This window comes from Megalobrama amblycephala, linkage group LG1, assembly GCF_018812025.1.
Source record: "Megalobrama amblycephala isolate DHTTF-2021 linkage group LG1, ASM1881202v1, whole genome shotgun sequence".
Classification (NCBI taxonomy): domain Eukaryota; kingdom Metazoa; phylum Chordata; class Actinopteri; order Cypriniformes; family Xenocyprididae; genus Megalobrama; species Megalobrama amblycephala.
The window spans coordinates 15,873,842-15,927,640 of NC_063044.1; the positions used below are offsets into that span (position 1 = coordinate 15,873,842).

A 53,799-nucleotide genomic window follows, 5' to 3' on the forward strand; every position below is an offset into this window, starting at 1 on the left:
AATACCTGGAATAAACAAATGATAAAATACATTTCTTTCAAAAATTCAGCAAAAAACACTCAGCCTTGATTGAAATAACAAAGGGAATGAATACGGGTCATTTTAGACCCAAGTTATTAGAAGAGGTTTACATAGCTCCAAAAGTGGAACCACTGATTTTTAATGTTTTTAAAAGAAGTTTCGTCTGCTCACCAAGGCTCAAAATTAAAAATACAGTAAAAAACAGTAATATTGTTAAAAATTAAGCTCATTTGAATATGATTTGACAAAGAATTTATTCCTGATGCAAAGCTGAATTTTCAGCATCATTACTCCAGTCTTCAGTGTCACATGATCCTTCAAAAATCATTCTAATATGCTGATGTGCTGCTGTACTTTAATGTGTACAGAATTGATATTTTTTTTCAGGATTATTTGATGAATAGAAAGTTCAAAAGAACGGAATTAATCTTTTGTAACATTATAAATGTCTTTACACTTTTGATTGATTTAATGCATCCTTGATAAAAGTTATTGACCCCAAACTTTTGAACCCAGCTCTTGAACAACACTTGAAGAATCTTTAAAGTTCAGCGTTCTGCTTTAGATTTCAATACTTTATTTTAAATTGTAATAATATTTCCTGAAAAGATGAACATATAAAGACATAAATTAATAAATCTCACAAATATTAATATATGCAAAATCAGTGTGTAAGAAATGACATCAATCATGTACCTGATGTGTGAATATGTGCTTGATCTCGTTCAGCTCTTCTGGATCTGATGTCATAAACCAGAAGGATGACAGTAGCCACGCCCACCAGAGCAGAGAGGACCAATCGGATCACAGCTTCAGTTGAACCACAGCAGTGGACAGAGTCTGAGGAATAAAAACATCAAACTGAGATCAGATCAGTCAATAAAGGCTAGTATCATAAGTGCTGCCATACCTGCACATGTGTGACAGAGGTGAGTGATGTCCAGATGTTGAGTCTGGTTGCTGATGGGATTGTTCAGCACACAGCTGTAGGTGTTTTTATCCTGATATTCCACCTCCAGAGCTAGAGAGAGACTGATGCTGAGATCAGACACACTGATGCTGGACAATGAACTGTTTCCTTTGTACCAGGAGAGAGTCACATGACTCACATTCACAGCTGAACACACCAATGAACAATTTGATGATGATGAAGAACATTGAGAAGAGTTACTGCTGATGACAGGAACAGGCAAATGACGAGCTGGAAAACATCAGAGAATAAACAGAAATGAGAAAAAATCTAATCAACAATCTTATTTTTGGTTCAAGCTGTGCATTGAGTCAGTGTTTATATGATCTATCATCTCAAATTATAAAACAGTTCAACAATTATTCAATATGTAAATAGTTAGTAAAAATAAGAATACTTTAAGAACAGTGCAGTTTATCTCACCATAGACAAAAACACTGAATGTTTTTAATGGTGCATCAGATTCTCTTGTCATTAGTTCATAATCTCCAGCATGTTTCATTGTGATGTTTGTGATGGTCAGAGATCCAGTTTGATCGTCCAGCTTCAGTCTGTCTCTGAATCTCCCATCAAGAACATCATTGTTTACAGTGATGCTGTTGAACTCTTTATTGATTCCAGCTATTACAGTGTATGTCTCTCCAAACTGCCACTCAATCCAATGATATATTGCAGAATAAGGAGAGTTTAGAGTGACTGAATCTCCCTCCATCACTGACTTGTCTTCATGTCCAAACCCACCTGAAGATCAGAGTTTTTCACTGATTAAAGCTTTAAATCACGATGTTGGTTTGATGAAGCTTCACTAAAACACTTTTAATCATTTAAATGTAAGTGAATAATATTCTGCAGCAGTACAAAGACAAAATATCATTAAAATAAAAAGAAATAGATTTATATATGGAACATTAGCTAAAAAAATAGACACTTTTACTTTAATGTCACTAAAACTAATGCTGTTGGGGGTTTTGAGTTTAATATATATATATATATATATATATATATATATATATATATATATATATATATATATAGTCAATAACTAATAACTGAGTTGAGATGTGAATTCAATCTTGATCTGAGAGTAAAATCAGAGTTTAATTATATCTATACACTATGAAAAAAAATCATTCACTTAACTTTTTGAGTTATTTTTTTACATTGACTCAGTTAAGTTGCATATACTTAGAATTTGAAGTACTTTCAACTTGACAAATGTAGTTATTTGAACTTTTTGGGGTGGTTTCCCAGACAGAGATTAGGCTTATCCTAAAATAAAATAACCTTTTAAACCAGATTAACAGAAATCTGTTTTGTCTGTCATGATTTAAAATAGTCCTAGACTTAGTCTAGTCCAGAGTTTAATAGGCTGATTTCCTGGAGGAAGACTAGAGCTACTCCAGGACTAAATTGAGGTTTAAATTAAACTTACCAGGAGGCAGGTTTAATTTCAGATCAACGTTGTGTTTCAAAGAAGTCACATGTATTACTTGGATATATATCGTTATACACCTCATATACTTCAATATATATCAATGTATATGAGTTTTTGATGCTGTTCACTTTATTTAAACTATTCATTTTGATTTAACACCATTGTGGTTCAAATGTGATTCATGTTAAATTGACTTGAAATGGTTACTATTTGAACTCACAATGTTTTCATTTTGAAATAACGTTTCAATCAAGTAACCCAATCAAACAGGACTTTCACTTCCCATCATGCATTGCACTGGGCAGAATTGGGAGAGTAAATGTTGAAAAAGTGTTATTTTATGCATTTTAGGCAAAAACTTAAATAAGTCAGTGGAAATTAGTACCTCAAAAAGTTAAGTTGAGTGAACAAAAAAACATATTTTACAGGGAACGTTTGTACTGAAAACTTAAAAAGTAAGTTCACTTTACTTTCATGAGGTTATTACAACTAGTGGGCAGTTTCCTGGACAGGGTTTAAATTAAACCAGGAGCAGGTCTTAAGCTAGAGGAGTTAATCGTGGCTTAAAAATGATTTTCTGAAACAGATTAAGTACAGATTACTCAAACATGGACTTTGGAGCCCAGAATTAAAATAAACCAGATTAATTTAAAACCAACTGTGCAAATCTGAGAAACAAATCGAAGAAAAACAATGGCAGCAGAAAAAGACTGCACTTAAAAAAAAAAAAGACATTCCTGGAAATCTGTTTGTAATGAATTCTAATTATCCTACGATTAGTAATGCCTCTTGTTTTGTCCTTTGATGTACATAACAAAAAAACTATTGTAACTATTGTAAAAACAAAATGTAACTATTTACACATGTGATGTTTAGTGTTGGCAGTCTAGAAATGAAACTGGTTTAATCCAAAGCACTCTTATAGTGGTTGTTTTTATTAAAATAATCACCAATCTTGATAGCAGGTCCTCAACTTAAACATACCTTCACCACAACGTTAATCTCCAAAAAACACCAACATGACAGAAACTTTTAAATACCAACATAACAGAACATTAAACATTAATAAGTCTCTCCATTTTCTCAACTTGCCTAAAATGCATAAAATAACACTTAATTTCAACATTTACTCTCCCAATTCAGCCCGTTGCAATGCATGATGGGAATTGAAAGTCCTGTTTGATTGGGTTACTTGATTGAAACGTTATTTCAAAATGAAAACATTAAGTGAATTCAAATAGTAACCATTTCAACTCAATTAAAAAAGAATCATATTTGAACCAGAAACAATGGTTGTTTAAATAAGGAACAGCAAAAAAAAAAAAAAAAAAAAAAAAAAAAAATATATATATATATATATATATATATATATATATATATATGTGTGTGTGTGTGTGTGTGTGTATATATATATATATATATATATATATGTATATATATATGTGTGTGTGTGTGTGTGTGTGTGTGTATATATATATATATATATATATATATATATATATATATATATATGTCCCTATGTGACATTTAGTTGTGGTCTAGGGTGTTTTTTCCCTTTCCTTTGGTATTTTTTCTCTCCCCTGCTTTTTCCTCTGTCGCTCTCCTTTCACCTGTGCAGATGCAAGCTGACTGTAGTGATGGCAGATTTCGAAACACTGCTTCATGAATCTCCGAAGCTTCATGAATCTTCTGTTTCGAATCAGTGATTCGGAGTGTGTATTTAAACTGCCACTGCCAAAGTCACGTGATTTAATAAACGAGGCTTCATTACATCATCACTGTTTCGAAAAGTTTCAAAACAGTTCGAAATTTCAATGGTTCACCAGTAGAGGGCGATGATAACGTGAACCCATGAATCATGTAGATTCACTGAGAACTACTGAACAAGTGTCTAGGGCTTTACCCTAAGGTTTTACCTGATCTCTGATCAGTTTTATATATTTGTAGATGTTTTAATTAGATATTAGAATAATTAAAATGAATAATGGTAGTTATTAATCTCTTATTGATCTGTTTAGCTTGACCCATGGAACAGAGCAACAAGCCTTGAAAATTGATAAAAAATCACATTTTATACACTATACACTCTATATTTAATCTTATTAGATGATTAGTTAAAGGTGCTAAAGAGGATCTTTTCGTCGACTGAGAAACCAAAGACTGTTACTGAGTTTTTCAAATGAGCGCATGCGTAAGAATTTCGAGGGAACGCCTCCCAAAACTCGTAAACACTGGTATTGGAACACGAGTGTTTACCACCGGCATTCGCTGTGTCGTGTTAGTGGATTCATTATATCGGACTCACCGCAGGTAACTCATAATCTGCAGTTGTTACTCCTGTCTCCTGTCAAAAACATTGCATGCGGCGCCTGTGGAGTGTGGAAAGTTACTGGAGCGCGCAGCCGCGCTCGTCTCTCACAAGGAACGTCATGGCAGTGATTGACAAGCCAGAGGGCCAATCGTTTACGCGATGATCGGATAAACGATTGGCTGATGTTTTTAAGGCCCTACCTCGTGCACAGATGATGTATATTAATATTATTCCTTTCAGTGCACCTAATAAATAGTCTTTTATCAGTTAGTAAAGACAGTTTCAAGTAATACTGCAAAAATTTATAAAACAAAACATCCTCTTTAGCACCTTTAATTGCATTTGATTGATTTAACTTTCAATAAAACATTTGCAATACATTTAACATTTGTAAAAGGGTGTTTTTAACCCTCTATGGTACGGTGTTGCCTCCAGGCAACATGGTCTATTTTAGTTTGTTTTTTTTTAAAAATAAGCCACCAATTGATTGATCAAACATATCTCAGGACAGAATAACTCAAATACTAATCAATAAAAGTGCAAAAAAGACCAAAACATGACCAACAGGGGTCCATTTTGTGTCAGCACATGTGCACATGTCACATGACTCCATATTTTCTCCATTGAAAAGTGCTTTTTTCACTTGTTTGTAACCATTTAATCACCCACAAAAAATATGAGTCACCTTCACTGGCAAGTAAAGAAGTATTTTTAAGTACTTTACATTATATATCATCAAATGTTTTAGAGAAAATAACAAAAAAAACTGTGTGTTGCCTCAAGGCAACATTGTACCATAATGGAATCGCATAAGGCCATACAGGCATAATAGGTTTGAATACAAATGTATCATATTTGTAAGGAAAAGAGTTAGAATTATCTAAATATGTTGGCATTTTCACATGATTTTTGTAATGCACTTATAAGAATACTAATTCACATACTATATCTGCATATATTATGATCTGCACATTTTCTATAGCACTTTAAAGAGGTATAAAACACAGGTAGAAAAGCCAGTTTATGAGGGTGAGGATGAGGAGTTAATGAGGGGTCATACTGTGATGAGGAAGATTAAATCATAGTGACAATCCATCAGGAAGAGACTGAGGATGAGAGAGAAGATGGAGATGAGGATGAATATGGATATGATAACTTGATATAATAACATAATGGTTTGGCAATACTTGTTTTTTTTCACTATGGTACAATGGTGCCTGAGGGCAACAGCTGGATATAAAATTTTACTTTTTATTAAATATGAAACTTTTAATACATTAAAAACTATATAAATTTGTTTGTTTAAGTGTCTAGTTAAAGAAATTAATGTTTTCAATAAATATATTTCTTTTTTTCTACATGAAAATGCCAAATGTTTAATTTTTTCCATTGTGGTACAATGTTGCCTCAAGGCAACAAACTTATAAAAACTAAATAAATTAAAAAATTATGAAAATGTTTATTGATTTTGTTAAAGTGTCCAATTTTAAGCAGGAAAAACAACACAAACATTTTTTTTTTTTCCTCATTGATATCATATTGCGTACCATAGAGGGTTAAAGCATGTTTAGCCTGAGTTTTGTTGCATTTACACTGTTCTGACCACTAGAGGTCACCATGGAGACGGGTGTCAGATTGTTTCGAAGCCTCGACACATCACAGCACATTTGCTTCAACTGCTTCAGTGTTTCATGAAGTCTTGATCTGCCCATCACTAGCTGACTGGTTGTAGGGGATGACGTCAAGGGCTGTGCTCCATTGGTTCGTTTTTTCATTTTACTTTTTGGTTGTTTTTTCTTTCTGGAGTTAAGTTTGTTAGTGTGCCTCATTTACCTTGTGAAAGTTGATTTTCTGATATTCTGTTTCCCCATTTCCCCCCCCATGTTTGAAAGCTTTGCAAGTTGCAAGTTTACAAAAAAAAAAAAAAAAAAAATGTGTTTAGACATTGGGATCTGTGCCACCCGTTGTATTTTTGGTTTGTTTGATATTGTGGAAACGATACAACGTCTTGGACATTGAAGATTTTTCTATATCTTTTGTATTAATTAGGTTTCGTTTATAACTGGATTAGAAAGATTACCTTTTGTTTTATTGCTTTCTTTTATTTGCCACAGTCCAGTTTCCCTTTGTTTCTCCTCAGTTCTTAAATATTGTAAGTTTGCCTGTTTTGTTTTGCTCTGTTATAATTGTTTACTTTTCTTTTTTCCCCTCCTTTGCAAGTAACCACAACTTTAATAATTTCTGTATAATTCATAATAAATTACAAGTTCGCATGTATTTCGCTTCGCCGTCTCCTGTCTTTCTCTCACTTCATTTCCCAATGTTTTAAGTGACAGTGGTCTCAACAGGCCTAATGTTCCCCTTCTTCCCTATAGATAAATTACAGCCAAGGAAGGGTCGTAACATGACAGAAAGCCCATTTAGTTCAAGTTTAGTCAACACTCTGTAGTTGTTATTGTAAATGTCAGATGTCTGGCGAATGTTTGATATGCAAATGACGATCGTAGCACGATCGCGGATAGACCAGAGCCATATCTCTCTCTATGGCTCTGGGATAGACGTTAAAGGTTTAGTCCACTTTTAAATAAACTTTTCCTGATAATTTACTCACCCTCATGCCATCCAAGATGTCCATGTCTTTCTTTCTTCAGTCGAAAAGAAATTAAAGTTTTTGATGAAAACATTCCAGGATTATTCTCCTTATAGTGGACTTCAATGGGCACCAAACGATTGAAGGTCAAAATTAGTTTCACTGCAGCTTCAAATTGTTCAAAACAATCCCAGATGAGAAATAAGGGTCTTATCTAGATAAACCATCGCTCATTTTCTGAAAAAAAATTAAAATTATATAAGTTTTAACCATAAATGCTCATCTTGAACTAGCTCTCTTCTTCTTCTCCTCTATTTGAATTCCAGCAGTGTAGACACTGCTAAGCGTAATACTGCCCTCCACAGGCCAAAGTTTGAACTAATTGTTATAGAGACTGTGTTGTCATGGGATGAACAAACGACTCGGACCCGAACCTGAAGACTCGAGACGTGAACTGATCAATTCAATTCAATTCAAATACTGAAGTGTTGAATATCACTGATCTGTAATAAATTGGGTTGCACGTCATCATAACGAAGTGAAGACATTGCGGCGCCATATTGGGATTCCCACACTATCTGTTAAAATAATAGGAAATTGTCTGATTTTGAGCAATCATCACTTAAAGGGTTAATTCACCCAAAAATGAAAATTCTGTCATTAATTGCTCACCCTCATGTCGTTCTTTAATATCTTACCTATATATATATATATATCCAGGTTTCAGGTTGTGAAAAGATATTTCACTCTGTCCCTGCGTTCCATTCGGAAGGGCTCATCCCTATGCCCTAATCCCTTCAAAGGGTTTACCCTCCAGAGTGAGAGCTTCGAAGGGATGAAGGGCGTGTAGGGGTCAAAAAAACTCTTTTTTTGGAATGCACTTCTGCGTCATCTTAACGAGACAATCAAGGAGGATAGATTGTACAAATTGTGCTTTTTGTTTAATGTTAGTTAATTTATTTATTTATTTTTGGTTTATCACACCATATTGTATATTGTGTCGTTTTGAAAAAATTGAATGGACTGATAAAGGGAGCTGTAAAGTATTTTTATTGAAGTACAATGTCGTTTTGACCATAATAATGTACTAAATCTAACTTGTATAAATATTGTAGTAGTATAGAAAAATACTATACATACATTTATAGGTAAAATCGAACTCCTAACCTCCTGTACCTATTCTGTGATGTCAAACAACTTCCCTGTCTGTGCAAAGGATCATGGGGGCCCAAAGTGTCCATCAGTTGATCCCTTCAAAATCCTTCATTCCAAAGGGCCCTTTGAAGTGGCCAGTTTTGAGCACTTCGGTTTGGAACGACCCTTCAATATGGCGGCCATGATTGTTTTCACTTCGAAGTGCCCTTTGGAGGGCGACATATCCCATTTGGAACATACTGTGAGTCTTGTTAAAGGTGCAATATGTATTTTTTTGTTTGCTAGAGGTCACCTATTCAAAACAAAGGCGTAGCTTGATGACGGTGAGTTAGAGCGAGGAATCTTGGGAAATGTGGTCTTCACCTCACAGCCATTGGAAAAGAATAGGGATAGGACTCGGGAAGAAATCATGATCATGGATGCGATTATTAACCTTATTGTAGTATGAAGCAGAGCAGGAGCGAGTGTTGTGGGAGCTGAATGAGTAGCTGGAGCGATTGATCAACACACGCCTCACAAGCAGCAGGACTTTTATTATGACACAGTCGCCGGCACCGCTTCCGCTTTTCGGTCATGAGTATGAGGTAACGCAGCTCTGTTTATCATATTAGATACATTTGAGAGTGATGAAAATTATGTTATAACGCTAGTCTGTTACACACTGCAATAAGATAGATCGAATTTAGAATATCATATTAAATACTGGATGTCTTGTGTTGATAAATGGCATGCAATTAATTTTAAAACGTCTTGTATGGTGGAGAAAATGCTGTACTGTTATAAAAAATAAAGCTGCATCTGATTATGCTATGCTAGCTACTTCGCAAAATAGTGTTTTTCTTGTCTATTAAAACATGTAATGGTGAACATGGTTTCTACAACATAAAACCGGAAACCGAGGGTAATGTGAGTATGACAGGTGACTCCTCACACGCCCCGGTGTTTTGGTTAAAATAGCAGATTTCTCATGATTTACAAATAGTTGGAAACATTTGTAATATTTTAAGTACTGAAGTGAACAAAATATACAACACTGGCCTAGTGGTTTTTGGTTTTTGGCAAAATCCTACATATTGCAACTTTAAACTCAATAAAATTTAAAATTACCAAGTAAAATGGTATCTTTTTAATAACAACAAAAAAAAAAGTGAACAACAGAAGTCTATGTGGGCTACTGAGGATCAGTTATCATTGCTTTGGCACAAAATGCATTCAATGCCTACATCTCTCAAATTTCATGAATTCTTTTCTCACTCAGACAAACAACTGCCAAAACTCTTTGTACACACAGGCCAATTTGCACATGCTTACATACTGTTTTCAAAACTGTTAAACTTATGTTCAAAACAATAACATCATACAAAACTGAATAAGACAGCAATTTGCTACATTCCTACAGTAATATTTTAATAAAATATATTTTAAATCTTAAAATTAAATGCTATAAAAACAATTGAATTGTATCTGTATCAGTGGATGGTGTGTACACAAATTCTTGTATTTTGGAATTATACAAAAATAAATAAACGACATAAAAAATTGACAAATTCTGCATCATGTCTGATTCATTCCAGTAACATATATTGCAGTGAATTATAAACAGAGTTATGTCCTTGTTTTACACAAGAAAACATTGTATAATGCTACATGTTGTTAGTGTTTTTCAGGTCATTGTTTTGTGGGTGACAAAGTGTGTTTGTCGGCTGTCAACCTTTGCTAGTGTTCTGAAAGATTGATATTTGAACCTGAGTGTTTTGGTAGTTGTAGTGCTTTTGAATGTGAAATGCTGCTTTGCCAAGTAAAGTTGGTTAGGACTGTGTGAAGAGTTTTGCAAAAGTACCTAAGTATTGAGAAATGTGTCCTAGCGTCTGTAAAAAACTTTAGTTTCCACCAAGAAGTGTTTGCCCCTGTTCTGTTACATGTTCCTCAATATATAGCATCATGCAGAGGTTATACATGATCGTACTTCCTCCATGCAGGCACCTCCTTATTTGGTACATAATAATAAAAATAAAAGTAAGCTATAGCAAGTAAAAACACATACGCCCCTTTAGTTTCCTGTTAAACTTTAGACTATAGCAAGTTCAAGCTGCAAAGCATAAGATATGTCTTCTCGCTGGCAATAACCATTTGTGGTTTTTACACCTCTTCATTTGAAGCAAGAGGTATATATATACTGGCATTGCAGGTGCAACTCGTAAGTTTGCTAAAAGTAACCTTTATTCCAGTGAACTTCTGACTTCTTTGATCTACAACAAACACACACATCTGCTGGCTGTTGGCCCTTTTTTCCCAACAGCCAGCGGATGTGTGTGTTTATTGTAGATCAAAGAAGTCAGTTGTAGATCAACAGGAAGTCAGTTAAACCCTTGTCAGCCACAAGCAAGGTTGAATTTCTCTGCTCAGAAATTTAACCCTCTTTGTGACGTCATCAACATCAGACACAAAAGCATTTAAAAATAAGATTATTTAATTAGCAAAATCAATTTCAGATTAAAGGGGTGGTTCACTTTTTTAACTTTAGTTAGTCTGTAATGTTGTTGCTTGAGCATAAACAGTATTTGCAAAGTTACTGTGCTGAAAGTTCAAACTGAGATATTGTCTTTAAAGTTAAGGCAGGTAAATGCCTACAAAAACAACCGGTTTGGACTACAACAAGCTTTTTCCCGGGTTGGTGACATTGCAATTAAACCTGCAATTAAAGGTGTGTTCACGCAGCCTCGTAATTACTGTAGTTACGAGACTCTAGCTTGTAAAAAGCGTTCACGTCCACGTAGAGATCGTAATTACAGTTTGTAAGCTGGGAGTTTTCTGAAAGCTCCCATGTATACCACCTGACCACTGTCGATTCATAGGCGTTGATAGTGGTGCCATAGAAACGCATAATCCCCAGTCCAAGGACGTGAACAGCTCCGAATGTAACGTCACATGTTGTCAACTCAAGATTCCAGTAAATATGAGGTGGCGTGAATGCAGCATAACATAAACCCTGCCCATGGGAACACGCAACAAAGTGGGCGAGGCCATATTGCGTGGCATTATGGAAGTGGAAGAGTTGTTTACACTCTATGATACTAAAAAGAACCTTTAGTGCCATGGAAAAACTACCAGGGATAAAAAAAAAAGCCTTCATGGAACTGTCAATGCCAAAAAAGAACCTTTTTGGCATTGGACAACTAAACACTGAAAGCATAGCTAATCCTAATACAAACCAGGCTAATTAATGAGACACAGCTGAACAAAATAACTATTCATATCAGTAACCATAGTAACTTAAGACTGGAGGAAACTAGGGCTGCGTTCCACTCTAGTTTTAGACACGCACTCGCGAACTTCCCTAAACACTTCCCCTTGGGGGAATCCTTGCCGCCATTTTGAAGTGCGTTCCACTTCGTGAAGTGGATGAGGGAAGTTTATATGGACAGACCCTCTACTTCATATGTACACTTCAGGCAGCTCCATAACCCACAATGCAACGCGATTGTGACGTCACCGCATGTCGAGTTTAATTTACCCCCATCACAAACAATTCTATGATATATAAATAATTTAAAAAAGCATTTAAAACATATATACATATAGAATGATGTATTAAACAATTTTGTAAGGGGAAAAAATAAATAAATAATCTGCTCCATTGCAGATTCCAAGTGATCAAGGGCTTAGGACATTCCAGTTCAGCCCATCGCAAAGGTTCTGCCAGTAAGTGGGCACTCGTGCAACGTAAGCAATGACGTACATCCGAGTCAACGAGACTGAGGGAAGTTAGCGAGGGAAGGGCACTTAAAAAACGAACTGGGAACGCAGCCTAGAACAAAGGAAAAGGGAAACTGGACAGAAACAAACTAAATGTCCATGACAATGAATCTAAAAGGCAAAGACAACTGATTTCTGTAACAGTTTTTTTATTCTTTTTTTTGGTTTTGTTACAATTTTTTTAGGCTTTTACAAAAATGTTTTCTGTGGGTCATGTTGGTAAAATGGGTTTCAGTGATGAGTTTTAGAGAGTACTTATCAGGATATGTTTATATTATACTGATTATACTCCAAACAGTCCAGTGTTGTGGATCAACCAAAAAACTTCTCCATTTACATTACTACAAATGGTATATGATGTAATAAATGTACATCAATTTATGCACTCAAACTCATTACCTCGCTGTTGCTTGTTCCATGTTTGTTCTACTGTATACAATGCCAGAACTGGTGGAGGTTCATTTAAAAAGTCTTGTTATTGGTCTTTCTGCAGTGCAGTTTTAACTTATTAATGATCCCCATTAACTCACTGTCACTGACACAGATCAGTTCTGCCTCCTGTCTGACTACACATTGCCTCGTATTAACACTGAAACTCCATCCTTTCATAGATTCTTCTCTCATCTAGTGATTGCAACTCTTTGATCTTCTCTTATTAGATTTTGCTAGAGTCTTGATAGAGCCCCATTGACTTCCATAGTCGGGGGAAAATACTCAATGGGGACCAGGGATGTTTTGGTAACAAATATTCTTCAAAATACATTCTTTTGTGTTGAGGAGAATGAAAAAATTCTTTAGAACAACATGTAAGGTAAGTGATGACAGAATTTTCATTTTTGGGTGAAATATCCCTTTAATTTGGATTCCAGTTCTCTTTATGTCTTAGTTTAATCTCACATTTTCATCTCAAGTCCTCTTCTTTGTTCTGCAACATGACCAAACTTGATCTAAACTTCCTGGTGAGACTCAATAGTGAAAGATCTGCCTCCATTAGCAGTGACCACATCATCTACCAGCTTCAACATTTGATTAACCTGATCACGATTCTCCATGTCTTTATTATTGAAGTCATGATATCTTCCCTCACAGCGATTCAGGATTTCTTTCAGATCCTTGCCGGCTTCAACAACATACTGTGCAATAGAGCAGGTCAGTTCATCACCGTGAGTGAAGAGGACAATTGTGTGTTTAATTGCTTCTTCTCCGAATACAGCTCTGATCTTCTCCAATAGACATTATATCCTCTTTCGTAACTTGACCCAGTTTAATAACCAGGAGGATGGCGTGAGGTCCAGGTGCGGTCATTTCCACACACTTGCTGATCCTCTGTTTCAAAAGATCCTCGGAAGTATCTGTGTCAAACAGACCTTGAGTATCTACCACTGTAATTTCTCTTCCAGACACTTTTTCTGCCTCTTTCCAGCACCCTGTAGTAGCTGATGAAGCACTACTGGTGACTCCGAAGACTCTCCTGCCCAGGATTGTGTTTCCAGAGGAGCTTTTACCTGCTCCAGTCCTTCCAACCAAAACCACTCTTCTCAAGGACACTGAAAATACAGAGAAGGATCTCATTCTCATTTGTTAAGTAAATTAAGCAAACAAACTTGTATATTATGACATACATGTATACTCACAATTAGGAGGTTCTAATTCAAAGCTCCTTCTTCTACCTATAAAAAGAACGAAAGAGTAGACAGTCACTTAATTTTTATTTTGTAAATAAAAAAATATTATAGGCCTATATATGTTTTATGTTTAAGTTAGGCTAGTTTAAATTTGGCTTTGTAGTATGGGATTCAGCAACCTTGATTAAATTACCTACTCATTAAATGGCTATTTAATTAGCAGGCTAAAACAGAATTAGGACCTTGAATATTTCTGAAGCATTTTTTTTTTTTTTTTTTTTCAGGTTTAGACTTTGAATAACAGATTTCCAATTGACCCAAATGAACCACCCACATGTGAACAGAGTTTGCACATCATTTTCCCTTGCTGTAGAATGTCTTTTTAAAAGATGTAATATTAGTCTAAAGTGTCTCCTGAATGTGTCTGTGAAGTTTCAGCTCAAAATACCCCATAGATTTTTTAACTGCCTATTTTGGGGCATCATTAAATATGAGCCGATTTATACTGCGCGGCTCCTTTAAATGCTCGTGCTCTCCGCCCATGGAGCTCGCGCTTGCCTTAAACATCATAAACAAAGTTCACACAGCTAATATAACCCTAAAAATGGATCTTTACAAAGTGTTCGTCATGCAGCATGTCTAATCGTGTAAGTATTGTATTTATTTAGATGTTTATATTTGATTCTGAATGAGTTTGAGGCTGTGCTCCATGGCTAAAGTTAGCATTACACACTGTTGGAGAGATTTATAAAGAATGAAGTTGTGTTTATGAATTATACAGACTGCAAGTGTTTAAAAATGAAAATAGCGACGGCTCTTGTCTCTGTGAATACAGTAAGAAACGATGGTAACTTTAACCACATTTAACAGTACATTAGCAACATGCTAACGAAACATTTAGAAAGACAGTTTACAAATATCACTAAAAATATCATGATATCATGGATCATGTCAGTTATTATTGCTCCATCTGCCATTTTTCGCTGTTGTTCTTGCTTGCTTACGTAGTCTGATGATTCAGCTGTGCAGATCCATACGTTTTGCCCTTGTCTAATGCCTTGAACATGGGCTGGCATATGCAAATATTGGGGGTGTACATATTAATGATCCCGACTGTTACGTAACAGTCGGTGTTATGTTGAGATTCGCCTGTTCTTCGGAGGTCTTTTAAACAAATGAGATTTATATAAGAAGGAGGAAACAATGGTGTTTGAGACTCACTGTATGTAATTTCCATGTACTGAACTCTTGTTATTTAACTATGACAAGATAAATTCAATTTTTAATTCTAGGGCACCTTTAAAGCCAAACACAACACCTACAGATACAGCAGATTAAACTGTAAGGTGTCAGTCAAACTGGTTTAACTTGTCTTGATAGGCTATGCATTAAGCTCAGGACTCGAAGTGACAAAATTCATGTGTGAAAATTATGCTCCCAAACATTTTTTCACAATCAGAGTCAGAATCCTGGCTTTGTCATTCTAGACTTTTCTGAAGTACATAAAAAGTAGACTGAAAGTATTTGCTACTTTCTAGTTTAAAGATGTAATCACTCATTTTTTTTTTTTTTTTTTTAAGAAAAAAGTATAACTACAGCAAGCGGTTTGGGTAAATTGATGGATGAATGAACACTTCTTGATTAAAATTATGTTAGTTCCAGGACATTTAACCCTCGAGTAATATTTTTCACGAGATTGACAGCACTACTAGGTTATTTCTGCTAACTAAGCAATCGAAAATTCTCTCGACTTATTAAAAGTCCATTGCAAGCCCTTATAGCTTTATTAAAACGAAATAACTGACAATACGAAAGTGAGTAAACGATGAAAAAAAAAAAGATCAAATGAAGGCTTTTTTTTTATTCAGAGGTAGCACTTTGCTTTTTAAGTACAAAACGAAAGTAAAACTGCAATAGCTTTATAAAACGAACAAATGCTAATGTGCTAAGTTACACAATCATTACGATTACATTTATTTTAGCTTAAATGATTAACAGAGGCAGAAAGTTACCAGTTGTCCCTGCTCTGTCGCTTGTGGACGTCATGAGTGAGGATTAGAACAGATCCGCGCAGCTCTCTCTCTCCACGCTTCTCGCACGCGCAGGTAATGGCGAATCTGATCTCTCAGTGCTGCCAACTTGCTTAAAGATCGTTTTATAGCTATTAGCCATATGCGTCACGTGGACTAAAATATTCTAATCACATTAGGCGCAAGCTTAATATGCAGTTTTTTATTTGTAATTTAATGCAGAAGTAAATTTCACTGTGGACTTGCAAAATATGCGTTTTTTTTTTTTTTCGTTAATTTGTAAAGTACAAACGAAAATGAAACCATTTTTAAGAGAGGCTATGCATAAAATAGCCTAACAAATTCTGGCATTTATGTATGCTGACTTCTGCCCTTTTTCACATTCTTGCACATGGGGATTCAAATGAGAACAGTACAGAGCTATAGTAGGCCTATATGACATTGTAATTACACCAGATTGTATAGTCTTTTATTTAATCTGTCTGCTGTTGGTAACAACACTTCAGGTTGCATCGAGATTAGAGATGATGTGAATTGAACAATGTAAATATTACTCCTCAAAATCCATGTTAAATGTATTAATATACTATTAAAATCTGTGAAAATCTAGTTCAGGCGGTAAAATAGGTTGTTGTTGTTTTTTTTTGTTTGTTTTTTTTTTTTTCTGGCGGGGTTCCCCTGGTAAAATTCACATTACAGGGACACGAAAAACAATGTTACAGTAGCCCAATTCCGCGGGAAAACCACAGACTTGACAACACTGATTAGAGCCACCCAGCAAGCAATAGCCGTCATTTCACCGTCTCGGTTAACTATAGACCCGATATAGTCCGGCTATGTGTAACCCACTTTTAGCCAAAATAATCTTTCCTTTGGTTACATGTTGTTTTTGCCAAAATAACTTGCGAGTTGTATGATATTGCATCATGTAAGTGAAGTCAACAGTGATCACAAGGTGTTTGGTTTCATATCTTTGACATGTTATATTGTGTAGGCTGTGCGTAGCCACAATTTAGCTCGTAGTCAGACCGGTTATTTGTAGCCCCCATATAGTCAATCCTGATTTATTGTAGGTTTTGGACAGGAAGTGCTTGAGATGGTTGATATCTCATCATGTTCGCAATGTCAATGATTTCTACAAGATTTAAGTGGCATTTCATGACATGGTCTATATGTAGTCACGATTTAGCTCTGAATTGGATAGGCTATGTGTAGTCTGCTTTTAGTCCACCCGGCGAAATCGAGGCAATTTATAGTCTAGTTTTTACGGCTTGGCTATAGCCCTGATTCAGACCAATGAGTGTAACCAAAATAGTGTTTATTTTCGACCACAAAGCTTGTGGGATTCTCGATATACTTGCATTTATACATTATATGCAAGTTTGAAACAGCATATTTTTGCTGTCACACAATCCTACATTCTACAATATCATATATATTCATATATGATATATATATATATATATATATATATATATATATATATATATATATATATATATATATATATAAAATATTATCAGGGTATAGCCAAGCCATATATTAATTATATACCACACACATATATGACTGTATTTAATTTTAAGTTAAATAAAAATTTACAATTCTCAACCGCTAGATGGCAACTGTGGCTCTACTGAGACATGACCGCTGGCAACGCGAGACTTGAACGTTAGCTCTCGATCAGATCTCGCGATAAACATTTCCGCATTTTACAACTGTTGGAGACGGAGAGCAAGCAACAGCAAATGTTAAAGCAAATTCTTTCCTGCTTTTGGTCTTGTAAGTATCTGTGTTTTTCATTTTGACATGTGTTTATTATTTATGTACATTATGTGTAGGAACCGTGACATTTCAGCGGGTAACAGTGCAGACTCAGAGTAAAACGTGGTTAGATTAACATACATGCACATGTACTGTAGTGTTTCCTTGTGCCCTAAAACTCTGTAATTATCTAAATACAAGGGGGTAAACATGAAACCTGTGCACCCTACTATTATTTGTTATGGAAGCCTTGTATATCTTTTAATCTTTTGATCATTATGAAATAAAAATATGAGTTTTTGATTTGTCAAGGCAAGTTTATTTTTTATAGCACATTTCAACAACAATGTTCAAGGTAATTCAAAGTGCTTTACATAAAACATGGAATTTATGGAACTGAAAATTAATCAGGTTGTTTTATAAACCAAAAAATATTGTTAATTTTTTATTTAACTTTTTTTTTTATTATTATGTTACACGTTGTAATTTTCTTTGAATGTTTATTTGTATTGTATTTGTAAAATTTAATTTATTATTTTTTTTATCATTGTGTATTATCTTGAGTTCTTTTTCTAAATAAAACCTTTTATATTTAATTTGTTTGGACGGATTGTCATTTATGAGAACCTGTTATATTTAAGTGAAAAGAATCCTTTAGCCATTATTTAGTTGTCTATTGCATGTATAGATGTAATCATTCATTAGTAGTGTAATTGATGACTAGTCTATTTTTGGGTTATGGTTAGACGTCTATTAGATTTTCACTGACAGCCCAAATTTTGCCTTGTTTTAGCCTAGACGGCCGGGCTATGTTTTGACGGCTATTAGACGTCTAATAGACATAAAATTGCTTGCTGGGCAGTGTTGCCAGAAACATGATACACTTCTCTGTAGAGACATTCTACTCAGAGACACATACAGGCACAAGAAGGGCAGTGTTGACAAGGGCAAGGCCTGGTCTAGAACACTGAATTGTTCTCAAGATCTTAAAATTAAAGTTACGCAGAGGTCAGTGAGGAAGACATTCACCTTGATGCAGTTGAAATATAAGGCCAGAAATAACAAAGATGAGAAGAACGGCACATCAACAGAAACAACAGAGCTTGATGATCTCATAGAAGAAATAACAGAGAAGGAAAGAGCAGCTGAGGAGAAGAAAGGAAGTGATGAGAATATGAGGAATTTAGAGGGCCAAAGCAGAAGAGGCGAGGAAGAGGGTCGTGGAGAGTGTTGCAGGAGAGGGGAAATAAGGGATATCGCTTTAAGACCACTATTTACGGGTGTTGTAGTCCTTAGCGAAATGCTTCATGCGTAATGTAGTTCAGATCAAGCGTGCTCGTGTGATGGAAATATTCTCTCGCTGTGCTGTGCAAAAGGAAGATTCTCCGTTGTTTTTCTGTTAGCTCATTCAAGTCGATCCACCCAGGAGTTATTGTGAACTGTAACCCTGACAACTTTACCCTGCAAGAATCCGTAAAATTGCATATATTGTTTCACTCATCATTGCACGAACGCGAACTAACGAGCTGTTACAGCTCGCTGTGAATGGCCGAAGCGGAGAAAGTAACAAGAGGGTGAGCCAGACCAACATGAGGCTTGGTGGAGAGGGAGAGGACTGGAGAAACAACAAACGAAGGAGTGGGAATGACACTATTGAGTTTTTGAGGGACAGATGCCAGACTGAGAGGGTTCTAAGGGAAAAGGAATAGGAATTGGAAAAAAATACAGGTTGAAGAGCATGCAAAGGCAGCGCAACAAGAACAAAGGCAGATGAGTGAAATGATGCAACTTATGCAACAACAGTAACAGCAAATGTAGGCATTGCAGACTGTTACTTCAGCAACAGCAATGGCAAGTGTTACTTAGCCTCATATAAAATTGTCAAATACATTTTTATTCTTTTACAGTGTTTTGCTATTTAAAATAATTAATTTCTTTGTGATTTCATTCATAAAAAATAAATGTATAAATGTATAAATACTGTCCTGTTAATAATAAAATATAAAATCTTTTAACATAAATAGGCACATTTTTAATAACATTTTGCGTTAGTATACTATATGTATATATTGTGTGTGTTTATAATAAAATAATACAAATCAAAAGTATTGAATCAAAATTAACTCACATATTTATAGAAGGCTAAATGTATCCAATAACCAATAAACATAATTAAATGGAGAGAATTTAGTCCAAGAAACACAACAGTATAAATTATTTATATGTTGAGTTCATTTTACATCAATATAGTGATAAAAGTTGTAGAGAACATGTTAAAGACCGAGTTATGTTTCAAGTTAAATACTGCATTCAATACACGGTTGGCGCAACAGATTTCTGAATTTCTAGAATTGAGTTGAAATTTTACTTTAGCTGCTCGTTTAACCTGACAATTTCAAATAACTATTACTCTTAGATGGTATTTCCAATTAAAAATTAATCATTGGTTATGTATTAATTTAGATATTTGATTATTCTGGGTATCCCATACTTTCAATAATTCGTTCATTAGTTTATTAGGGTTTATTAGTTTATTAGGGTTTGCATGGATCTCATGACACAAATTCGTCAGTTTCTGATTCTTAGTCAGAGGGTGCAGAGTTTACTAATGCATGAGTCAAACCACCACATGCTTGTTCATACAAAAACAGTTTTCTTAGTCACATTACCGCAACTTGCTAAGCCAGCGAAGACCGAAATCAAAAAGTCACTCACTGAACCTTTAGTTTGACATATCCTGATGCAGATTTGCAGAAATATGGACTCCAATAATCTACTGGTCATAATGATTTCAGAAGAATCCAGAGTAAATCAAATATAACATTTTATTTGTCAAGTAAAAATGTATCACGCCAATTACATAGTTGGACAATTAGAACCCAATTCAGAAATAATAAATGCATGTAACAAATACACAGACCACTGCACTGCCCAGTGAACACTAGTAAGATCAATTCATATAACACTGTAACAAAAATACCTCTTACTGGGATTCAGGAATTATTTTGCATATACATTTCATTACAGTATATACAGTACTATAGCAGTATTGGTCTTCTGACACGACTATACTCCTATGCAGTAATTTCTCAGTTCTGCAAAAATACAATAGGATACACATAACAAATGGCTATAAAGAAAGTTGACAATCACATCATTAAGGTTGTACAACGTGCTCCAGTTTACTGTACACAGAATAGTGAAATTTCCCTAATCTAAAGTACACAGTACTTTAGGGAAACTACTGGTACTGTGTCACTTTAAAACCCCTGTAAATTATTAATTCCTCTCTCTCAGATTTTGACTGGTGTCGTGTGTCATCAGTTTTGCTACCTAATGTTGTCATTGCTGAACGTTTTGAGAAAAGTGTCTTTGTTTTGAGAACTGAACGAATGGTTTGGGAAACTGCAACTGAATCACTTATAATGTGTTAGCAATCGAGAAAAGATAAAATACAGATTCTTACCTCTATTATTTTCTGTGATTTAGATCTTATTGATTTCATGTTATTGTTTCGACGGATGACAAAAAGACTTCTGAAAAGCAGTACTTGAAACACTGCTTACATTTATATTTTATTCTGTGATCATTTTGGGGAGGCAGATAGGGATTTCTTAGGGTGGCAGTTGCCGCCCCGTGCCACCTCAGTAGATCACTGCGGTCAAGCCAGCCGCCAGCGCGAAATGCACGGTCAATCTAGCCGCCACTATATTTTGTGGTGCGCGCATACACTGGCTATTACGGTAAGACCGTCAGAGAACTGATCTGAAAACAAGAATTCTTCTGTCAAAGCGATTTCACATTCATTTATTCAGTTAGTCTGTCTGAATAAATGAAATAACTAAATAAATACATATTTTACAGCCCAATTTTACCAGAAAATTATAGTAGTACACCTCACAGCCTGTCACTGTATGTGTTGAAATCCAAAATAAATGTCTGCCTGAATAATAATAATAATAAAACAGACCTAAATAAATATATATATATATATATATATATATATATATATATATATATATATATATATATATATATATATATATATATATATAATAATTTCACAGATTATTCACAGATTATTGTAGAAGTTAAAAAAAAAGTTGTAAAAATAAAGTTTAAGAGTTATGGAGTGGAAATGAAATGGATGTTCAACTCTAAAACTTCAAGCTAAATATCTGAATAAGTTCTGTGTCAAATCTTAGGTTGATATCTCAAAAAATGCATTTGAGTAAGTAAAAGTATAGGCCTATTAAGTGTCATTGGATTATTTGAGCTTATTTTAGAAATGACGGTTTACTTTTATTAATGACTGTCTTGAATAATGTTTCAAATGTACATTAATAAGATAAGTAGTTTTTGCTGTAGTGTCAATAGAGAATGATGATATTTCACTGGTATCTAAACATTTGAACCACTGATCCAATCCTTAGCACTGACGGAGCCCTGCTGGAGCATCTCGAAATATGTGCTGTGCAATTATATTAAATATAAAATATCATAGAGCAATAGGTTGAAAAGTGAAAGTAACATGTTTGTACAATACATTTTTACAGGCATAATTTTCATAAAAACTGAAAAAAATAAATAAATAAATGAACAAATGTGACTCTTTCTTTTAAATATATTATTTTAAATACAATTAAAAATTACAAATGTAGTAAAAATAATGAACCCCCAGATCTTACTGTCAGATTCTGTTAGATAGACAGTGGTAAGAGGATGTGGTGCTGGTCCTTCAAGAGTCACTCTCAATCTATCTGTCTTAATCTCAAATTTTACAACACTTCAGCTCATGATTCTTATTAAATGGAGCTAATTTTTTAGGATGTTTTACCTAAGCTTGAATGTAGTTTAACTACTTTAATTTATGAGTAGCTTCTCAAACGCTTCAAAGTAGCACGCATTTTTTAGCATGCATCTTCGTTCTTAGAATCACTCATATGCACATTTGAGAAATTATCTTATCATAAGATGAATGTAGGATGGTTTCTATGCAACATTTTATAAAAGAGGGCCAACATATTTAATGTTGGCTACAGGACAAAAGATTTTGATATTTATTTATTTATGAAGCACTAGGAGCAATATTATTGTTACTAATAAATTATTAAAATGCAATGTTATATTACTAGTAATAATATACTGAATTGTAATGAATTTATATTTTACTGTTAATTAAAATAAATGCTTATTTTTTAAAGTCTGTGATTCATAGATTTTTTCAGAGAGTGATTGTACACTGCATTTCACATATCTAAATAAAGATTACTTGTTTTACAAAAAAATAGCCCACTACTTCAAATTTTCTACGTACAATTGTCACATTTAATTCAATGTGTTACTTTCTCTGATTTCACAACACTAGATATGTGTTACATTACACAGAAGGTCGGAGACACAGGTAAAGTTTACGATGTTTATTGAGATAACCAGAGCAGTGAACAGGTGAGTATGTCAGATGAAGTTTCCAGACAGAGCAGATATATCAAGACAGGATTACTGAACTTGATCTTCACACCAGATTCAACGATGACCAGGAGACTTGGAATGGATACAGCACACAGACACTCACAAAGGACTGGAGAACACAGAGGATCGAGGAGATACACTGGAAACAGGTAAGGAGTCCGTAAGCATTCAAGCTAGTATGCATTAACAAGACCAGAGTGACTGTGAGTGTCTTTTATGGTGCTGCTGATTGGACTGGTGATGAGTGTCAGGTGCGTGTGATCAGTACTCTGGTGAGGGAGTGCGACGTGATTGGCTGGGTGCAGAGCCTGGCGTGTCAATATGTAGGAGACAGACTTCTTCCACATGTGAATCTTTTTTCTCTCAGGATGGTGTTTCCTGAGGAACTTTTGAATTAATGTTTTTTTACCATTGTCTGCTGTCGTTCTGTTCGTAGCTGACCTGTAACAGCAAATCTTCATTTTTATTATAGTATTTTTATTATAATTTTGCACAAATTTATCCAGTGAACAGAAACTTGTGAAATGGAAAACACAGTTTTAAACCCCTTAAGTTCCTCTTTCACTTCAGTCTTTTCTATTCATACTTCATACTTCCTGTGTTTGTGCTGTTGGATCTCCAGTAAGGAAATTTCCAGCTGATTTTATCATTGTGTAATTTTAAATGGATATTCTTTAACATGCAAATAACTGACAGCCTTATTCCACATTACATGAAATGCTGTCAGATCTACTGAAATGTTCATATCAACAGGCATAAAGCTTGAAGCCGGTAAAAGGGATAACTTTAGTGAAAATTATGTGATGTTCAGACAGTAAATCATAATAAAACACTCAGTTTGCAGATTTTGAACACAAACTGCATTCATTTTTGTTCTCTGTGTTCATCTTTTGTTCCAACAGCTCTGAGAAAATCTTCCTCCGCCTCCAAAACCTGTTACAGACTCTTTCAGTTTCAAAATCACATGAAATCCCCTCATTCAGCTGCACTGTTAAACTGCAGCATTAGCACATTTTTATAACACACTGACTAGAAAGAAGACAGCTACATCAAGCAATTATATTATTAAAGTGTAAGACACTTGAAATGTGTAAATTTAGTTTCAGTTTTTGAACTATCACAGATTTATAAACTCATCAGATGTCATCAGCTCCACCCACCAGAACAGGAAAGTGCTGGAATTTCCTGTGAAATAACAGTCATTTTTCTTACATGATTATAAATGATGACTTGAGATTTAACTTTATATAGAAAAAGTCTGACTGAAATTATAACGTTTTGTTATATCACTTATATAACACGATTACATCAAAGATCATAATCGGGGACTATTGTGAAATTTCACTGATCACATGTTTTCTGATAAAGTGCCTCATTTTAACCTTTGTGTGTGAGGCCAAAAGATACATATTTTTATCAAATATTATTTGAAAGACACTGAAATAAAGTTCACCTCATATTTGAGATAAAAGTTATGGCTCATATAGTCCATTAAGATTTACTCTCTCTGGGCTGATCTACACTGTTAGACTTTGCTGTAATTTTACAGTTACTTACCGCAAAAAATCCCAGTAAAATACCATATATGTTATTTACGGTTAACTACTGTAATATGCAATGCATTATGGGTATTTTTATGATATTTACAGTAACTTACTGTATATAAGAATTTACAGTACTTTACTGTTTACTCAAAAGCAGTAGTGCTACTGTAAATGCATTTTTTTGAGATCCTCCAATCAGAATGCTAGCAGCCGATCACGTGACCAGCTTGGAGCTTTCAGAAAAATAATTCAAACAAGATGGCGGCCTCTCAGTGGCAGGGGAGTGAAGAAAATGAGTGTAAACTTATATAGTTTTTACGCTGGTAAGTTGTCATGTGTCAACCCAAACAGGGAATTTGCCCCATTTCATGCTTAAAATACCAACATATGTCCAATTTATTGTACGTAGGTCGTAATTTAGCCTTCAAATGTTTTCAGTTAAATACTAAAAAGACATTATATTTTAATGTCTGTAGTGGCATAGGCCGTAGAGCGTGTGGTACGTGAAATTTGTTTTTAATGTGATCAACCCGGGTTCGATTCCACCTTAGGGCAAACTTGCTCTTATCCCTTTTCCCATAACCAATCAGAAAGGCATTTATATTTAATAAAAATTAATAAAACATTTGAAAAGTTTAAATAAAGTGCCTAACAAGTGTTTAACAAGAAAGTATTAGTTGCTGCCAACCATATACTGTTGTAATAATAATGTATATGAAATAAAATGTGCCCTATTATGCTTATTTTGCCACTTCTGTGTCAGTTTGTTGGTAGGCTACGTCAATATTTCAGAAAATAGAAATTATATGCTCATTTTCATTTTTTTGCGGTCTGAAGAGATATTGCCAGATTACGGGAGACTATAAGAGCAAACACTGGAGCGGATCTGAGTTACCATGGAAACGGGGAAAAGTCAAGCATCAAGACTCCGTCTCGCTGTTGTTTTCACTGATTTTAGGTAAGTTTAGTCCATAAAATCACACAAATAATATATATAGCTGTTCCTGATACCTTTCTTACGTGTAATTGACACACTTCTGTTGAATATTTACTTCAAAGAAATTATTTAGTGTCTTCGAAAAAGTCCGTTAGCAACTCAACCGTCAGAAGCGGTTGACTAACTAACTCTATATTTTGAGCCCCCGTTTAATAAAAGTTTGGACTTTTAATTGCATCTTTATGTGTAGATGAGATGTTATAATAGTTTTGTAAAGGTTTTGCTGGCAAATTGTTAATGGATGATAGTAAAGAAATGTATTTAACCTAAAAGTTGCTGTACCGTTAATCGGTGACGTCAGTTACATGGAGCGCGAAAATTAACTGAACCTATTTCACATGTTTTGATCTCTAATGGTAAACAAATATGGATAAATAATGTTCTGCAATTTCAGGGGAGACAGAAAATCCCCTCTACAACAAAGGGGAAGCAGACAGGAGGAGGAAACACAGGTGAACTGAGAAAGGTCATTAAATACTTTAAAATGCATTTATTCCACAATATATCTAACCTATATCACCATGCATCTACAGTTCCCTTTCAGTCGGTCACGTTCGACGTACGTCAGTAGTGACCGACGAATTGGGATATCGCTTAGAGAGCCCTATCAGCTTCGTGTGAACTAAAACAAGCCAATGGAATTGGCGTGCGATATTTGCATAATGCGCACCGCCCCCGACAGGTGTATATAAATAGGAAGCGGATGCAATCGCACTCTGTCTTTCGCTTCGGAGCCATACACTGGTGTCCTGCTTCAGACTTCAGTAAAACTGAAACTAAAAACTGCCTCAGAAGAGGATTAAACAGCGAGCTGTTCGTGTTGGTAGTGAAGGCACTCCAGCGAGGTCGCGAGCTTCCGAGGAGCCGAGCTATAAGCTCTCAACTGCTGTTGTAACAGCAACACTCTAAAAGTGTGTGTGCGTGTTGCGATTTGGGCCGGTTCCTCGGTGTGTTCAGGGAGTGGTGTACCTGAGCACATCGCGTCACTCCCTGTGTGCTTCAGCACAAGTGCGCTGATCTTTCCCCTTCTAAAAGAGCTTTACAGACGAACCCTGACAGCATGTCATTTCGTCTGTGCGTTACTGGGTGCGGTCGTTCCCTGGTCCCTGCTGATGGGCACAATCGCTGCATCTCGTGTTTGGGCGTTCAGCACGCTGAAGCAGCTTTTGTGGATGGTTCATGTTCCCATTGCGGGAATATGACTATCGCGGTGCTGAGGTCTAGACTCTCCTTCCTGAGGTCTCAGGAAGCGGGGGTCCCCTCTCCTATGCCCCGTTCGACCGTTTTTTCCGGCCCGGGCCGGAATGACGGTTCGGCGGTGTATGGGAAGGGTGACCTGAGGATTACGGTCAGGGCTTCCCCGCCGAGCGGAAACGCTCCGCGGGCCCCTGCCGCCTCATCAGCACCGCAACCCGTCGTGCCGCCGTTGGTTTCCGCTGGGCCCTCTACGGACTGTCCAGCCGTTACCTTTGGTGCGCCTGCGGCGGACCGGATGTCGATCTCTGCATCGGAAGGTGAGCCAGGGTCCTTGGGGAGGAAGATCCGGACGCGCTGCCGCCCTCCGGGACGGTAGCGGTGGCCGAGTCGGATCCTGAGTTGACGGCTGTGCTTTCCCGGGCCGCCTTGTGTGTCGGGCTCGAGTGGAACCCTTGTACTTGGGGGGGGGGTCGCGCTGGTCATGTCCAGCGTCCCGCCCCAATGCCATTCTTCCCGGAAGTGCACGATGAGGTGACCAGGTCTTGGCAAACACCGTATAGTGCTCGTGCAAGGCCCGGTCCCTCGTCCGCCTTCACCTCCCTGGACGGCGGGGAAGCCAGGGGGTATGCGAGGATCCCGCCAGTCGAGCGGTCCGTTGCGATGCAGCTGTGTCCAACGGCCACTGGCTGGCGTGGTGAGCCGCGTCTCCCGTCCCGGGCCTGTAAGTTCTCAGCCGGTCTGACTGAGAAGGCTTACAGCGCCTGTGGGCAGGCTGCCTCAGCCCTGCACGCGATGGCCCTTTTGCAGGTTTACCAGGCAAAAGCGCTGTCGGAGATGCCCCAGGAAGGGCCTGACCAACAACTGCTTGGGGAGCTGCGCGCTGCCACCAACCTTGCCCTCCGGGCGACGAAGGTGACAGCACGCGCTGTTGGTCATGCGATGTCTACCCTGGTAGTCCAGCAACGCCATCTCTGGCTGACCTTGGCGGACATGCGGGAAACCGACAAGCAGCGGTTCCTGAATTCCCCCGTGTCCCCGGTCGGCCTCTTCGGCGACGCGGTGGAGAGCTTCGCCCAACAGTTCTCCGCCGCACAGAAGCAGGCTGAGGCTATCAAACACGTCATGCCACGGCGGTCCGCTGCTGCCTCCACCCACCCGCCCGTGGCTCAGCCTCAGCCCGCGGCTCAGCCTCAGCCCGCCCGTCGCCGAGGGCGCCCGCCTGCGTCGTCCTCCGCCCCTGCTGGTTCGGCAAAGCAGCAGCCTACACCAGCCAAGCAGCAGGGTGCCGGTCGCGGACGTGGTGCCCAGCCCGGCCCTGAGACGGGCAACCTGGAGGGGAAGGATCTTGCTCTTCGGGAGAGTTTTCCACCTTCTCTCCCACCCCCGGAGGAGGGCCGGGGGGAATTTGTGATGTCTGTCCATCTACCGCCGCTGGCTCCCCGGAGTCCAGCGGTACCCACTTTATCACAAAAAGAGCAGTTTCCTCAAACTCCAGGTCACAACAGGGTGCGCCTGCCAGTGTGCCAGGCCCCGCCTCGCCACTCGCAGCCCCCTCCCATTTCGCCAGCAGGTGGCAGTGTGATGGTGCAGCCCGCGCCCCGTGCGCCGTCTCCCATACGCACTGCTGCCTCCCAGAGTTCGACCACACTCCGGGCCGCTCCCATGCCGTCCGAGTTGGGTCCCACTCTACCTTGCTGCCCCACCCCCGGTGCGTCTGTGGTGCCTTTGGTCCCGCTGGCTCGGAGTCTGGAGGCGTGGATCACGCTTCCCAGCCCGTCCCGCTGGCTCATTCGCACTATCAGACTCGGCTATGCGATTCAGTTCGCCCGGCGTCCCCCGGTCTTCAGGGGTGTCCACTTCACTCAGGTGTCGTTGGACAGTGCACCTGTTCTCCGGGCGGAGATTGCTGTCCTCCTGGCGAAGGATGCAATCGAGCCGGTCCCTCCAGCCGATATGAAGTCGGGGTTTTACAGCCCCTACTTCATTGTACCGAAAAAGGGCGGTGGGCTACGGCCAATCCTGGATCTGCGCGTCCTGAACCGGTATCTCCACAAGATGCCGTTCACGCAGAAGCGCATTTTCGAATGCGTCCGTCCCCGGGATTGGTTTGCAGCAATCGACCTGAAGGACGCGTACTTTCATGTCTCGATTCTGCCTCGACACAGACCCTTCCTGCGGTTTGCGTTGGAGGGTCGGGCATATCAGTACAAAGTCCTACCCTTCGGGCTGGCCCTGTCCCCCCGCGTTTTACGAAGGTTGCGGAGGCGGCCATTGTTCCCCTCAAGGAACAGGGCGTTCGTATCCTCAACTATCTCGACGACTGGCTGATCCTGGCCACTTCGCGAGAGCAGTTGTGCGAACACAGGGACATGGTTTTAGCTCACCTCAGCCGGTTGGGTCTTCGGGTCAACTGGGACAAGAGCAAACTCGCCCCCGGGCAGAGGATCTCTTATCTCGGTCTCGAGCTAGACTCGGTCGCACGGACTGCGCGTCTCACCGAGGCGCGCGTCCAGTCGGTGTTGAACTGCCTGAGCTCGCTCAAGCGCAGGACAGCGGCTCCACTGAAAGATTTTCAGAGGCTCCTGGGGCATATGGCATCTGTAGCCGCGGTCACGCCGCTCGGATTGCTCCATATGAGACCGCTTCAACACTGGCTCCGCGGCCGGGTCCCGAGATGGGCGTGGCAGCGCGGCACGCTCCGTGTCCCCGTGACACCGAGCTGCCGCCGCACCCTTGTCCGGTGGTCGGACCCTTCATTCCTGCAAGCCGGAGTACCCCTGGAACAAGTGTCCAGGCATGCTGTGGTCTCCACAGATGCCTCTGCCACGGGATGGGGGGCCACGTACAACGGGCATGCAGTGTCGGGTCTTTGGACGGGGCCTCAGCTGCATTGGCATATCAATTGCCTCGAGTTGCTAGCAGTACGTCTTGCTCTGGCCCGCTTCAAGGAGCTGTTGTCAGACAAGCATGTACTGGTCCGTTCGGACAGCACTGCGGCCGTTGCGTACATCAACCATCAAGGTGGTCTACGCTCCCGTCGCATGTCGCAACTCGCCCGCCATCTCTTGTTGTGGAGTCAGAAGCATCTGAGGTCCCTTCGGGCCACTCATGTCCCAGGTGTGCTCAACCGTGCGGCCGACGAGCTGTCACGGCAGCCTCCACTTGCGGGCGAGTGGCGGCTCCACCCCCAGGCGGTTCAGCTGATTTGGCAGCGTTTCGGCGAGGCCCAGGTAGACCTGTTTGCCTCCCCGGAGACTGCCCACTGCCAGTGGTTCTATTCCCTGACCGGCGGCACGCTCGGCACGGATGCCCTGGCACACAGCTGGCCCCCGGGTCTACGCAAATATGCGTTTCCCCCAGTGAGCCTTCTCGCACAACTCCTGTGCAAGGTCAGGGAGGACGGGGAGCAGGTTCTGTTAGTGGCTCCGTACTGGCCCACTCGGACCTGGTTCTCAGACCTCATTCTCCTCGCGTCAGCCCCTCCCTGGCCGATTCCTCTGAGGAAGGACCTCCTGACTCAGAGACGGGGCACCCTGTGGCACCCGCGTCCCGATCTGTGGAACCTCCACGTGTGGTCCCTGGACGGGATGCGGAGGTTCTGAGTGATCTCCCGCAAGCGGTCGTAGACACCATCACTTCCGCTAGAGCTCCTTCCACTAGGAGTCTCTACGCGCTGAAGTGGAACCTGTTCGTCGAATGGTGCGCCTCTCGCCGAGAGGACCCCCGATCATGCTCGGTCAGATCTGTGCTTTCCTTCCTGCAAGAAGGGTTGGAGCGAAGGCTGTCTCCCTCCACCCTGAAGGTGTATGTTGCCGCTATCGCTGCACATCACCACGCAGTTGAGGGTAAGTCCCTGGGGAAACACGATCTGATCGTCAGGTTCCTGAGGGGGGCAAGGAGACTGAATCCTCCTCGCCCTTCCTCCGTACCCTCTTGGGATCTGACCCTGGTTCTCACAGCTCTCCGGGGTCATCCCTTTGAGCCTTTACGATCAGTCGACCTGAAGGTTATGTCCCTAAAAACTGTCCTTCTGGTTGCATTGGCTTCCCTGAAGAGGGTAGGGGACCTGCATGCGTTTTCGGTCGACGAAGCGTGCCTAGAATTCGGGCCCGGTGATTCTCACGTCATCCTGAGACCCCGGCCTGGATACGTGCCCAAGGTTCCTACCACTCCCATCAGAGATCAGGTAGTGAACCTGCAAGCGCTGCCCTCGGAGGAGGCAGACCCAGCCCTAGCTTTGCTCTGTCCCGTCCGCGCTCTGCGTGTGTACGTGGACAGAACGCGAAGCTTCAGGACCTCAGATCAGCTCTTTGTCTGTTACGGAGGCCAGCAGAAGGGAAAGGCTGTCTCCAAGCAGAGGATGGCCCACTGGATAGTGGATGCCATCGCCTTGGCGTATGAATCCCAGGGCGTGCCTTGCCCGCTCGGGTTGAGAGCCCACTCCACCAGAGGGGTGGCCTCTTCCTGGGCGCTGGCTCATGGCGCCTCGCTGACAGATATCTGTAGAGCTGCGGGCTGGGCGACACCTAACACGTTCGCTAGGTTTTATAGCCTACGTGTAGAGCCGGTATCTTCACGTGTACTCGCATCCACTAGTCGTGGTAGACGTGTAGTACCCGCTCTAAGTGTCGGCTTGCAATGCCATTCCCGCCCCCTGGGCCGGATACGTGCATACTTTTGCTCCAGTCGTGTTCCCCGCTTGGCGAACCCTGTCGAGTTCCTCCGCCTCCCCCTTCGGCTCGGACATTGCGGAGTGTCTGATGCCAGGCCTACATCCGTCGCTGACGCTGTCTGTTGGCTGGGGCCCATATGTCGTGACTCCTCTACGTGAGCGGTCCCATATGTGTAATTGTCCACGGGTCTAAACTCCCTACGGCGAGCCCGTGTCTTTCCCTTAGCAGAGCCAGCTCTGCTGTCACCTGTCAGATGAGTCTCCCCCTACCCAGGTGGAGCCATCCCAGGGACCCCATATGCGTACTGCCCCCCGGGCCAGTCCATATGTGTATTCTCCACGTAAACTCCTCCCCCATTGGGTAGGTAGTGGCCTCCGCAGCGTCCCTTACGGGTTCGCTTCCCCAGTGTAGTCTAGTTTACTTAGTGGGTATTCGGTAAGACAGCAGTAAACTCTCTCGGCGTAAGCTTGCCCCTTCACCGTTCCAGCTGGTGCTATGGGTAGCCGAGCTTGCGCTGGGCACTGGAAGGGGTTTCGTAACTGTGGCGCTTTAGTTGGGATCCCAATTCGTCGGTCACTACTGACGTACGTCGAACGTGACCGACTGAAAGGGAACGTCTCGGTTACGTATGTAACCCTCGTTCCCTGAAGGAGGGAACGGAGACGTACGTCCCGTCGCCACAGTTTCTGTACCCTCGCTGTAGTGCGGACACCAGTTGTCTCCTCAGCGAAAAACAGAGTGCGATTGCATCCGCTTCCTATTTATATACACCTGTCGGGGGCGGTGCGCATTATGCAAATATCGCACGCCAATTCCATTGGCTTGTTTTAGTTCACACGAAGCTGATAGGGCTCTCTAAGCGATATCCCAATTCGTCGGTCACTACTGACGTACGTCTCCGTTCCCTCCTTCAGGGAACGAGGGTTACATACGTAACCGAGACGTTTTCTTTTGCAAAATTATATATTTTTAATTTATTACTTAAGAAGTCTTTGACATCCAAACGTAAGTGACACTACATGTACAATACTGAATTCTAAATCTAAAAATATAAATTTTGTTATCTTAAGTAATATATATATATGTATATAAATATATGTATATATGTATATTATTCTTTCCACCTCTGCTCTAGCTTGGTTCCTTGTAATAAACCTGGCATTTTATACTAAATATTGTTGGCTCTGTGACAAATTGCATGTTGTGTTCCTAGATCCTTCCATGAGGATGGCCTCCTGCACCCCAGAGCTGAGCGACCTCCTGTCAAAGGCCATGAACCAGATGACTATAGTAAGCAAAACCTTAATCATTCAGTACACTGCTGTTGAAAAGTTGTGGGTCTGTAAGATTTTTACATGTTTTTAAAAAAAGAAGTCTCAAATTTTAAAATCATTAACCCCGGGTTGTTTCAGTGAGATTGTCCTTGAAAGGCCTGTAGGCTTAAACGAGGTAACATAGGTGACAAATATAATGTTATAATGCTTGTAGTTGTAATCATTTATTTAAAGGGATAGTTAACCCAAAAATGAAAATTTGATGTTTATCTGCTTACCCCCAGGGCATCCAAGATGTAGCTGACTTTGTTTCTTCAGTAGAACACAAATGATGATTTTTAACTCCAACCGTTGCTGTCTGTCAGTCTTATAATGCATGTCAATGGCAACACAATCTGTAAGAGTAAAAAAACATGCATAGACAATTCCAAATTAAACCCTGCGCTCGCGACAACACATTGATGTCCTAAGACACGAAATGATCTTGGTCTGTGCGCTTAGTAAGGTCTGATCGCGCTCTGACAACAAAAGTGATGTCTCGCGCTTATACTTCAATGAGTGCGAGACATCACTGCCGTTGTCAGAGCGCGATCAGACCTAACAGACACTAAGCGAGTGCTGAACCCAGTTGGACATAGTGTTTTAGAGGTAAAAAAGGATATAAATACTGTTCGGTTTCTCGCACAAACCAATCGTTTCGTGTCTTAGGACATCAATGTGTCGTCACAAGCCGCAGGGTTTAATTTGGATTTGTCTATGCATGTTTTTTTACTCTTACAGATTGTGTTACCATTCACAAGCTTTATACCGCTGACAGACTGCAACAGTTAAAAATCATCATTTGTGTTCTACTGAAGAAACAAAGTCACCTACTTCTTGGATGCCCTGGGGGTAAGCAGATAAACATCAAATTTTCATTTTTGGGTGAACTATCCCTTTAACAATTATGATAACAGGATATCATGATCATTAATCTATTTTATTGTATTTCTCTTTGTCTGTTTGTAGTTATGTTTGCTAGTGAGACAGACGCCATACTGTTCCACTCAAAGGTATTTATTTATTTGTTTGTACACATGTATGTTTTTTTTTTTTTTTTTTACTTAAATACTTTTTACTTATAAATGCTGACTGTGGTTCGGGGGTTGACAACTTTAAGCATGTAAGTTATTTTCGACAGAAATTTGGCCAGCTTACTCATTCCTCATACTCTATGCCTCTAATATGTTTGAATTATATCACCAATGCAATATCAGGGGATAAAGATATCATTAGAGTTCTTAAAATTATGTTTACTCTTGTTACCAGATGAGATGTAATCTCTAGTGTTTGGTGCTCAGATTCTTCAGGACAAGCCCTTGATGCAAAACACACTCAGTACTTTTACACTGCTGAAATAATACTCAATTACAAGTAAGAGTACTGGTGTCAAAAAGTACTCGAGTAAAAGTACAAATTACTCTTCTCAAAAACTACTCAAATTACTAATTATTTTTTAGCCGGCGATATTTTCGGAACACAAATTAAGATAATATTGATGAAATCTGAGGTTTTCTGAACCACTCATAGGCAGCAACATCATTGCACCTTTTGAATTCCAGAAAGGTACTAAAGACATCGTTCAACATTAAATATAAAACGTTAAACGTTATTTGAAATTATTTAAAAAATGAAGACACTTTAAATGTGAAATTACACCCACCAGTAGGTGGCAGCAAATCAGTGTTAATGAGCGAGTCATTGAGATTCAATTAATCCAAACTGATTAATTCGGTAAGTGTTGCTCAAGAGACACAAAACAATGCTGTGGACTTTGTTTGGAACTATTTTCATTGTCCAAATAGAGTGAAACAGGCGATTTGGTGACTAAAATGTAAGTCGCTTGTTATGAAGTTCTTGTTCATTAAATTGTACGCTGTATAAAATCAATATTACGTTTGTAATCATGCTGATATTAGAGGGGGAAAAACGGTGCTTTGTGTAATATTGGTTACCTATATTTAATTATATAAATGTAAAAGATGTACATTTTTGCCCCTTATCTTGAATTCTGGGGGCATTCTAAAGGCTTTTTAATAGACTAAATCACAGTGAAAGCGTACACTATAATATGCAGCACATTCACCAGTCTTAGATTACGTCACATAGTTCATGCATGCACTCAATGGGTGTGTTTTTGTTTGTTATTTCTAAAGTGAGGGACATACATATAATTTCACATCGTTAAGTCAACAATTACAATGTCATAGATAATATATCGCACACCCTACAGCACTGGCCCGATTGGGCAAGTGACCGTTCCGTCTACTGTCTCGTGCGTCGTTAAAACGGGCCATCGGGCAGTCCTTAATGTCGAGCCTTGAATAATCATACGACTAAAGCTAAATGTGATATCTTTGCGCATGATTTTTGATTTTGAGGAGCACATTTTTTATGAAACCTAAGAGGTTTCTTTCCATCCATCCCAAATCCATTCCTCTGAAACTTAAAAGATAAAAAAAAAAAAAATGTCATAAAGGCATCTTAAAAATAATCAACTGAGTGGTCTAATCAACTCGATTTATTATTTTTATGATGCCTTTATTACATTTTTTTTTTTTTTTTTTTTAGTTTTAGAGGAATGGATTTCAAAGCTATACTATTCAAACAGTACACTACTGGGAATAACTGCTGTTGCACAAGTTGTTACCTCTTCTCTTCATGAACAAATTTAGATTAAATAAACTCATGACCATTTCTCACACATTTTCTTGTTTTGTTTCAGATCTCCCATCAGTTGTTTACCAGTATGAAGACCAGCCAAGACCAACTGGGAGGTTTTGTTCATGCTTTTTATTGTGCATTGTCATGATCTCTGCTTTGATTTGTTATGAATCCAGGTCTCTTTTTATGTTGCATCATAATAAATAAAATGGATGAAATTGATTGTAACAGTGAATAAAAAATATATTGATAAACATGGACTCAAGTCACTTATTTGGAATTTATTAAATTCTGTAGCATACATGTAAAATAAAACTAAAATAAATTACAGTAAAATTACTGTAATATTATTATACTGTAAAAATAAGTTACGGTAAGGGCATCATACTGTAAAATTAAATTGTGGTAAGGGCATCATACTGTAAAACACATTTACAGTTAAGCTACTGTAAAGGGGCAGTTACAGTAACTTACTGGCAATAGTGCTGCCAGTAAGTTACCGCAAAAATACAATAAAAAGTCTAACAGTGTAGATTTCTGCATTTATGAAGAAATATGATATGCCACAATAATAAACATTATAAATATGGAATAGTGATGGAATAAGGAACAGTGATAAGACACGAAGTTAAGTTTAGCATGAAGTAAACTATAACAAAGCTCTTGTCCTCTAGTCAGGAATGTGAGGTGTTCTTCATGTTTAAAGGGTTAGTTCACCCCAAAAAACGAAAGTTGACTTCCAAGTCATTGGGGACCAGAAACGTTTTGGTTACGATCATTCTTAAAAAAGTCTTTTTTTATGTTGAGGAGAACAAAGAAATTCATAGAGGTTCAGATCAACTTATTGATGATAGATTTTTCATTTTGGGATGAACTTTAAGACCTCATTAATAACAGGATCTCATATAGCCTACTAGTACACATGCTTTATCTTTAATTGTTAATATTTATTTAAGACACAAATGACTAAGTTTACAAGGACAGCGACTGGGGAGAGTGGGATGAATCATCAGCGCTACGTCAAGAGAATGACAAAAGCCTGTGCCTGATGACACAGCAAGGGAACAAGAGACTGTATTTCATTATGCAGAAATTATTTGGACAGGATCATATAGACACACACAGACATCAAGATTCAGCATTTGAACTTCAACAATGGAGACATTTTCAGCTCAACAAATCAATCAGTTCTTCATCTCACAACTTTTTCTATAACAAATGTGCTTCAGAAACACACAGCTACAGAAACCAGAGAAAAACTGATGCTGAATAGTCAAGGGTCAAGAGCCCAACTAAAGCAAACACTTACCTCCGGTGACTACAAACGTTATTATTTTCAATAAGACATCAACTACATAAAACATCTAAAAGTTTTGTATGAAAGAAATAGTCAAAATGGATTGTAAACTGTTTTATCATATTAATTACAGATTATTTTTGTAATTTTAGTGTATTGAATTCATTTTAGTGTATTGAATTCAATTGTCTCTCTTTTTGAAACATCTTGTGGCATCGATGTATACACATGAAACTTCTCCAGTTGACAAGCAAAGCATATATTTCATTCATTTTTAAATAAGAGGCGATCTGTAGTAGGCTAGTCTCATGCTGACATGATTCATAAAGAGGGAGGAACGTGCATCCCAGTGTGGGTTATTATTAAGCACATTAACACCTTTTCCCCAAGTATTTATAAGGTTTTATGATTCATAACAGTCTCTGTGTGCTCTGTTGATATACTCATGTACTGCCCCTTAAAGAGTTAGGGTGTACTATAAAGTTTGTTTGTGATGCACTCGCTCAAAACGTGTTTTTGCCCAGCATGTTTCTACTTGGTTATTGGTCATTTTTTGACTTATTCCCACTCCTGTGAACATGGAGAGAGGGGAAGAGAGGGAGAATTGCTGATCAGAAAAAGAGTAATTTCAGCTGCATCTCTTTCAAACAGTGTCGGTTGTTATTTCTAGTGGTAATTGATTAACATTTAATGTGAAATTCATATTTCAGGCTATATGTCATTTTGCTGACACTGTGAAATACTGAACAGGAAATACTGAAATACTGAACATATCAAATGTAAATACGTAATAGACATTTTGATATTTCATTCAAATCTATATTTATCCAATATTCTTCTTTTTACCTTTTTGTGTATAAATAAATAAAATTGTTAACTTCCTCATACTTACGTGTTGTGTTGATTGAGGTTATTCTCTGTTGGTTTAATTTCCACTCTGTATAACAATATTACCAGATGTATAAACAGTTAATCTGACTAATTATAGTCGGGAGACACACTGTCAGAACCCGGTGCTCCGCCCTAATGAAGGTTAAAGGTGGGGCGCACTACATTAACAAATCTCTTAACCCTTATTGATTTGCTTAGAAACAAATAGATTAATAAGTGCAAAGATTGACGTTTGTACATAGTACTGTAGTGTATTAATGAAGTGGATTTGATTACACAGTATACAGTCAAACCAAATATTATTGTGACATTTTTTATAGGGTATATTTTATTAGTGGCTACAGGACACTATAGTTCATTTATGTAAGTGAGGATAGCAAAAGAAACTGTAAACTGTGACTAAAATTCTTCATACAGTGGACTACCAGTAAAATTACCAGATTATTTTTGTAATTTTAGTTTATTGAATTCATAGGCGGAATTTACGGCCTTTTCACCAGGGTGGAGATTGTCCCTACCACTTTTTGAAACATCTTGTGACATGGATGTACCTAATACACATGAAACATCTCCAAAACCGATAAAAATTTGGAACCAAAAATTATTCAGACACTTTGACCTGACCATGTTTTGCTTAAGTGTTATCTGACATAATTAAGATTTTTTTTTCTGACAGTTTAACTCTGAGATCGTCATATTTGATTACCATTTTTAAACTATTGTGAATAAACTGTATTAATGAATGAAATGTGTCTGAAAAGGTGTCTGAATAAATTTTGGTTTGACTGTATATATATATATATATATATATATATATATATATATATATATATATATATATATATAATTGTGTGTGTGTCTACCAAAAGCTGAAAACACAGGGTTTTTTTTTTTCTTTTTCTTCAGTTGATTCACATTTGGCTCCGAAACTCTGGAATAGCCTTCCTGATAATGTTCAGGGCTCACTCATCCAGACTCGCTAACCCAGTTTAAATGTAAATTAAAGACACATCTCTATAGCCAAGCATTCACATAATGCATCTCATATCCTTGTACAGATTAAGTGCATGATTTTCTTTTGTTAATGTTACGAACAGCAGCTACACAAATTATTCTCCATTTGCTTTTCTGTTTTATGTTGGGATGCCTATCCCGAGGACTAGACAACTTCAGTACAACAACTTCAGTTTGGATCCAGCCTCTTATGAAGACCTCAGATAACCAACACCTGTGAAGAGACGACCCCAACCTCTGCGAGGACTTCAGATGGCGCAAACTCTGGATCAATATGCACCATATAAAATGTTGCTAAATATTCTAATCATTGTTAACATGTGGGCTATTCATTACTTCAATGAGTTCATTGTTTCTGCCCTAAAGGTGCCCTTGATTCAAAAATTGAATTTATCTCGGCATAGTTCAATAACAAGAGTTCAGTACATGGAAAAGACATACAGTGAGTCTCAAACTCCATTGTTTCCTCCTTCTTATATAAATCTCATTTGTTTAAAAGACCTCTGAAGAAAAGACGAATCTCAACATAACACCGACTGTTACATAACACCGACCAGTAACGTCTGGATCTGCACAGCCTAATCAACAGACTAGGTAAGCAAGCAAGGACAATAGCAAAAAATGGCAGATGGAGCAATAATAACTGACATGATCCATGATAACATGATATTTTTAGTGATATTTGTAAACTGTCTTTCTAAATGTTTCGTTAGCATGTTGCTAATGTACTGTTAAATGTGGTTAAAGTTACCATCGTTTCTTACTGTATTCACGGAGACTGGAGCCATTGTTGTTTTCATTATTAAACACTTGCAGTCTGTATAATTCATAAACACAACTTCATTCTTTATAAATCTCTCCAACAGTGTGTAATGTTAGCTTTAGCCACGGAGCACAGCCTCAAACTCATGCAGAATCAAATGTAAACATTCAAATAAATACTATACTCACGCGATTAGACATGCTGCTTTCAAATCCGTTAAAGGATTATTAAGCTGCATAATTTAGGTCAGCTGGAACCGGGAACACTTCCTATAAAACCAGATGTACTCGTTAAATCTGAAAAAGAATGGCATCTACGCTAATATTAGTCTTTCTGTTTATCCCGAGGTTTACCGTAGTCAACCGGATCCGGGCCGTATCCAACTGAGACCAAGAACCGGTGCCATGACACGACCACAACGCAGCCCTGAAGTATCAGCAGAGATCGAGTCGACTAGATCATCCATTGTGAAGATATCAACACGACAGCCAGTGCCACAGTTCCTCAACAGACCGTCCATACCGGCGTGATGAATACGATCCTCAACTGGATGGAACTTAAATAAATACTTTGATTGTTGCGATCCTATCAGACTTATGATAGCAACCTGATTCGTAACAAAGCACTGTTTGCCAGAGGAGAACTGGCCCCCCGACTAAGCCTGGTTTCTCCCAAGGTTTTTTTCTCCATTTTAACAACTATTTGCCACTTGTTTGCAACCTGATGTCACCTGATGGAGTTTGGGTTCCTTGCCGCTGTCGCCTTTGACTTGCTTAGTTGGGGACACTTAACATTTGACTTGACATTTGATATTCAAAATCTACAAATATAGATTTTTTCAAATATAGATTTTGATATTCAAAATCTACAAATGCTGCCCACTGCTGCTGAAGAGGCTCTCAAAGCTCCTACGGACACTGTGGAAGAAAAAGCTGGAACCTGGGCTCTGGACTCTCGCTGAGGGCTGCTTTGTGCCAAAAGAGCTCAATTCCATAAGACTCGACCAGTTTCGGGAGATTTCCCTGCTGGACGTAGAGGGGAAAATATTCTGGTCCATCATCGCTAAAAGGCTAACAACATACTTGCTAGTCAATGAGTTCATTGATCCCAGTGTCCAAAAAGGAGGAGTACCAGGATATTCCGCCTGCCTGGAGCATACAGCAGTGATTAGCCAGCTCATTAATGAAGCCAAGAGTAACAACAGCACACTCTCTGTCGTTTGGCTGGATCTCGCTAAAGCTTATTCAAGTATCCCACACCAGTTGATCCGAAAGGCATTAGATCACTACCGTGTTCCATCAGAGGTAGTTGAGCTTGTAATGGCACACATGAATGCGCTACAGATAAGGTTCACTGTGGGAAGTGTCACCACCAAATGGCAAAGGCTCGAAAAGGGCATCATGGCAGGATGCACGATTTCCGTGGTCCTGTTCATAGCGGCTATGAATCTGTTGCTAAAGGCAGGAGGAATGCAGTGCAGAGGCCCGGCAGCAGAGGACGGCATTAGACACCCTGCTTGTCGAGCTTTCATGGACGACATAACGGTGATGACTCCATCTATACAGGGGACAGAGTGGATCCTGAGCGCACTGGAAAGGATGGCAACATGGTCACGCCTGCAGTTTAAATCGGAAAAGTCAAGGAGCCTCAGTATTGTGAAGGGGAAGCTAACAGGAAACATCTTTAATATCCAAGGCTCTGAGATCCCAATAATTCAAGATCAAGGGATCCGATGTCTCGGAAAGCAGTACGACAGCTCCTTAAATGACAGTGGCAATCTCACTAATACCAAGGCCCAGCTGAACACCTGGCTTGGGGCAATTGAGCACAGCCAACTGCCCGGGAGGTTCAAAGTCTGGTGTTTTCAGTATGGCATCATACCCCGGCTGCAGTGGCCCTTCCTACTTTATGACTTCCCCATGTCTCAGGTGGAGGGAATGGAAAGACTGTGCAGTAAGTTCCTGCGGAAATGGCTGGGAGTCCCCCCCATCATTCAGCGCAATTAACCTTTACAGCAAGACCTCTAAGCTTCCCTTGCCAGTTTCATCTGTGGTTGAGGAGTTTAAAGCCACCAAGGCAAGGGCAGTCAGTACACTCCTCACGTCTAAAGATGGGAAAGTAAGATATGCAAATAAGACCATTAAATGTGGCAGAAAGTGGAAACCCCAGCAAGCCGTGATGGAAGCAGAATCCTACTGGAAACACCAGGAAATTGTGGGTGTGGTATGCCAGGGACGCCTGGGCCTTGGACACTACAATGAGAAGAGGTGGAGCAGGGCTGATGCCAGAGCCAGAAGAGGCCTTGTGGTGCAAAGAGTCCGTGCGGCAGTAGAGGAGGAGCGTCAGGTGAAAGCGATTGGGCTTGCCTCTCAGGGTCGATGGACGCAGTGGGATCAGGCACAGGAGATACCTTTGTCTTGGAAGGAACTGTGGCAGACCGACCAGGGGAAGTTGAGCTTTCTCCTGCGTTCAGTGACTGACCTGCTGCCAACACCAACAAATGTAAGGATCTGGGGTGGAGGGGAAGACCCATCTTGCAACCAATGTGGAGCAGCCTCCTGTACACTGAACCACATCTTGACCGCATGTCCGAAGGCACTGGCGGAGGGGCGGTACAGATGGAGGCACGACAAGGTCCTCACAGAAATTGCCAAATGGGTGGAACAGCTGCGTGTCAAAGCAACAACAAGCAGGTCCATCTGCCCGAAGCCATAACCTTTGTGAGGAAAGGAGATAAAGCTTATAAGACCGGCATGGTGGCCAAGAAACCACCCTCTATTTTGCAACGAGCTTCTGATTGGGAGTTGAGAGTAGACCTGAAGCGGAAGCTTGTCTTCCCACAGGACGTGGCAGTGACCTCCCTCCGACCAGATATGGTCCTGTTATCCATGAGCACGAAAACCATCATAATTGCTGAGCTCACTGTGCCCTGGGAAGAGAGGCTAGCCACGTCCCACCAACTGAAAAAAGCCAAGTACCAAGATCTGGTTGACGAAGCTATTCTAAAGGGGTGGCATGCAATCAGCTACCCCATTGAAGTCGGCTGCCGTGGGTTCCCAGCAAAATCGGTGCGCAATTTCCTCCATAGTGTGGGGCTGGAGTCTAAACAACTGAAGAAAGCCACCAGGGACATTGCTGCAGCAGCTGAGTCCAGTTCAAGATGGCTGTGGCTGAAGAGAGCCCACAGTTGGAACCCTTCTGCAGGTGAAGACTAGTCAGCCTTTGCTGCCCCACTCAGGCGAGGTGTTCAGGTTAGGGGGCGAAACACCGGAGACCCTGAGATCCCTGCTGACGATGCGGAAGGGTTCCAACAATGTGGATGCTCCAGTAATACCACCTCAGAAGTAGATCTGCATCTCCATAGTTAGCGTAGTTCCTACAGGTACAGCTTGTGGCAAAGCATCTCTGATGTTTACTTCACCTATTCCTGACATTTATTCAACAGTGCTTCTGATCTGCCTGCATTGACACTATTCTTTAAGAGCTGCTGTGCAGCCAAATTATGTACCAGTTATCAATGTAAAGCTGCTTTGACCCAATCTGCATTGTAAAAAGTGCTATATAAATAAAGGTGACTTGACTTGACTTGACTGCATGACGAACACTTTGTAAAGATCCATTTTGAGGGTTATATTAGCTGTGTGAACTTTGTTTATGCACTGTTTAAGGCAAGCGCACGCTCTTGGGGCGTGGAGCACGAGATTTAAAGGGGCAGCGCAGCATAAATCGGCTCATTTATAATGATGCCCCAAAATAGGCAGTTAAAAAAAATTAATAAAAAAAAATCTAGGGGGTATTTTGAGCTGAAACTTCACAGACACATTCAGGGGACACCTTAGACTTATATTACATCTTTTTTTTTAAAAAGTTATTGGGCACCTTTGATTTGTATATGTACTTCTGAAATTACATAATTTGGACACAGTCAACTCTGATAGCACATTACTCAAAATTAAATTAAAACATACACTAGCCTTAAAAAAAAATAAATAAATAAAAAAAAGCCAGATCCCATGAGATTTGCATTGGGTCCTGCGGGATCCCAATCCCAATGCAGCCCTCCAGACCAGTTTCATACATGTAACAATTTCATGATCACAGTTGATCAAATCTATGATCAACATCTGTACTTATGGCCACCGTTGGTGAATGTTGTTGTGCACTTCATGTTGTGCACTACATGAAATGGGTAAATGGGTATTGACTCTTCGTTATTTAGGCACTGAACAAATACAAGTACCTAGAAGGGGTGGAGACATTAATAAAATCTTATTACAGAGGGAAGCTTTTTATATTTATACATTGAATACTCTCTCCTAAAGGTCTAAACCTTTTTTGTGAATTAATTTTTTATTGTATATGATTCCATTTGTTATCAGTGTTGTTTGGATTATTGGGTGATGAGTACGATGACTTGTAACAGGTGTGATTGATCATGTTGATGAAATTAATTGTATCTGGTGTTACTGATTATGTTGAGAAAATGATAATTGCTATTTTTTCCACTATCTACTATTTGCCTGACCTGACGAAGACCTTTTTGGTCAAAACATTGTCTTTTTAATAAATTTTGAGAGCATCAGTGGCAGTGTGCCGTTTTTTGTTTGTTTACCCAATAGTGATTCTGATGATCGAGCACCTGCCTTTAGTTTACCTGGGATGTGCGCATATTACTTTTTTCCACTACATGAAATGGCTCAGAAAAATAAATAAAAAATAAAAATAAAAAATCTAACCTGAATGTAAAAATATCAGTAACTCCAACTCATTTTCTACACTTAACAATGGGTGCTTCTCAATATCCCTCCTCGTCTCCTCGCTCCTCCGTCCTCCATCCTATGACCCGGAAAATGATCGAGCTCAGCCATCTTGAAGGACATCTCATTTCTCTAAATGCACCGCGAGGAGGTGAGGATCGAGGAGTGAGGAGGCTTCCCAAGGAGTCATGAGCGAGGATACACAGGTGCATCCTTTGCGGAAGTCTTTGCAATCGAGAAACGTGACGCACGCATAAATTCTCCTCCCCCTTTATATCTATCACAATAATTTAAATTTAAATAAACTTTATACCTCATATATTTCAACGGGGCATCTTGCTTTACTAATATTTATTATATTTCTTTAATTAACCAAACTTTATCAACATGTGGGTATCCCTCGTGCGCAGCCGATGACGCTTTGAAGTGACGCTAAAGGGAGCGAGGATATATCATTACACTTGATTCAATTCCTCCATCCTCGCATCTTTTCCTTGCTTCCTTCCCTCGCATCCTGAAGGGGTGGAGTTAAAAAATCTAACTTTTAGATATCACCATACTTAAATCAGTTGATTAATTACACTAGAAATTGCTGATATTTTATTGTATTTCAAGTCTTCTGAAATGTTATGTTTGAATATGCAAATTAGGTATGGTCTAATCAATATGCAACTATTTCCATATATTTCAAGAAACAGAAATCTGATTTTTTTTTTTTTTTTTTTTTTTTTTTTACAATATCTCCCTGGTGGAACATTTTTTAACATTATAGAAAAAAATACTTGGTTAAGACCCCTTACTCGAACAGTTGTAAAGGAACTCTTAAATTTAAATTATGCTATTATTACTGCTTCTTTTGATATGCCAGGCATCGAAAAGTCAGAAGAACTACATTTTTGATTCAAAATTGTAAAATACAGTAAATTCAAAGAATGTAAGCATCTGACAGTATTTGTAACATGAATAACTGTAATAGGCTGATTAACAAGGTATTTGTTGCAAAAATTGAAAAGGATCATATTGGTTTCTTTTGTATTTAATGTCATACTCTAAGTTGTATCAGCATTTTCCATATTATTCTGATAAATTTTCATTGTTCACAGAACTCAAGTGATGACAAGGCTTTTTTCAGTTTTGCAATAAGAAACCATTAGTCTAAGCATTATTTGAGTTCAGTAAACTCTAAAAACAAAAAGCATTGTTAGTAAGAATGAGGACGGTGAAACTGAAAATCATGACGGGCCACATTTGTGTGCAGATGGTTGGAGGCTGTAAAGTTTGTGTGTCGCTTTATTATTCTTTAGACCAGAGAGTTGTAAACTTTTCTCATGTTCTTTCAACACATTTTCTCCTTAAACTCTTCTTTGATTAAATAACAAACCAGAAAGCATAGAGTACAATCCAGGACTGAACACAGAAACAAACAAAACAATTCAGACAAGACTAATTATTTAACAAAATTTAATTTAAAGCAATGACTGCTTTGTTGCAAAGGAATTCAGCAACTCACAACAATACTAAATCCTGAACAATTCTTTCTTGCACTGATGAAGACAGTGTTCATTTTGTGTCCTGAAGCCATGCAGGTCCCTAAAACAAAATGAGTTGGTAATATTAATACATTAAAGTGAAGCATGCGTGGTAATTGGTTTATTAATTGATAAAAAGATTGGTTATGTTGCTTTAACTACATTCAAAGAATTCCTATAACTGACCAGAATGTATTTATTAAACAGATCATAATATGATAAAACAAGATCTTACAATTTGTTGTTTTAGCTTGAGATGCATGTGTCTGCTTTCCTCCCTTACTTTCTGTGTACTTGACTTCTACTGAAAAATAAAAAAAAACATTAGTAAATCCTACTCAATTATTTGTAAAACTAAAGCAAATGAGCAGCAGTAAAACGTTCCTTGTGCTTTAACACAGAAAACACAAAACACTCTTTTTATAAGAAAGATGATGACAGTGATCATAATCAACAGTAAGAGGAGCTGCTTGATATTAAGAATGAAACACTGTTAATGGATTAGTTCACTTTCAAATGAAAATTACCCCAAGCTTTACTCACCCTCAAGACATCCTAGGTGTATATGACTTTCTTCTTTCTGGTGAACACAATCAGAGTTATATTAATAAATATCCTGATACATCCGAGCTTTATAATGGCAGTGAACAGGGTTCACGAGTATAAAAGCTGAAGAAAGCGCATCCATCCACATTCATCCATCATAAACGTTTACTCCACACAGCTCCGGGGGGGTTAATAAAGGCCTTCTGACATGAAGCGATGCATTTGTGTAAAAAAATATCCATATGTAAACAAGTTATGAAGTCGAATATTGGGCTTCCGCCAGACCGTCTTCCATATTCAATATACAAGGAAAGTGTAAAACTCTCTCAGTTCACAAAGCTTACACTATGTCCTGCGCCTTCCCTATTCAACTTACGGAAAAAGTGTAACTGAAGTGACGCCCGCTTACACTTTCTTTGAACGTTGAATACGTAAGATGGTCTGGCGGAAAGAAGGCCTTTATTAACCCTCTGGAGCCGTGTGGAGTACGTATATGATGGATGGATGTGGATGGAGACACTTTCTTCAGCTCATACTCGTTGATCCCCATCACTGCCATTATAAAGATTGGATGAGTCAGGGTATTTATTAATATTCCTCGGATTGTGTTCATCAGAAAGAAGAAAGTCATATACACATACGATAGTTTGAGGGTGAGTAAAGCTTGGGCTCATTTTAATTTGAAAGTGAACTAATCCTTTAATGCCATACCAAGAAATGAAAAAAAAGAGTGAGAGCTCACCTCTTCTGCATCAAGCAGCCTGACACACTGACAAACATCACGTTTAGATGTTTAAGTGCTGAACAGCACCGATAGACACAGGTTAAAATGCATGCAGGTTCTGCTCTGTTTGGATAAAAATTACAGAGAATGATGACTGAACAATTGACAATGCAAAAAAAAAAAAAAAAATACTAAAATAATATATATTATTATATTTAATATTTTACCTGACTACTGCTGATCCAGTGCATCTCACCAGCTGGATGTGGAAATGTTAATTTCCAGCTGTTCTGGTGTATTACAGTGCTTTATACAGTACTGTTCTTGAGATCTCCAGCTGGAACACAGCAGTGAGGATGACGAGGATGATGAAGATCATCCCAGAAAACACTATCTTAAGGAGAGAAGTGCTTTTCTCAGGCTCATTTTATCAACCAACAAAGACTGTACTGTAGCAGTGCTGTTAATGCTTGCTCTTCCACTCTTCCATGTCTGCATCTTCTCTTTCGTTCTTCTGTTGAACTTTTTACTGTAAACTTCTTACTTTCTTTCAAGGACATCTTTATTTTTCTCCTTTTGTTTTCTCTCCTCTTCCTTTCTCTGCTCCCTCTGAGCATCATGAGCTCTGGCAATAGCTTCATCAACAGCAGCTCCATAAATAGCTCCAGCAGCAGCTCCAGCAGTAGCTCCAGCAGCAGCAGCAGTTCCAGCAGTAGCAGCAGCAACAACAGCTCCAACACCAATAGCAGGTGCAGCAACAACAGCAGCAGCAGCAACAACAGGGGCAGCAATAATAGCTCCAGTAATAGCTCCAACCTTAACCCAAAAATGAGACCTTTTAAACCATGGTCTAATTCTTTCCTCTTTCTCAATCTCTGCTCTGATTCTCTCCTCTGCCTTCTTCATCTCTCTCTCAAACTCTTTTCTTTGTTCCTCTGCTTGTTTTCTCCGTTCTTCCTCACTCTGTATCTCTGCTCTGATTCTCTCCTCTGTCTCTTTTCTCACTCTCTCAATCTCCTCTTGTATTTCTTTCTCTTCTTGTTGTTTTCTCTCCTCTTCCTCTCTCTGTTTCCTCTCTTCTTCCTCTTGTCTGAATCTCTGAGCATCTTCAAACATCTGATTACTGTAGTGTCCTCCTCCATTCTGCTCTATCATTGTGTCAATCTTCTGCAGTAGATCATTCACCTGCTCTCTGTTATTCTGATCTTTATTGTTGAAGATGTGATATCTGCCTCCACACTGCTGAACTAGATCTCTTAATCGACTGTTCCCCCTAATGAGTTCCTCTACAGATGCTCCATATAGTTGATCTCCATGAGTGAAGAGAATGATGGAGTATTTTAACACCTCCTGACCAAACATCATCTCAATCATTTGAGGAATCTGCTGCTCTCGTTCAGTGAATCTCATATTCACAGGAAACACAATGAGAAAAGCGTGCGGTCCAGGACTGGATAAATAAACACTTCTTGCTATCTCCTCAGCTAACTCTTCAGGTTTCATCTTTGTGTCAAATAATCCAGGAGTATCAACTACAGACACAGATCTGCCTGAAACAGTGGCGTGAACATCTGAACATTCATGGGTCACTGAACTCGCACTCATCACAGAGATAAACTCTTTCCGCCCCAGTATTGTGTTTCCAGCTGCACTTTTCCCAACACCACTTTGACCCAGAAGAACAATCCGTCTGGATGAGGGACTGTCAGCAGGTGTGGCTGGTTCAATGTAGTTTGGTATTCTTCTCCTCAGTGGATTTGACTTCAGTCCCTCTAGGACTTCTCCTTCTACATAATACAGGAATTGGAGAGAAAAAAAAGAAAAGAAAAAAAACACTTTTTAACACTTCAAATAACTTATTTTAAAGTATATTTGTTTAATATTGCTATGAAAGACTCACCCAATCTGTCAAAGTGTGGCTTAAATATTTTTATAAACAGCATTTTCACTTGTTCAGTATGTCCTCTTTTCTTCTTGTTGTTGAACACATGGTATCTCTGATCATATTTCTGAACGAGTTTCTTCAGTGGTTCAGACACATTAATGAATTCATCTATAGTCATGTTTTCTTCCTCCAGTTCGTCTCCTCTGGTGAAGAGAATCCAGGTTTTCTCCATGCGTTTTTCTCCCAGAATCTCCTCAATCTTCTCCACAGTTTTTCTCTCTTCTTCTGTGAATCTGTCAGCTTTGATGACCAGCAGAAACACACAGGGACCAGATTCACATCTCTGAAGAACCTCTTCATATTTCTGCTGAATCTCTTCTTCACTCATGTCTGTGTCAAATAATCCTGGTGTGTCATAAACAGTGACTGGAAGTTCACCAACAGTTCCAGATTCAACAGCAACATCACGAGTGACAGATCTGGAGCTTTTCCTTGATATGAAAGCTTGTCGTCCCAGTATCGTGTTTCCTGATGAACTTTTCCCAGCTCCCATTTTTCCCAACAAAACCAAATTCAGTCCTTCAGTACCAAATCCAATACTTGTGGCCATTTTTAAAACGTTGCCAAGAGTCTGTATGAAATAACAGCAATCACATGTTACTGCATTTAAAACACCAAATTTGAATTAAGTGTTGAAAGTGTGAGGGCCAAAGTCTATGGAAAGATTTACTTCTCATTATACCATGTTTATTTATTTATTTATTTTCATAGAGCTTTTCTGAATGCACATTGTTTCAAATCAGCTTTATGGGGGAAGCAGCTCTCTGACATTTTGTATAACCAATGTCAGTCAGCTCAGCTGTTGCAGTTTTGCATTATGCAACATTTTAAATCTACTAACTTGATTTAGATTTGTCCCAGTCTTGATGAAAAGGACATGTATCAACTTTTTTTTTTATTAGAACTTATCAAGTGTTTGTAATAGAAAATAAAAATAATAATAAAATAAAAAGATGTTCATCTGAGCACGACACACACACACACAAAAAAAATCACATTTGAGATGCTAACATTTCTAAACTCTTACAATACATTTTTAACATTTCTCCTAAATAGAATAAAACTCTGAAGCTTGTAAATGTGAACAAAAATTTTGAGAAAAGAGTGCAAGACATTTGCAAATCGATTAGACAGTGCGTATTTCCATTCAAGTTATAAATGTAATATCTCTATCAATCTTTCTCTATGCATCTATCTATGACAATTTCCCGATAAAATAATAGTTTTAAAATTCGTAACATTTAAAAATGCAGTAAATGTTATTTACTTTTCTTTAGGTCACTATAGTGTCCAGAAATTTCCTTCTTAACCGAGACAGAAATAAAATATATATAAAGATCATTCAGCACCGAGTCAACGTCTGAAACATTACAGTGCGAATAACATTAGACTGTAACGTTACTCATTTAATTACAATAGCAACTAAAACAAATCAAATTAATTTAACGAAATTTAAAAGTTTAAACGTTTTGATTAGTCACAGTAAGTAGAGGCTAACGTTAGCCTGCCCTACACCTTCTTAAGCTTTTCTTCCTTCGGACCGCGCGAGCCCAAATCATTATTAGAGATTAGACGATTTCCAGTAGATGATAAGGCATACCTCATGGGAAAATAAAATAAAACGGGGGGGGGAAAGAGTATTTTCATCAGACTCTTATCTGCATTTCTTGGGCTGTGTTCCACTCCAGTTTTAGACACGCACTCGCGAACTTCCCTACACACTTCCCCTCGGGGGAATCCCTGCCGCCATTTTGAAGTGCGTTCCACTTCGTGAAGTGGACGAGGGAAGTTTACATGGACAGACCCTCGCTCCCTCGATTTTAACCGAGGGAGCGAGTCTACTTCACATGTACACTTCAGGCAGCTCCATAACCCACAATGCAACACGATTATGACGTCACTGCATATCGCGTTTAATTTACCCTACCACAAACAATTCTATGATATATTAATTATTTTTTTAAACATTTAAAACACACATATATGCATATAGAATGCTGTATTAAACAAATTTGTAAGGGGAAAAAATAAATAATAAATCAGCTCCATTGCGGATTCCAAGTGATCAAGGGCTTAGGACGTTCCAGTTCAGCCCATTGCAAAGGTTCCGGCAGAAGTGGGCACTCGTGCAACGTAAGCAATGACGTACATCCGAGTCAACGAGACCGAGGGAAGTTAGCGAGGGAAGGGCATTTAAAAACCGAACTGGAACGCAGCCCTAGTCATCGTCTTCTTCTTCTTCCTCCTCTCTCCTCGTCCTTATTCTTCTTCGGGGGTTTTGCGCAGCTGGCCAATTTGTTGCATTACTGCCACCTACTGTATTAAATTTCCTTTACACTATATCCTCTTGTCCAATCCAGTTTCTTTAAAAAACTTTTAAGATTTCCCTCTACTTGTCCTTAACTGGGTAATCATTTCTTGCCCTTCAGGATTAAACCTGCCATGAGGTATTAAAAATGCTCAATCATCTCATACTCGTGACACTGGGTGCACATTCCTGTTGGGTGTTTACCCATAATATGCAGAGTGCCATTAAGATTGCTATGCCCCATTCTTATTCTGTTTAAAATGACTTGTTCTCTCCTACTCATACCATTATCTCTTGAGACACCCACTCTGCTTTGTATTGAATATAAATGCCTCCCTTTTGTTTTGCCACTGCTGCTGCCATTTGTCCATTATTTCCTTCCACACTATATGCTCTTTCCCTCTGATTTAGATAACTCTATATTGATTTCAACATTTTCCTTTTTAGTTGCCTTTTTTGAGGAAAAACATTGAGTCTCATAATTGGTTTTATAATTCTTAACTCACAAAAATGTTGTTTTATATATCAATTAGATGAAAACTTTAAAGTAAAATATTCTTTATCCCACATTTTGGTATCATATCTCTAAATAAAGTTTATTTTTCTGTAACTATGAAGGATATAACTTTATATGTTTATATGTATAGATATACATATTTACACATTTGAACGTAAAATTTAAAAAATAAAAAACAATCTATTGAAGCATGGATCTTTATTGAAATGACAAATTATCCAAGAATAATTGAAAAACCTGACAAAGAAAATGTGCAGAGCATTATTAAGACAGTTTCACAAACAGAACATGATTAATGTTTAGGCCTGTAATTCAAGGTACATAAACATTTATTCAAATAGCTGATATTTTTATTCAAAGAGACAAATGAGGAAAATTACAAGAAATTTCATGAGCAAAACGTATAATCTAGTTTAATACATAAAGCTAAATCAGAGGAGAAATGGAGAAAAGACATTTTAAAAGGTGTTATGGTTTTTTATTTGATATATTGTAGGCTAATTAAAATATTTCACATTATAGTGCTGCTCGATTATGGCAAAAAAAAAAAAAAATACTGTGATTATTTTAGACAATATTGAAATCATGATTATTTAACATGATTATTAGTGGGCAAATGATTACAGTCTTATTTTATGATATGAGTAAGTTAATTTTCACTTTTATTGATAGTATACTTCAGAACTAAATAAGAACAAAAAGTACAGAACAAAACAAGAACAGAAAAAACAAATGAACAAATTTCATACAAATGAAATGACAGATGACAGCGTTTTAAATGTTTCAGGAAGATGTATTAACATGATATTCAGATAATAGCCTAAAACAGAAATTCAACAAAATTATCAAATGAAAATTACACTGCATACTCATTAAATGCAGATTAATCCTTCCTAAAGCTTCTCAGATATTCAGTCAAGATCATTGAGTGACGTTCCTTTTTCTTTTTTTTTTTCCACTTTATTGGGTTCCTCATTTTAAAAACCAGCATGGATACACATGCGTTTTCCTTCTCAACTGTGTACATTCACTTGAGACAAAACCGACTGTTTACATGATTACTTGCAAAAACTGCACTTTACAACACTCACTTATTTGGAGGATTTAGATATTTAGTTTAGGCTTTTAGGGAGGAACAAAAGCACACCACTGTGAGGGAAAGGGAGGTGCTCTGGACAGAATGCTGCGGCAGCAGCAGCACAATAATCATTTTACATTGATTACCTTCTTTTCATAATCATTAAAAGCCGAAATCGAAAATTGATTATTATTAACTGCACAATGCACAGCCACATTACATCTCAAAATATAATAGTCCCAGCATCGCATTGGTTCTGAAGCACTTTTGGTTTGTTCTAGGGGAGCACGAGCAAAACCTAACTAACACTTGGTTAGTTGTAACACACTTTTCCCGGGATTCACAGACAAGGCTTAAGCTAGTCCTAGACTAAAATGCATGTTTGTGCTTTACTGAAAGCAGCTTGTACTGACAGATCTTAAAATATGTCACTGCCATACGTTTTGTCTCGATGCACACCAGTAATGTTTTTTTTTTTTTTCCCTTCTTCCAAGGCCCTAATTGAACTAAGTTAACTAAGCATAATCCTGGCTTAATCTAAACCCTGACTGTGAAAGTGAGTGGAGGGAGAGGAGTGTTGAGTTCAGCTCTGTGTTTTTCTGAATGTCTGAATATGTTTCTTCATCTGTTTGCCTGTACTGCTGTGTTTTACAGAGTGTTCATTGTCAAACTACAAAATTATTTAAATTTCTAAAAAAAAAGCTATATAAAATAATAATGGTCTATTATTGACCAAAAATGTACTTTTTCATATATATTTTTAATAGATCAGATAAGTTTGTGTTAATCTACTTAGGGTTCAGAGAATTTATTTTCTTCCACATTAATTTCACACATGTTTGGTACAAATATGTGGCTTTTGTTTCATTAATACAGTGTATACTTTTTTCTTTATTTACCTCAAAAGAACGGA

The 53,799-nt window shown here is 38.7% G+C and overlaps 1 protein-coding gene, 1 long non-coding RNA gene and 1 pseudogene across 3 annotated transcripts; 1 reads left to right on the forward strand and 2 right to left on the reverse strand.

Annotated features, from left to right (window-relative positions):
• Positions 1–13,071: 13,071 nt before the first annotated feature.
• LOC125264291 lies at positions 13,072–16,043 on the reverse strand (annotated as a pseudogene).
• Positions 16,044–32,489: 16,446 nt separating this feature from the next.
• Positions 32,490–35,705, forward strand: LOC125249561. The gene is made up of 3 exons (XR_007180581.1): positions 32,490–32,830; positions 33,823–33,866; positions 35,579–35,705. It is a non-coding gene; the product is annotated as an uncharacterized LOC125249561 (long non-coding RNA).
• A 9,495-nt stretch (positions 35,706–45,200) lies between these two features.
• LOC125264297 (GTPase IMAP family member 8) lies at positions 45,201–49,877 on the reverse strand. 2 transcript variants are annotated; one of them, XM_048183544.1, is made up of 5 exons: positions 48,939–49,877; positions 47,266–48,825; positions 47,057–47,161; positions 46,004–46,069; positions 45,201–45,829 (listed from the first exon to the last, which is right to left on the reverse strand). In XM_048183544.1, the coding sequence occupies exons 1-2, from the start codon at positions 49,531–49,533 to the stop codon at positions 47,579–47,581; spliced, it is 1,842 nt and encodes a 613-aa protein (XP_048039501.1). In that variant the 5' UTR covers positions 49,534–49,877; the 3' UTR covers positions 45,201–45,829; positions 46,004–46,069; positions 47,057–47,161; positions 47,266–47,578. The 2 variants fall into 2 exon arrangements, with proteins under 2 accessions (XP_048039501.1, XP_048039493.1); XM_048183536.1 differs by having other exon boundaries at positions 46,004–46,072.
• Between the last annotated feature and the right edge of the window lie 3,922 nt (positions 49,878–53,799).

Excerpts from the sequence above, each read along its gene's own strand:
- LOC125264297 (XM_048183544.1), bottom strand. The coding sequence starts at position 49,533 with ATGGCCACAAGTATTGGATTTGGTACTGAAGGACTGAATTTGGTTTTG. Across the intron at positions 48,826-48,938 it reads GCCACACTTTGACAGATTGG|AAGGAGAAGTCCTAGAGGGA; the intron begins GTGAGTCTTTCA and ends TGTATTATGTAG.